The 67,259-nt window shown below is 63.2% G+C and overlaps 3 protein-coding genes across 6 annotated transcripts; 1 reads left to right on the top strand and 2 right to left on the bottom strand.

The window, feature by feature from the left end:
• The first annotated feature begins 6,709 nt into the window (after positions 1-6,709).
• On the top strand, positions 6,710-11,234 carry NRL (neural retina leucine zipper). The gene is made up of 3 exons (XM_030542752.1): positions 6,710-6,777; positions 7,898-8,293; positions 9,785-11,234. The coding sequence occupies exons 2-3, from the start codon at positions 7,931-7,933 to the stop codon at positions 10,115-10,117; spliced, it is 696 nt and encodes a 231-aa protein (XP_030398612.1). The 5' UTR covers positions 6,710-6,777; positions 7,898-7,930; the 3' UTR covers positions 10,118-11,234.
• Positions 11,235-12,212: 978 nt separating this feature from the next.
• CPNE6 (copine 6) lies at positions 12,213-29,139 on the bottom strand. 4 transcript variants are annotated; one of them, XR_003997745.1, is made up of 18 exons: positions 29,055-29,139; positions 24,193-24,352; positions 23,656-23,838; positions 22,678-22,752; positions 22,085-22,159; positions 21,775-21,858; positions 21,537-21,626; positions 21,286-21,384; positions 20,955-21,041; positions 19,577-19,636; positions 19,344-19,477; positions 18,642-18,696; positions 18,502-18,553; positions 17,944-18,077; positions 17,615-17,848; positions 14,060-14,082; positions 13,617-13,817; positions 12,213-12,388 (listed from the first exon to the last, which is right to left on the bottom strand). XR_003997745.1 is itself a non-coding variant. In XM_030542756.1 (18 exons), exons 3-17 carry the CDS (start codon positions 24,343-24,345, stop codon positions 13,963-13,965), a joined length of 1,635 nt encoding a protein of 544 aa, XP_030398616.1. In that variant the 5' UTR covers positions 24,346-24,352; positions 28,478-28,515; positions 29,055-29,139; the 3' UTR covers positions 13,732-13,817; positions 13,934-13,962. The 4 variants fall into 4 exon arrangements, 3 of the variants coding, with proteins under 3 accessions (XP_030398617.1, XP_030398616.1, XP_030398615.1); XM_030542756.1 differs by lacking the exon at positions 12,213-12,388 and adding an exon at positions 28,478-28,515 and having other exon boundaries at positions 13,732-13,817; positions 13,934-14,082; XM_030542757.1 differs by lacking the exon at positions 12,213-12,388 and having other exon boundaries at positions 13,541-13,817.
• A 3,465-nt stretch (positions 29,140-32,604) lies between these two features.
• CARMIL3 (capping protein regulator and myosin 1 linker 3) lies at positions 32,605-65,428 on the bottom strand (the record flags this gene model as incomplete). Its single annotated transcript, XM_030542749.1, has 40 exons — positions 32,605-33,093; positions 33,188-33,307; positions 33,425-33,535; positions 33,674-33,857; positions 34,045-34,154; positions 35,107-35,196; positions 35,278-35,344; positions 35,573-35,707; positions 35,789-36,122; positions 36,217-36,329; positions 38,098-38,312; positions 41,291-41,354; positions 41,473-41,616; positions 42,808-42,895; positions 43,028-43,203; positions 43,495-43,608; positions 44,416-44,547; positions 44,808-44,906; positions 45,534-45,627; positions 46,701-46,769; positions 47,409-47,581; positions 47,710-47,764; positions 48,785-48,881; positions 48,986-49,067; positions 49,408-49,477; positions 50,674-50,778; positions 51,048-51,124; positions 51,273-51,350; positions 51,958-52,067; positions 52,203-52,289; positions 52,949-53,043; positions 55,789-55,877; positions 56,832-56,907; positions 58,388-58,461; positions 59,985-60,055; positions 60,161-60,240; positions 61,535-61,656; positions 63,580-63,639; positions 64,475-64,525; positions 65,334-65,428. Coding segments are annotated over 40 exons (4,232 nt in total), but the record flags the coding sequence as incomplete, so codon positions are not given.
• Positions 65,429-67,259: the final 1,831 nt, after the last annotated feature.

Here is a 67,259-nt window from a genome sequence, read left to right as displayed (position 1 = left end):
CCCCCTAGAGGGGAAAGGCCCCTTGCTCCATTCCCTGCCCCCCCATAGCCAGCCAGTCCCCACCGTGGGGCCGGATGGAAGCCAGCACCCCCTAGAGGGGAAAGGCCCCGTGTCCCGCTCTCTGTCCCTGGCCTGGAGTCGGAGCTGGGGCTGGCAGCTCAGACAGGCCCCCCTGGTTTCTCTTCCAGCCACTCACCCCATCTGCTCCCCCAGCTCTCCCCTCTGATCCTATTTACCGCCCCAAATCTCCCAAGGATTAACAGCCGGGGTGGGGGTGGAGCTAGGAAGGGACCCTGGTGTCCGAGCCTTTGCCCCCAAATCCAGCAAGGAAAAGTAGCCTGGGGAGAGAATCCAGGACTGTGGGAAGGGCTCCAGGGAGAGCCAGGGATGGACACGCCATGGTCACAGGATACTCACAGATACACCAGGGACACGGGAGAGTCACAGACATGCCAGGGACATGCCAGGGACACGGGAGAGTCACGGACATGCCAAAGGCATGCCAGGGACACAGAGAGTCATGGACATGCCAAGCACGCACCAAGGACATGCCAGGGACATGGGAGAGTTATGGACATGCCAAGGACATGCCAGGGACAGAGAGTCACGGACATGCCAAGGACATGCCAGGGACATGGGAGACTCACGGACATGCCAAGGACATGCTAGGGACATGGAGAGTCACGGACATGCCAAGCATGCGCCAAGGACAGGCCAGGGACATGGGAGAGTCACGGACATGCCAAGCACATGCCAAGGACATGTTAGATCCAGGGACATGTCAAGGACAAGGGAGACTCATGGACACACCAGAGGCACGGGAGAGACTGGGTCACCCAACGGACATGCCTTAGGCTCACCACGGACACAGGCGGCAGAGTATGGCCCCCGTGACACACGAGCGCCATGGAAAGGACACCTTAGCAATATGGGCCCATCTCCCCTGCCCCGGTGCCACACATGGCCCAGGCCCAATGAGACGTGTGTGGGGCCCATGTGACATGCGTGGCCCCCCGGCCCCCTCAGCCAGATCCTGGAGGCGGGGAGAGCTGATCAGAGAAAATATAGAACTGAGCTCGTTATGAGCCGATTAATTATAATCCCCCCAGCCTCCCCCAGGAGCAGAGACAGATATTAATGCTAATAACAACCCACAGGAAAAAGAACCCAGGAGTCTGGCTCCCAGCCCCCTCGACTCTAACCACTAGACCCCACTCCCCTCCCAGAGCTGAGGAATGGAACCCAGGAGTCCTGGCTCCCAGAGCTCAAAGACACTTCCTGTCTTAGCCCCCACCAAGAGACACGCCCCCCCCAATTCCCCTGACCTCCCCCCGCCATGGCCAGCAGACACCGGGGATTAGGTGCTGGGGAGACATTTAATGAGATCAGGGTCTCAATCGGGGCGATTTCTCCCCTCAGATCAGCCAGGGGGTGAGGGGTTAAACTTTTAACCCCCTAACCCACCCCCCAGCTTGGGGGCTAGTGGTTAGAGGGGGGGAGGGGGCTGGGAGCCAGGACTCCTGGGTTCTCTCCCCAGCTCTGTGAGGGGAGTGGGGTCTAGTGGGTTAAAGCAGGGGGGCTGGGAGCCAGGACTCCTGGGTTCTCTCCCCGGCTCTGGGATGGGAGTGGGGTCTAGTGCTTAGAGCCGGGGGGGCTGGGAGGCAAGACTCCTGGGTTCTATCCCTGACTCTGGGAGGGGAGTCGGGCTACTGGTTAGAGAAGAGGGGGCTGGGAACCTGGACGCCTGGGTTCTCTCCCCAGCTCTGGGAGGGGAGGACAGTTTCTAGTTCCCAAACCCTCTGCCCTTTGGTTTTGGTTCAAAGTGCCCAGGGCTCCAGGGACTCTGGGCACTGGCTGGAAGCGGGGTGGGAGCTGGGCTGGGCTCTGAGACAGGGAAAGACACTGGGGAGGTCGTCTCCCTTCCCAGAACCCCCCACTTCCCCACCAACTGCTAGGACCCGCTCCCCTCCCAATGCTGGAACAGAACCCCGGAGTCCTGGCTCCCAGGCCCTCCCCCCCTCTAACCACTAGCCCCCGAGCTGGGGGGTGGGTTAGGGGGTTAAAAGTTTAACCCCTCACCCCCTGGCTGATCTGAGGGGAGAAATCACCCCGATTGAGACCCTGATCTCATTAAATGTCTCCCCAGCACCTAATCCCCTGGTGTCTGCTGGCCATGGCGGGGGGGCTGGGGGCCGGGGAAAGCAGCTTGAGGGGGATCAGAGGCCATTAAAGGTGTCTCTGGCTCCAGGATTAGCCATGGGGCGTATGTGGGTCAGGCAGGGCTGCAGGGGCCCCCACAGGGCCAGCTGTGGGCCTGGCCAATTAAACAGAGACTAAGACTCTAAAGGGGGATAAGCTGGGGGGCTGCGGGTTGGGAGTGAGGGGCACCGGCAGGGCTGGGGTAGCAGGGGCTGCAGGTCGGGAGTGAGGGGCACCGGCAGGGCTGGGTTGGCAGGGGGCTGCGGGTCGGGAGTGAGAGGCACCGCAGGGCTGGGGTAGCAGGGGCTGCGGGTCGGGAGTGAGGGGCACCGCAGGGCTGGGCTGGCAGTGGCTGCAGGTTGGGAGCGAGGGGCACCAGCAGGGCGGGGGGGGAACAGGGGGCTCTAATACCCTGGAGGCCAGGACAATGACTCCAGCCAGCGTCTCTAATGCTCCCTGACGGGGGATTCTCTGGGCCATTCAGGCCCAATTCACCGTCAGGCCCCACGTCCCCCCACCTGATCCTGGCCTGTTGTTAGGCAGAACCACCCCACACACCCGGCCCAGCCCCCTGCCCCTGACCTGACCCCAATCCCAGCGCCCTGCCAATGTCCCTCACTCCCGACCCGCAGCCCCTGCTAGCCCAGCCCTGCTCCCCAGCTCTGCCGGTGCCCCTCACTCCCGACCCACAGCCCCTGCTAGCCCAGCCCTGCCCCCCAGCTCTGCCGGTGCCCCTCACTCCCGACCCACAGCCCCTGCTAGCCCAGCCCTGCCCCCCCACCTCTGCCGGTGCCCCTCACTCCTGACCCGCAGCCCCTGCTATTGAAGCGGGGAGGTGTGGGGAGGAGGACGGGAGGGTGCTGGGGTTCAGTGCTGGATTCACTGTTCTGAGGGGTTTCGGGGAGGGGGGTTTCGCCATGTTAGTCTGTTTCAGCAAAACCAGTGAGGATCCTTGGGGCGACTTCGAGACTAATACATTGATTTGGGCAGAAGCAGTTGTGGGTCGTGGGCTCGAGCCCACGTCATTGGCTGCATGGGGGGAAATCCAGGCGCAGGTGTCAATTCGGGGATGGCTGGGGGAGGCTGGGTCCTTGCAAACCCTCAACTGAATTCCCCCGACTGTTACTCACCCCTTCCTGTCACCTCTCTGAAATGGGCCCCCTCTGCCCCGTGCAGCTGGGATTTCTCCTCTCTTAGCCCAGAGGTGGCCAAACTCCTGCCCGCGGGACCGTCCTGCCCGGCCTCAGAGCTCCTGGCCTCTGCCCCATAGCCAGGCCGCGCGGGGCAGCGCTCTGGGCTGTGGGGCTGCGAGCTCCTGCCGAGCCCAGGGGCAGCGTGTCCGGCTCTGGCTCTGGCCTGGCTCTGGCTCTGGCTCTGGCTCTGGCCTGGCGGCACAGCTGCCAGACATGCTGCTCTGAGTGGCATGGTAAGGGGGCCGGGGCCGGGGGGATTGGATAAGGGGCGGGGGATCCCAGAGGGCAGATAGGGAGCAGGGGACGGTCGGATGGGGCAGAGGTTGTGGGGGAGGTGGTCAGGGGATGGGGAAGGAGGGGGTTTGGATAGATGTGGGGTCCCAGGGTCTGTCAGGGGGCAGGGGTGTGGATAGGGGTCAGGGGATGGGGAATTGGTGGGGTTGGATAGTGGTTGGGGTCCTGGGACCTGTCAGGGGGCGGGGGTGTGGATAGGGGTCAGGGGATGGGAAACGGGGGGCGAGGGTTGGATAGGCATGGGGTCCCAGGGCCTGTCAGGGGGCAGGGGTGTGGATAGGGGTCAGGGGATGGGGAACAGAGGGCAAGAGTTGGATAGGCATGGGGTCCCAGGGCCTGTCAGGGGGCAGGGGAGTGGATAGGGGTCAGGGGATGGGGAATGGGGGGGGCTGGATAGTTGTGGGGTCCCGGGGGCTGTCGGGGGGCAGGGTTGTGGATAGGGGTCAGGGGATGGGGAATGGGGGGGGTTGGATTCTTGTGGGGTCCCAGGGCCTATCGGGGCAGGGGTGTGGATAGGGGTCAGGGGATGGGGAATGGGGGGGTTGGATAGTTGTGGGGTCCCAGGGCCTCTCAGGGGGCAGGAGTGTGGATAGGGGTCAGAGAATGGGGAATGGGGGGGTTGGATAGTTGTGGGGTCCCAGGGCCTGTCAGGGGGCAGGAGTGTGGATAGGGGTCAGAGAATGGGGAATGGGGGGGTTGGATAGGCATGGGGTCCCAGGGCCTGTTGGGGCAGCGGTGTGGATAGGGGTCAGGGGAGGGGAATAGGGGGGGTTGAATAGTGGGTGGGGTCCTGGGGCCTGTCAGGGGGCAGGGGTGTGGATAGGGGTCAGGGGATGGGGAACGGGGGGCGAGGGGTGGATAGGCATGGGGTCCCAGGGCCTGTCGGGGCAGCGGTGTGGATAGGGGTCAGGGGAGGGGAATTGGGGGTTTGGATAGTTGTGGGGTCCCGGGACCTGTCAGGGGGCAGGGGTGTGGATAGGGGTCAGGGGATGGGGGACGGGGGGCGAGGGTTGGATAGGTGTGGGATCCCAGGGTCTGTCAGGGAGTGGGGGTGTGGATAAGGGTCAGGGGACTGGGAACGGGGGGGTTGGATATGGGGTGGGGTCCCAGGGTCTGTCAGGGGGTGGGGGTGTGGATAAGGGTCAGGGGACCGGGAACGGGGGGGTTGGATAGTTGTGAGGTCCCAGAGCCTGACAGGGCAGGGGTGTGGATAGGGGTCAGGGGATGGGGAGCAGGGGGAGTTGGATAGGGGGTGGGGTTCCGGGGGGCAGTTAGGGGACTGGGGGCAGGGGGGATTGGATAGGGGGTGGGGTCCCAGGGGGTGGTTCGGGGCAGGGGTCCTGGGAGGGGGTGGTCAGGGGACGAGGAGCGGGGAGGTTGTATAGGGGGTGGGGGGCGGATAGGGGTCCAGGGATGGGGAGGAGAGGGGCTTGGAGGGGGGGTCCCGGGGGTGGTGGTCAGGGGACAAGGAGCAGGGGGGGCTGGATGGGTTCGGGGTTCTGAGTGGGGCAGTCGAGGTGGGAAGTGGGAGGGGGCACATAGGGGCGGGGGGGCACAGCCTTCCCTACCCGGCCCTCCGGACGGGTTTGCAACTCCTGTGTGGCCCTGGGATGAAAACGTTTGCAACCCCCTGCGCTGGGGGGGTCTTTACCCCTTGGCCCCCTGGGTAAAGCCCCCCCAGCCTCCTCCCCAGCGGCCGATGATGGGGGCTCTGCCTAGATAAAGGTGTTCGCTCGACGGGGCCCCAAGGATCCCCCGGGGTTTGCTTGGAGGGAGTTATGGGGCCGGGGAAGCAGAGGCTCGCGGGGTGTCAGTGTGAGCAGATGGGGCCAGAAGTGGGAGGAGGCATGTGGGGGAGGGGCTAAGCCATGGGGCGGGGATGTGGGGCTGGGTGTCTGAGGGGGCAGAAAGGGGGCGATGTGTGGGGAGGGGAGTTGTGGGGTAGGAGAAGGGTTGGGGCAGGGGCTCAGCACCTGTGGGGGGATGGGAAAGGGTGGGTTGGGGACGGGCGCATCTGGGGGATGTGGGGCTGGGTGTCTGGGGGGGGCAGAAAGGGGGCGATGTGTGGGGAGGGGAGTTGTGGGGTGGGGGGAGGGTTACGGTGGGGGCTCAGCACCTGTGGGGGGATGGGAAAGGGTGGGTGGGGGAGGGGCGCATCTGAGGGGTGTGGGGCTGGGTGTCGGGGGGCAGAAAGGGGGCGATGTGTGGGGAGGGGAGTTGTGGGGTGGGGGAGGGTTACGGCGGGGGCTCAGCACCTGTGGGGGGATGGGAAAGGGTGCATGGGGGAGGGGCGCATCTGAGGGGTGTGGGGCTGGGTGTCGGGGGGGCAGAAAGGGGGCGATGTGTGAGGAGGGGAGTTGTGGGGTGGGGGGAGGGTTACGGCGGGGGCTCAGCACCTGTGGGGGGGATGGGAAAGGGTGCATGGGGGAGGGGCGCATCTGAGGGGTGTGGGGCTGGGTGTCGGGGGGGCAGAAAGGGGGCGATGTGTGAGGGAGGGGAGTTGTGGGGTGGGGGGAGGGTTACGGCGGGGGCTCAGCACCTGTGGGGGGGATGGGAAAGGGTGCATGGGGGAGGGGCGCATCTGAGGGGTGTGGGGCTGGGTGTCGGGGGGGCAGAAAGGGGGCGATGTGTGGGGAGGGGAGTTGTGGGTTGGGGGCAGGGGCTCAGCACCTGTGGGGGGATGGGAAAGGGTGGGTGGAGAAGGGGCGCATCTGAGGGGTGTGGGGGGCTGGGGCGGTGAGAGGCCCCGTGGACCCCCCGATGACGTCACTAGATTCGTGGCTAATCAGACCAGACCCCCCCCCCCGACCCCAGCTGGGGGTCAGGAGCCGTGAGGGGGAGGGGCGCTGTGGGGGGAACCCCCGGACCCTTCCCCCTCCCCCTCCCGCAGAGCGTCCTCATTCCCTCCCCCGCCCCGTATGCTAATGAGGCGGCTCCCCATTGGCCAGCGGCTAATGAGATGCGGGTGAGCTCAGCGCCCGGGGTTCTTTAAATGGGACCCCGGCGTCCGGGACTCCGCTGCGGCTCAGGGCAGGTCCCGGGCGCTGGGTTCCCCAGGGCGGCCCCTGGCGGCGGAGCGCGGCGCTGACAGGTGAGTCTGGGTGTCCGGGCTCGGGGCCCCGGGGTGGGGGGGTGGGAAGGATGGTGGGAGGAATGGATGGGGCATCGGGGGGATCGAGGAGGCAAGGGGGGATGGGGTATAGAGAGTGGGAGGGAGGTGTGGGGAGAAGTGGGGACAGAGAGGGGAAGGATGCATGGAGCGGTGGGGGGGAGGGAGGGATGGAGAGGGGTGGGGGGGGATGGAGCCGTACAGACAGCTTGGGAGGAGGGTGCATGTGAAGGGGCAGAGGATGGGGATGGGAACGTGTGTGAGAGGGAGAAATCGGGGGAGGGGGATGGTACCTGGGCTGGTCCGTACGCAGCCGCTGTGCTCTGAGGGGGCCGGGGGGGCTGTGCTGCTTTAGTCTTGCTCAGCTCCCTCTGCAGTCTGTATAGCCTGGTCCTTACACAGAACTGGTCCATATACACACAGATGGCCCATGTAGACCCATTGGTCTGTGAGACAGAGGCAGCCCATATAGATCAAGGGACCCCATAATGCAAAGCCTGTATGAAACCAGCCAAACTGGACCATACATCAGTCCAGTCCGTATACAGTGCTGGTCCATATACAGCCATTGATCTATAGGAGACAGGTTTGTATAGAGCAAGGATCCAATATTGGAGACATACCTTTACCCTGATACCTGGGTGGTTCCTTGGCTGTCTATATAGCTGGTCCATATACAGAATTGGTCCATATAGCCAGTCCACAGACTTAGCTGGTTCCTATATAAAAAGCTGGTCTTTATACCAGTCCATATGCACAGCTGGTCCATATACCTGGTTTATAAAACCAGAAAGCTAGTCTGTAGAACTGGTCCATAAACAAAACTGGTCTACAGAGAAAGCCAGTCCATAGACACAACTGGTCCATAGAGCTGTTCTGTTTAGAAAGCTGGTCTGTATAGCTGTCCCATGGACAAAGCTGGTCCATATAACTGGTCCAAGTAGAAAAGCAGTCCTTAGACACAGCCGGTCCATATACCTGGTCCTTAGACACAGCCGGTCCATATACCTGGTCCCTAGACACTGCCGGTCCATATAAAGTGGAGTGGGTCTGCTGCCCAATCAGCCCCAGTCCCTTCACCTGTCTCTCTTCTCTCCCCCAGGTCTCATGCCCCACGGCGCTGCTCCCACACAGGATGTCGGTGCCCCTGGCTGAGCTCCCCACCAGCCCCCTGGCCCTGGAATATCTCAACGACTTTGACCTGCTGAAGTTTGAGGTCAAACGCGAGCCGGCTGGCCCGATGGGTGGGGCCTCCCTGGACCCCTCCCCCTGCAGCTCAGTGCCGCCCTCCCCCACACTGAGTGAGGCTGGGCTGGGGGACAGAGGGGACCCCAAGGCGGGGCTGGAGGAGCTGTACTGGCTGGCTGCGCTGCACCAGCAGATGGCGGGGGGCGGGGAGGGGGTGGGGCTCAGCCCAGAGGAGGTGGTGGAGGCCCTGCTGGGGGGGGCGGCCGAGGGGGGCTTCTGCCTTGGGGGGCCACTCCAGCAGCAACAGCAGGTGAGTTGTGGGGCAGAGAGAAAAGGGGAGGAGGAGGGGAGGGGAAAGGGTCAGGGCCAGGGGGAAAATGTAGACAGGGAGTGGGTGGTGAGAGGGGTCAGGCTGAGGAAGGGATGGGAGGGGAAGAGGGAGAGACACACACACACACTTAGGGGTCTGTGGGTTGGGAGTGAGGGGCACTGGCAGGACGGGACAGGGCTAGGCTGGCAGGGGCTACAAGTCACGAGTGAGGGGCACTGGCAGAGATGCAGGGTGCAGGGCTGGGCTTCAAGGGGCTGCAGGTCGGGAGTGAGGGGCACCGGCAGGGCTGTGAGACCAGGGCTGGGCTAGCAGGGGGCTGCAGGTTGGGAGTGAGGGACATCGGCAGGATGGGGGGCAGAGGCTGTGGGTTGGGAGTGTGGGGTGCCAGCAGGATGGGGCAGGGCTGGGCTAGCAGGTGCTGCAGGTTGGGAGTGAGGGGCACCGGCAGGATGGGACAGGGCTGGTTTGGCAGAGGCTGCGGGTCGGGAGTGAGGGGCACTGGCATAGCTGGGCTGGCAGGGGGCTGCAGGTCGGGAGTGAGGGGCACCAGCAGAGCTGGGCTGGCAGGGGGCTGCAGGTCGGGAGTGAGGGGCACTGGCAGGGCTGGGGGAACAGGGGCTGCAGGTCGGGAATGAGGGGCACTGGCAGGGCTGGGGGAACAGGGGCTGCAGGTCGGGAGTGAGGGGCACTGGCAGGGCTGGGGGAACAGGGGCTGCAGGTCGGCAGTGAGGGGCACCAGCATAGCTGGGCTGGGAGGGGGCTGTGGGTCAGGAGTGAGGGGCACCGGGAGGGCTGGGGGAACAGGGGCTGCAGGTCGGGAGTGAGGGGCACCGGCAGGGCTGGGGGAACAGGGGCTGCAGGTCGGGAGTGAGGGACACCGGCAGGGCTAGGGGAACAGGGGCTGCAGGTCGGGAGTGAGGGGCACCGGCAGGGCTGGGGGAACAGGGGCTGCAGGTCAGCAGTGAGGGGCACCGGCAGGGCAGGGGGAACAGGGGCTGCAGGTCGGCAGTGAGGGGCACCGGCAGGGCTAGGGGAACAGGGGCTGCAGGTCGGAAGTGAGGGGCACTGGCAGGGCTGGGGGAACAGGGGCTGCAGGTCGGGAGTGAGGGGCATAGGCAGGACGGGGGGGCAGGGGCTGCGGATCGGGAGTGAGGGGCACCGGCAGGGCTGGGGGAACGGGCTGCAGGTTGGGAGTGAGGGGCACCGGCAGGGCTGGGGGAACAGGGGCTGCAGGTTGGAAGTGAGGGGCATAGGCAGGGCTGGGGGAACAGGGGCTGCAGGTTGGGAGTGAGGGGCATAGGCAGGACGGGGGGGCAGGGGCTGCGGATCGGGAGTGAGGGGCACCGGCAGGGCTGGGGGAACAGGGGCTGCAGGTCGGGAGTGAGGGGCATAGGCAGGCCAGGGGGACAGGGGAATGAGGGGCTCCAGCTGTTCCTGTGGAATTGATCCATGCTCATTCCTGCCCCCCAGCTCCTGCCCCTCCGGGACCATTTCTCGGACGAGCAGCTGGTGGGCATGTCGGTGAGAGAGCTGAACCGCCGCCTGCGGGGCTTCGGCAAGGACGAGGTGCTGCGGCTGAAGCAGAAGCGCCGCACGCTGAAGAACCGCGGCTACGCCCAGTCCTGCCGCGTCAAGCGGGTGCAGCAGCGCCATGTGCTGGAGGCCGAGAAGTCCCAGCTGGCCCGCGAGCTGGACGCCCTGCGGGGGGAGCTGGCCCGGCTCGCCCATGAGCGCGACATCTACAAGGCCCGCTGCGAGAAGCTGCTGCCCCAGCCCCCCTCGCCCTCCCAATTCTTCCTCTGAGCTGCCCACCGGGCACTGGGTGGGCGGCCAGCAGGAGGCGCTCCTCTGGGAAGGACTCAGGGGGCGTCCTTCCGCCCCTGGCCTCCAGGGGGCGCTGCTCCAGGAAGAACTCAGGGGGTGTCCTTCCACCCCCGGCCTGCAGGGGGAGCCCACTGGCTCCATGATGCCTCCAGGCTCTCTGCAGCCGCAGCGCTGTTACCCCCTTTTGCCACCAGGGGGAGTGCGACGGGGACCTGTGGGGGGAGCAGGGGGAGTTTGGGGGTGACTCTGTGGTTTCCCGTCGGGGGAGGGAATTTTTTTAGAGCCGCATCAGTGTTGGAGTGGATTATGATGTGGGGCAGGTGTGGGGGATCCTCCCTGTGGCAATGGGGGTTTGGGGGGACTGGACTCCCCTGTTGCATGCTGGTCATGCCCCCCAATGCTGCACCCCAAAAAACAGCACCAGCAGCCAAGCACCCCCTAGAATGACCCCCTGCACCCATGGCTGGCCACTCCCTGTACCTCAGTATCACCCGCTGCACCCGAGCGGGGGGGGAGGGCACCAGACAGCCCCTGCACCCCACTGTCAACACCTCTGCCCCCTGACTGCAGTGCAGCAGCAAACTACCTCCTGGCCCCTCAGACTGACTCTCAGGCCACCCTGCTCCCGGTGACCTCAAACTGCCCTGCACCCCCTTTCTGTGCCCTGCACCCCAGGCTTGCCGTGCATCAGCCAAAGACCCCCCCATCCTCTGCCTACTGAACCCCCCGAGAGATCACCCCAAGATTGATGCCCTGCACCCCAGGAGGGGGTGCACCCGCCAATCAGCCCCTCAGGTAGCTCAGGACCCCCGAGTGCCCACAACGGCAGCCCCAGTGACCCTGGGCAGGGCCTGTTCTCACAGGAGTCTAGAGGTGGGGTGTGAGTGGGGGGGGTCCCTGCGCCCCCTGCTGGAGTCGCTTGGCCCTGCCCTGGGTGGTGTGGGGGGAGCTCGTTTTTCAGCCCGCCCCATGGATGTAGCTACCCCCTTACCATCCCCCTCCAGAGGGCGGGCTGTCTGCGTAGCCCCGCCCACGGGGCGGAGCTTGGGGCACAAGGGGCGTGGCCAGCTTTCCAATGTCTTTGTAGAATAAACATCACCCAAAACCCAGGCGGCCGTGGCGTCTGCAGTTCTTGCGGAGTGGGTGGAGCCTAACAGGGGGTGTGGCCTAGGGAAGCCCCACCCCTGGGACTATCAACCCCGCCCCCAAGCCCCTTCTCGCTCCTGCGCAACCTCCTCTCCCGGAGGACGATACCAGCTCCAGGACTCCTGGGTTCTCTCCCCGGTTCAGGGAGGGGAACAGAGGCTGGTGGCGGGTGGGGAGACACTTTCACAGTTTGTCCCCCCCCATAGCCCCCCCGTCACTAGCTGCCACAAGGCTCATTAGCCAGGGTCTCCAATAGATGCTAATTAACCCCTCGGCCTCTTGGTTCCAGGGGCCGAGAGGGGGGATCCAGAGCCCAGGTGCCCCCTCCCTGGCACCTGCCTCTCCCAGTGCTAGGAGGGGAGCGGGGAGTCAGGACTCCTGGGTTCTCTGCCCGGCCCTGGGAGGGCAGTGGGGTCTGGTGGTTGGGGGGTGGGATCCAGGACTCCTGGGTTCTCTGCCCGGCCCTGGGAGGGGAGTGGGGTCTGGTGGTTAGAGGGGGGGATCCAGGACTCCTGGGTTCTGTTCTCTCTCTGGCTCCACCCTGCTCCTGCTGCACGGTGAGGGGCCACTCCTGTTCTCTCCCAGCTGGGAAGGGGTGGGGGGCTGGACTCGGCCTCCCCCCCAGCAGGAAATTCCTCCCCCCTCCAGGAGACAAGAAAACCAGCAGCTGCTGGGAAGTCACAACAGCCTGTGATTACCGCATGGAATAGGGTTAACCCTTGAAGGGTCGCAGCCCCCTGCCGGGCCGGTGCCCCTCACTCCCGACCCGCAGCCCCTGCCAGCCCAACCCTGGGCTCCTCCAAGCCCTGCCAGTGCCCCTCACTCCTGACCCGCAGCCCCTGCCAACCCAGCCCTGTCCCCACAGCTCTGCCAGTGCCCCTCACTCCCGACCCGCAGCCCCTGCCAGCCCAGTCCTGGGCTCCCCACCCCCCAACTCTCCTGAAGGCTGGTGCAGTCATTCTGTTTGCCAAGGAGGCTGTAGCTCATGGCTGGCTCTGTGCCCAGGTTGCTGTGGAAGCCAGAGATGGTTCCTGGTTCCGGTTGCCCATGTGGCCGCCGAGTGGAAACCGTCCCCCCGGCCGGCGGGTCCAGGTGGCCCCTGGCCTGCGAAAAGATGGGGCAGCAAGATCTAGATCCTCACTCCAGACGGAAGCCGCATCATCAGCTCGCCGGCCCGTGGCCCTTCCCTGCGTGCACGCCTGGCTGGCCCCCAAAACAGCCCATCTCCAGGCTGCCCCCCCACGCCCCTCGGTGAATGGCCCCCATGGTTCCCTACCCCCCTTGGTCAAAATCTGCCCCTTGGGCCCACTGTGACTTGCCTGCGGCCAGCCATTGAGTTGTGCTAAATCGGTGCCTGCCTGAGAAGGGAACAAACCCGTCTTTGTTGGCCACGCTGGGACCAAGACCCGGGGCTCAAATCTCTCCTTCGCCTGCTCTTTGTTCAGCCGTAGCTGTCGGGGCCCAGTGGCTCCCGGGCGGCTGACTGGCCACCACTCCCAAATCTTTGTCCACGGACCTGCCCCCCTTCCCGGGGAGCGGCGGCTTGGGGTGCCGGGCTTAGCTCCCAGTGGCCCCCGTAGAGAGCTCCCTGGGGGCCCCCCGCTCAGGGGGTGCCAAGGGAGCCCCGCAGCGCTGGGGGGGGCCACGGGGGCGTTTGCTGGGGGCTGAGGAGCATCCAGAGGGGCGGTCGGTGGATGGACGGCGTGGCTCGGGCCTTGGGAGTGTCTGGCCAATGACCACACAGCGACCACCGTCAGTCCCCCTGTCCCCCTCCCTCTCTTCCTCCATCCACCCCCACTCCTTCCTCCCTCCCTTCCTCCATCCATCCCTCCATCCACCCCACCCTTTCCTCCAACCATCCATCCATCCCACATCCCTTCCTCTATCCACCTCCACTCCTTCCTCCATCCATCCATCTGTCCATTCCTCCATCTATCCCCTTCCCCACTCTTCTCTCCCTCCCTGTGCCCTCTATCCGCCCAGCCCCCCATGGAACTAAGGTGCCCCCCAGCTCCACTCCCCCCAGCACAGCACCTCCCGCCCCACAGCACTGTGGTCTCCTGTCCAGTCCCTGCCCCCTCCCAGCCCCGCTGAGCACGGTCCCCCAGCAATGAATGCCCCAGGCAGAGAATCGGGTGTCCATGGGGGGTGGCTTTATTGAGGGGTCTGGGAGACATCGCTCTGCGGGCAGGATGGGGGTCACCACTGGGGGAGAGAGGGGCAGTGTGGGATGTGGGAGGACCAGAGCGTGGGGGGATTGGGGTGGGGGGGGAAGGATTAGGGGCAATTGGGGTGGGACAGGGGGATCTGGGTGTAGGATTGGAGGAGTCACCTCATGTATGAAGCCAGAGGCCTGAGAATAACGGGGCCCCTGGGGGCGGTGGTTGGGGGGGTCAGGTCCAGCCTTCGCCCTCAGTCAGGGGAGGGCAGCATGGGGCTGGGAGCCCCTTACCCTGCGTCGGTCCTCAGAGCCCTGGTGGGGCAGGTCCAGGAGAAAGGGCCGGAGGTCGGCAGAGGTAAAGGACAGAGGTACCTGGGGGAGAGATGGGGCAGGACGGAGGGAAGGAGAAAGGCAGGAAGGAGGAGAGAGAGGTTATTGGAAAAGAGCCGCTGCCCCCTGCCCTGCCCCTGGGCGGAGGGGGCACTTACCTGAGGGGCCACAGCTCAGGCTGTGGGGCTCACTGGGGCTGAGAGGTTCGGGGGCCAGGGCCTGGGGCGATGCCGTGGCTCCCGTAAAACTCCACCACCTGGTTGGGGACCTCAGCCAGCACGCACCTGGCCAGCGCTGCCGGGGGCGCCTGCGGAGAGACGGGGTGAGGCAGAGCCGGACGGAGGAAGGCGGAGGGAGGGAGCGCGGGGGAGGCGGACGGAGGAGGGCGGAGGAGGGCGGACGGAGGGAGCGCGGCGGAGCTGGACGGAGGAGGGCAGACGGAGGGAGCGCGGCGGGGGCGGACGGAGGAGGGCGGAGGGAGGGAGCGCGGCGGAGGCGGACGGAGGAGGGCGGACGGAGGGAGCGCAGGGGAAGCGGACGGAGGAGGGCGGATGTAGGGAGCGCGGGGGAGGCGGACGGAGGAGGACGGAGGGAGGGAGCGCGGGGGAGGCGGACGGAGGAGGGCGGACGGAGGGAGCGCGGGGGAGGCGGACGGAGGAGGGCGGACGGAGGGAGCGCGGCGGGGGCGGACAGAGGAGGGCGGAGGGAGGGAGCGCGGCGGAGGCGGACGGACGGAGGGAGCGCGGGGGAGGCGGACGGAGGAGGACGGAGGGAGGGAGCGCGGGGGAGGCGGACGGAGGAGGGCGGACGGAGGGAGCGCGGGGGAGGCGGACGGAGGAGGGCGGACGGAGGGAGCGCGGCGGAGGCGGACGGAGGAGGGCGGAGGAGGGAGCGCGGGGGAGGCGGACGGAGGAGGGCGGAGGGAGGGAGCGCGGCGGAGGCGGACGGAGGAGGGCGGAGGGAGGGAGCGCGGGGGAGGCGGACGGAGGAGGGCGGACGGAGGGAGCGCGGGGGAGGCGGACGGAGGAGGGCGGACGGAGGGAGCGCGGGAGAGGCGGACGGAGGAGGGCGGAGGGAGGGAGCGCGGCGGAGCCGGACGGAGGAGGGCGGACGGAGGGAGCGCGGGGGAGGCGGACGGAGGAGGGCGGACGGAGGGAGCGCGGGGGAGGCGGACGGAGGAGGGCGGAGGGAGGGAGCGCGGGGGAGGCGGACGGAGGAGGGCGGACGGAGGGAGCGCGGGGGAGGCGGACGGAGGAGGGCGGACGGAGGGAGCGCGGCGGAGGCGGACGGAGGAGGGCGGAGGGAGGGAGCGCGGGGGAGGCGGACGGAGGAGGGCGGAGGGAGGGAGCGCGGGGGAGGCGGACGGAGGAGGGCGGACGGAGGGAGCGCGGCGGAGGCGGACGGAGGAGGGCGGACGGAGGGAGCGCGGCGGAGGCGGACGGAGGAGGGCGGACGGAGGGAGCGCGGCGGAGGCGGACGGAGGAGGGCGGACGGAGGGAGCGCGGCGGAGGCGGACGGAGGAGGGCGGACGGAGGGAGCGCGGCGGAGGCGGACGGAGGAGGGCGGACGGAGGGAGCGCGGGGGAGGCGGACGGAGGAGGGCGGAGGGAGGGAGCGCGGGGGAGGCGGACGGAGGAGGGCGGATGGAGGGAGCGCGGGGGAGGCGGACGGAGGAGGGCGGATGGAGGGAGCGCAGGGGAGGCGGACGGAGGAGGGCGGACGGAGGGAGCGCGGCGGAGGCGGACGGAGGAGGGCGGACGGAGGGAGCGCGGCGGAGGCGGACGGAGGGAGCGCGGGGGAGGCGGACGGAGGAGGGCGGAGGGAGGGAGCGCAGCGGAGGCGGACGGAGGAGGGCGGACGGAGGGAGCGCGGGGGAGGCGGACGGAGGAGGGCGGATGGAGGGAGCGCGGCGGAGCCGGACGGAGGAGGGCGGACGGAGGGAGCGCGGGGAAGGCGGACGGAGGAGGGCGGACGGAGGGAGCGCGGGGGAGGCGGACGGAGGAGGGCGGACGGAGGGAGCGCGGCGGAGGCGGACGGAGGAGGGCGGAGGGAGGGAGCGCGGCGGAGGCGGACGGAGGAGGGCGGATGGAGGGAGCGCAGGGGAGGCGGACGGAGGAGGGCGGACGGAGGGAGCGCGGGGGAGGCGGACGGAGGAGGGCGGATGGAGGGAGCGCAGGGGAGGCGGACGGAGGAGGGCGGACGGAGGGAGCGCGGCGGAGGCGGACGGAGGAGGGCGGACGGAGGGAGCGCGGGGGAGGCGGACGGAGGAGGGCGGACGGAGGGAGCGCAGGGGAGGCGGACGGAGGAGGGCGGACGGAGGGAGCGCGGCGGAGGCGGACGGAGGAGGGCGGACGGAGGGAGCGCGGCGGAGGCGGACGGAGGAGGGCGGAGGGAGGGAGCGCGGCGGAGGCGGACGGAGGAGGGCCGACGGAGGGAGCGCGGGGGAGGCGGACGGAGGAGGGCGGACGGAGGGAGCGCGGGGGAGGCGGACGGAGGAGGGCGGATGGAGGGAGCGCAGGGGAGGCGGACGGAGGAGGGCGGACGGAGGGAGCGCGGCGGAGGCGGACGGAGGAGGGCGGACGGAGGGAGCGCGGGGGAGGCGGACGGAGGAGGGCGGACGGAGGGAGCGCGGCAGAGGCGGACGGAGGAGGGCGGAGGGAGGGAGCGCAGGGGAAGCGGACGGAGGAGGGCGGACGTAGGGAGCGCGGGGGAGGCGGACGGAGGAGGGCGGACGGAGGGAGCGCGGCGGAGGCGGACGGAGGAGGGCGGACGGAGGGAGCGCAGGGGAAGCGGACGGAGGAGGGCGGACGGAGGGAGCGCGGGGGAGGCGGACGGAGGAGGGCGGACGGAGGGAGCGCGGCGGAGGCGGACGGAGGAGGGCGGAGGGAGGGAGCGCGGGGGAGGCGGACGGAGGAGGGCGGACGGAGGGAGCGCGGCGGAGGCGGACGGAGGAGGGCGGAGGGAGGGAGCGCGGGGGAGGCGGACGGAGGAGGGCGGAGGGAGGGAGCGCGGGGGAGGCGGACGGAGGGAGCACGGGGGAGGCGGACGGAGGAGGGCGGAGGGAGGGAGCGCGGCGGAGGCGGACGGAGGAGGGCGGAGGGAGGGAGCGCAGCGGAGGCGGACGGAGGAGGGCGGAGCGAGGGAGCGCGGGGGAGGCGGACGGAGGAGGGCGGACGGAGGGAGCGCAGGGGAAGCGGACGGAAGAGGGCGGACGGAGGGAGCGCGGCGGAGGCGGACGGAGGAGGGCGGACGGAGGGAGCGCGGGGGAGGCGGACGGAGGAGGGCGGACGGAGGGAGCGCGGCGGAGGCGGACGGAGGAGGGCGGAGGGAGGGAGCGCAGCGGAGGCGGACGGAGGAGGGCGGAGGGAGGGAGCGCGGGGGAGGCGGACGGAGGAGGGCGGACGGAGGGAGCGCGGCGGAGGCGGACGGAGGAGGGCGGAGGGAGGGAGCGCGGGGGAGGCGGACGGAGGGAGCGCAGGGGAAGCGGACGGAGGAGGGCGGACGGAGGGAGCGCGGCGGAGGCGGACGGAGGAGGGCGGAGGGAGGGAGCGCAGCGGAGGCGGACGGAGGAGGGCGGACGGAGGGAGCGCGGCGGAGGCGGACGGAGGAGGGCGGACGGAGGGAGCGCAGGGGAAGCGGACGGAAGAGGGCGGACGGAGGGAGCGCGGGGGAGGCGGACGGAGGAGGGCGGACGGAGGGAGCGCGGGGGAGGCGGACGGAGGAGGGCGGACGGAGGGAGCGCAGGGGAAGCGGACGGAGGAGGGCGGATGGAGGGAGCACGGCGGAGCCAGACGGAGGAGGGCGGATGGAGGACACACCGCACTTCCTCTCCCCACTCACCTTCTTGAATTCGCAGAAGGGCACGAACTGGACGATGTCGCGGACGGCCCGCTCCCACCCGGACTCCTGGGTCCCGTCCTCCTCGTCCAGCGCCCGCATGTCGGAGAAGTCAGTGTTCCCCACGCCCACAATGATGATGGAGACGGGCAAGCTCGAGGCTCGGGCGATGGCTTCCCGCGTGGCCGGCATGTCGCTCAGCACCCCGTCCGTCAGCACCAGCAGCACCCGGTACCGCTGGGGAGAACGGGGAGCTCAGCGCTTGGGGATCCCAAACTCCCTCTGCAGCCAGCCCCCTCCAGCCTCCCTCCCCCTCTGCCCTTCCCTCTCACCATGGGAGGCCCACTGCCCTCTTCCTCGCTGGCGGGCGCCAGCACCCGGTTGATGATGGGGGCCAGGTTGGTGGGGCCGTAGAGCTGGATCTGGGGCAGGCACCGCTTGTAGGCCTCGATCACCCCCGAGATCCCTGCAGGGGGGGAGATGCTCAGGACTCCTGGGTTCTCTTCCCGGATCAGGGAGGGGAGTGGGGTCTAATGGTTGGAGCAGAGGGGAGTTGAGAGCCAGGACTCCTGGGTTCTGTCCCTGGCTCTAATAGGGGAGTGGGGTATAGTGGTTAGAGCAGAGGGGGCTGGGAGCCAGGACTCCTGGGTTCTGTCCCTGGCTCTGGCAGGGGAGTGGGGTCTGGTGGTTAGAGCAGAGGGGGGCTGGGAGCCAGGACTCCTGGGTTCTGTCCCTGGCTCTAGGAGGGGAGTGGGGTCTAGTGGTTAGAGCAGAGGGGAGCTGGGAGTCAGGGCTCCAGGGTTCTCCTGGGCTCATATCAATCAGGGCTCTGTTGAGCATTGCCTAGGTTAACAAATGACACTCGCTAACAAAGAGAGAGATTCTCCTACATTCACACTCCGGGTTGTCTGGGTCGAAGTTGATGGCGAAATCATGAGAGACCTGGGAAAGAAGGAGACGCAGACTCAGAGAGAGGGCAAACACTGCATCCCCCAACCTACTCCCCCACCCTCAGCTTCACAAAATGTACCTCATAGTTTGGTGGGATCCGTGCCCCAAATCCAAAGGCCGGAAACTTTTTGTCACTGGAAGAGAGAGAGATGGCGGGGGTCAAGCCTATGAACCCTGAACAGCAAATGGGACCCAGGAGTCCGGGATGGCAGCGCAGGGCTCTCAGCCCCAGGACACTGGTACCTCCCAGCCCCTGGGGCATAGCTGGAGATAGCAAGATCCCATTGTAAAGGACTGTGGGTAACTTGCTACCACGGGGCTCCAGGGCAAAGGACTGTGGGTAATTTGCTGGAGATAGCAAGATCCCATTGTAAAGGACTGTGGGTAACTTGCTACCACGGGGCTCCAGGGCAAAGGACTGTGGGTAATTTGCTGGAGATAGCAAGATCCCATTGTAAAGGACTGTGGGTAACTTGCTACCACGGGGCTCCAGGGCAAAGGACTGCGGGTAATTTGCTGCTGCAGAGGATGGTGGTTTGCTTGGGAGAGCAGGACTCTTGCAAAGGACTATGGGTCATTTGAGAGAGCAGAAATCTGATGCAAAGGACTGTGGGTAGTTTGCAAGAGCAGGACTCCTGTGGTAAAGGCGGGCTAGCTTTCTGTGGGTGGTCTGTAAGAGCGGGATTCTGGGGCAATGCATGTTGGGGGTGGGCGGGGAGAGCCCAGGATGGGATGGATCCAGGATGGCAGCGCAGGGTCTCTGCCCTAGGGAGGCTGTTACCTGTCGTAGTCCTGGCAGATCTCACCCACGGCTGACAGCGCTCTGAGGTATTCGTTGGGTTCCTTGGGGTTGATGAAATGCAGGGAGTGCTCGCTGCGCGGGTCACCGTTGGAAGCCGTAAAGTCAATCGCCACCTGCAAGGGACGGGAGCAGCGCCCCCCGGGGTTAGATGGGAGGGTGCACGCCCCAATCCGAGCCTCTCACTGCCCCGCCACTGGGCCCAGCCACCTCACCGTGAAGTAGATCTGCAGTCCGCCCATGATGTAATCCAGGAACGTGTGAACCTTCTCCACCTGTCCGGAGAGGGTGAAATAATATTAGCGGCAGTCAATGAGGATTCGTAACAAGGCATTAACAATGAGCGATAATGAGCCGTTTATCGCAGAGCCGCGGCAATGTCGGGTGGAAGGGACCTGACCGAGTCCAGCTCCGCCGGTGCTGAGACAAGACCACGTAACCTGAGCCTAGGCCTGATGGGTCTTTGTCCAACCGGGTCTTCCAAATCTCCAACGTTGGGGGCCTCCCCAAACCTCCCTCGGATGCTTAACTCTCCCGAGAGTTTGGGAGTTTCTCCTAATGTCCAACCTTGCTCTCTCTTGCTGCGGGATACACCCCGAGACATCTGGTCCCACCGTCCACGGAGAACAATGGATCCCCGTCCTCCTCACAATGGCCCTTCGCCCACGGAAGACTGTCGGTGGGTTCCCACCTCAACTTTCTGTAGCCAGACATCCCCAGTTGTTTTTAACCTTCTTTCTTAGGTCAGGTTTTTCTAAACCTTTGATCACTGTTTGCTGCTCTCCTCTGGACTCTCTCCAATTTGTCTCCCCTGAAATGTGACGCCCAGAATTGGACACAACGTCCTGCTGAGGCCTCATCAGCGCCAAGCAGAATGAGATAATTATCTCCCATGTCTGACGCACCACCCTCTTGTTAATACTCCTCTTTCTCATAACTGCAACACGAGGTTGGCCATCTTCAATCTGTGAGCCACCCGAACCGCCAGCGCCTTCCCCACGTTGCCTTCTGAGTTTTCCTTCCCAAGGGAAGTACTTTGCACTTGCCTTCATTGAATTTCATCCTGTTGGTTTCAGACCAATTCTCCACTTAGTCAAGGTCATTTCTGATTGCTAAGCCTGCCCTCCAAAGCGCTGGCATCCACACATTTCATAAGCCTCCTCACCACTCCATTAGCCAAGTCGTTAACGATGATATTCACTAGGATCGGACCCAGGACTGACCCTTGCGGGACCCCAGGAGATACATCCAGCAAGCCACCGATAACTACTCGTTGAGTCCAGGCTGTCGCCTGGTGCTCACTGATAATAATGCAAATGAATTGAAGTAGAAAGGTAAAAACTCGCCAGCTGTTAATCATACAGACAAATCATTAGTGCAGAACACTAATTAGTTAAAATGAGGAGGAGGGCCACCGTTATCAATAAAACAGAGTCAATTCTTTATTGATGAAGGTGTGGAAGTACTTGGTGGCTTGACAAGGTTGCACGGCGAGTCTGCAGTAAAGCAATGAATTGGACCCAGGAGTCCTGTGCCCCAGGCAGTGCCCGCAGAACCACCCTTTAGCCCTGCCCTTTCCACCCCCCCACTCACCTTGCATTGGGTCAGAACCACCGTGCCGGAGTTGGTGTAGTGTTTCTTCTTCTCCTGGTACTTCGGGTTGATGCACTCAAACTCCATCTGCCCAGCGATAGGGAAAGTGTGTGTGTGCGGGGGTCAGCTCCAGTGCTGGAGAGAGAACCCAGGAGTGGCAGACCCACCCCCCATAACCCACTCAACCCCACTCCCCTCCCAGAGCTGGGAGAGAACCCAGGAGTCCTGGCTCCGAGGCCCTTCCCCCCGCTCTAACCCACCAGACCCCACGCCCCTCTCAGAATCAAGTAGAGAACCCAAGAGCCCTGGCTCCCATCTCCACCTTCCATACCTCTTTCCCTGAGGAAACCTCATGCATTTCACGGAAGGTTGTCGTGAATTCACCAATGTAATCATGTTTCCCACTGGAATTATAGTCGTAAACAACACACTGGGAGAAAAGAGAGAGGGAGTGATAATGTGAGAGACCCCCAGAGCCAGGATAGAACCCAGGAGTCCTGGATCCCAGGCCCCCTGCTCTAACCACTGGACCCTGCTCCCCTCCCAAAGCTGGAGAGAGAACCCAGGTGTCCAAGCACTCACCCGTATGGTCTTGTCTGGGTCGCAGCTGCAGAGCGAGTGGAGGGAGATGCGGAAGGGTTCCCACCTGGGGCTGAGGTTGTTATTTATCACCTGGGGGGAAGCAGTGGGGTGAATGTGGGTCACTACTGCCCACTCCGCCCTGCTGCCCCATCCCCCACCTGGCACCATCCCTGCCCCCTCCATACCCCCTACTGCTTCCAGACAACCTCCCTGCCAGCCCCTCGCCCCAGCCCCTCACCTCCGTCCTCATCACCAGCTGCTCCGTGTTGTTCCTGTTCACCTTGTAGATTTCCAGGAAAGGGTCAGACTTGCTGAAGAGATCCTACAGCGAGGGAGAGAGAGAATCCGCCCCAGGACACCTGGATTCCAGACTGGCTCTGGGGGGGAGTGGGTCTGGTGGGTTAGAGCAGGGGGGGCTGGGAGCCAGGACTCCTGGGTTCTCTCCCCAGCTCTGGGAAGGGTGTGGGGTCTGGTAGGTTGGAGCAGGGGGGCTGGGAGCCAGGACTCCTGGGTTCTCTGCACAGGGGAAGGGAAACTCGCTCTCTTACCTTGTTGTCCAACTTCTGAGCCCGGAACTCAAGCTGCACAAAGTCATTGGTACTAGTGACCTTTTCTGCTTCGATCTGGTGGGGGAGACATGAATGGACCCACCGAGAGACACAAGACACCCATGGGCAGAGCCTGGAGAACCTTGTTATGCTGATACCCAAGCCCCTGCTGGACTAGTCCCACCTCTCACTAACCACACACTGACTCTGTTCTACCAGCCCACCAAACCCTACTCCCCTCCCAGAGCCTGGGAGAGAACCCAGGAGTCCTGGCTCCCAGCACCTGCCTGTTCTAGCCCACCAAACCCCCTTCCCCTCCCAGAGCCTGGGAGAGAACCCAGGAGTCCTGCCCCCGCCCCCAGCTCTAGCCAACCAAACTCAACTCCCCACCCAGAACCTGGAAGAGAACTCAGGAGTCCTGGCTCCCCTGCTGCTCTAGCCCATCAAACCCCACTCCCCACCCAGAGCCTGGGAGAGAACCCAGGAGTCCTGGCTCCTAGCCCCCTTCCCTCCTGCCCCACTCTAACCCACTAGTTCTCTTCTCTCCAGCTCTTTTTGGGGGGTGTCTCATCCCCACCCAGTAGCCCTCCTACCGTGATGGTGGATTTTCCTGCAGTCTTGCCAGTCTTGAGTAGCAGTGGTTTGGTGACCTTGGTCTGGGATACGATCTGTCATGGGGGACAGAGGTCAGGCAGCGCTCGGGGGGAGTACAGAGCGAGAAGAGTGGAGAGCAGGATGGAGGGGCCATGGCACCAGTTGGTTGGGGTTATGGTGAAGTTGGGGGGCTAGGGTTTGGTGAGAGGTTAACATTGGGGGCACCATACGGAGGGGTTGGGGCTAAGGTTCGATGTGTGGCAAATATCACCATGTATCCCAGGGTCTGGGGTTAGTGTTGGGTTATGGTGAGCAGGGGCATAAGCCACCTCAACAAATGGCCCATGGGTACAACTAGAGTTTATGGTTATCAGGATATCTCACATCCCCTCCTGTCCCAGGGTGAAGGTTTTCAAGGGGTATAGCCCATGTCCCCACCTGTCCCAGGGCTACGGTTAGGGATAGGTTATCTGGGGGTTTAACCTCATGTCCTCAGGCTTAGATGTAGGGTTAGTGTTATCTGAAGGTTTACCCCACATCCCCAGGGTTAGGGTTATCTGGGGGTTTACCCCATGTCCCCAGGGTTAGGGTTAGGGTTATCTGGGGGTATACCTCACATCCCCAGGGTTAGGGTTAGGGTTATCTGGGGGTATATCCCACATCCCCAGGGTTAGGTTTAGGGTTATCTGGGGGTTTACCCCATGTCCCCAGGGTTAGGTTTAGGGTTATCTGGGGGTTTACCCCACATCTTCAGGGTTAGGGTTATCTGGGGGTTTACCCCATGTCCCCAGGGTTAGGTTTAGGGTTATTGGGGGTATACCCTGTGTCCTCAAGGTTAGGTTTAGAGTTAGGTTATTGGAGATATACCCCATGTCCCCAGGGTTAGGTTTAGGGTTAGGGTTATCTGGAGGTATACTCCATGTCCCCAGGGTTAGCTTTAGGGTTAGGGTATCTTGGCGTTTACGCCATATCCTCACCTGGCCCAGGGAGCACTCAGCCTCCCCCAGGAAAGCGTCATCCTGGAACCCCGCATCCTCAGCGCCGTTGGCATCATAGACTTCGAAGCACAGCGTCTGCATCTCCTCGAAGAAGTAGTCCAGTGGAAAGACATGGGAGAAGACGGGGTTCAGGCTGCAGCACATGATCTCGGAGCGCCCCACCTGGGAGTAGAGGACAGGGTTCAGGAGGAGATTCAGCAGGAAGAGGGGGCTCTGAGGAAAGGGAGCACCCCGTTTGGGGGATGATGGGATGGTGGCTTATGTGGGCCACATCTCTATCTGGGGGAGAGAGTTTGGGGGGCCAAGAGGTGGAAATCCAGAGCAGAGAGACGTGGGGGAGAGGGACACACCTCAGAAACTGAGGGGCACCGTGGGGGTCCCCCAATTTTCCCTGAGTGAGAACGGGAAACTGTGGGGGCAGCCCAAAGGGGAGGCATGGGAGGACAGTTCCTGGGGCAGGGGATGATCAGGAGACTTGTGGAGGGGATCCCCATTCACCCCTTGTGACCCCCATACCTCAGTCCACTGCCCCTCACTGAGCTGTTTCAGCACCACGCAGGGGTTTGGGTTGGTCAGAGTGTCCCGGTCCAGGAGGTTCCAGCATGAGACTCGGAGCTCGACCCGCGAGGCCCCCAGGGCCACTGGCTGGGACTTGTCCACCTCCGACATGGTGGGTCTGGAAGGGAGAGATGGGACATGTGGCAGGAGAGGTGGGTGGGAGATGCTCATAGGGCTAGAGAGATTGTGCAACTTGTGAGGGGGATGGGAGGATAGACAGTGGCTGTGGATAAGTGTTTGGATGGATGAATGGAGGAGAGTTTTCAGGTGGGTGGCTGGCTGGGGGTTTTCAGGTGGGGGGATGGATGGATGGATGGAGGGGGGGTTGGGTGGGTGGCTGGATGAAGTTGTGGGTGGCTGGCCGGGGGTTTTCAGGTGGGGGGGATGGATGGATGGATGGATGGAGGGGGGGTTTTCAGGTGGGTGGGTGGACAGATGGTGGGGGGGTTTCAGGTGCGTGGCTGGATGAAGTTGTAGGTGGCTGGCCGGGGGTTTTCAGGTGGGGGGGATGGATGGATGGATGGAGGGGGGAGTTTCAGGTGCGTGGCTGGATGAAGTTGTGGGTGGCTGGCCGGGGGTTTTCAGGTGGGGGGGGATGGATGGATGGATGGATGGGGGGGTTGGGTGGGTGGCTGGATGAAGTTGTGGGTGGCTGGCCGGGGGTTTTCAGGTGGGGGGGATGGATGGATGGATGGAGGGGGGGGTTGGGTGGTGGCTGGATGAAGTTGTGGGTGGCTGGCCGGGGGTTAGAGGTGGCTGGGTGGGTGGATGGGTTGTGGGTGGCTGGCTGGGGAGTTAGAGGTCGGTGGGTGGATGAAGGGGGGTTTCAGGTGAGTGGATGGATGGATGGGAGGGTGTTTTTGGGTGCATGGATGGATGGATGGATGGGGGGTTTTCAGGTGGGTGGTGGACAGATGGTGGGGGGTTTTCAGGTGCGTGGCTGGATGAAGTTGTGGGTGGCTGGCTGGCCGGGGGTTTTCAGGTGGGGGGGATGGATGGATGGATGGATGGATGGATGGATGGATAGAGGGGGGGTTGGGTGGGTGGCTGGATGAAGTTGTGGGTGGCTGGCCGGGGGTTTTCAGGTGGGGGGGATGGATGGATGGATGGATGTGGGGGGGTTTCAGGTGCATGGCTGGATGAAGTTGTGGGTGGCTGGCTGGGGGTTTTCAGGTGGGGGGGGATGGATGGATGGATGGATGGAGGGGGGGTTGGGTGGGTGGCTGGATGAAGTTGTGGGTGGCTGGCCGGGGGTTAAAGGTGGCTGGGTGGGTGGATGGGGTTGTGGGTGGCTGGCTGGGGGGTTAGAGGTGGGTGGGTGGATGAAGGGGGGTTTCAGGTGAGTGGATGGATGGATGGGAGGGTGTTTTTGGGTGCATGGATGGATGAATGGAGGGGGGGTTTTCAGGTGGGTGGGTGGACAGATGGTGGGGGGTTTACAGGTGCGTGGCTGTATGAAGTTGTGGGTGGCTGGCCGGGGGTTTTCAGGTGGGGGGGATGGATGGATGGATGGGGGGGGTTTCAGGTGTGTGGCTGGATGAAGTTGTGGGTGGCTGGCTGGGGGTTTTCGGGGGGGGGATGGATGGATGGATGGAGGGGGGGTTTGGTGGGTGGCTGGATGAAGTTGTGGGTGGCTGGCCGGGGGTTTTCGGGGGGGGGATGGATGGATGGATGGAGGGGGGGTTGGGTGGGTGGCTGGATGAAGTTGTGGGTGGCTGGCCGGGGGTTAAAGGTGGCTGGGTGGGTGGATGGGTTGTGGGTGGCTGGCCGGGGGCTTAGAGGTCGGTGGGTGGATGAAGGGGGTTTTCAGGTGGGGGGGATGGATGGATGGATGGAGGGGGGGTTGGGTGGTGGCTGGATGAAGTTGTGGGTGGCTGGCCGGGGGTTTTCAGGTGTGGGGGATGGATGGATGGATGGATGGATGGAGGGGGGGGTTGGGTGGGTGGCTGGATGAAGTTGTGGGTGGCTGGCCGGGGGTTTTCAGGTGGGGGGGATGGATGGATGGATGGAGGGGGGGTTGGGTGGTGGCTGGATGAAGTTGTGGGTGGCTGGCCGGGGGTTAAAGGTGGCTGGGTGGGTGGATGGGGTTGTGGGTGGCTGGCTGGGGGGTTAGAGGTGGGTGGGTGGATGAAGGGGGGTTTCAGGTGAGTGGATGGATGGATGGGAGGGTGTTTTTGGGTGCATGGATGGATGGATGGAGGGGGGGGTTTTCAGGTGGGTGGGTGGACAGATGGTGGGGGGTTTTCAGGTGCGTGGCTGGATGAAGTTGTGGGTGGCTGGCCGGGGGTTTTCAGGTGGGGGGGATGGATGGATGGATGAAGGGGGGGTTGGGTGGGTGGCTGGATGAAGTTGTGGGTGGCTGGCTGGGGGTTTTCAAGTGGGGGGGATGGATGGATGGATGGGGGGGGTTCAGGTGCGTGGCTGGATGAAGTTGTGGGTGGCTGGCCGGGGGTTTTCAGGTGGGGGGGGATGGATGGATGGATGGATGGGGGGGGTTTCAGGTGCGTGGCTGGATGAAGTTGTGGGTGGCTGGCCGGGGGTTTTCAGGTGGGGGGGAGATGGATGGATGGATGGATGGATGGATGGAGGGGGGGTTGGGTGGGTGGCTGGAGGTTAGAGGTGGCTGGATGGGGTTGTGGGTGGCTGGGTGGAGATGAATGGAGGGTGGCGGGGGGGGTTGGGTGGATAGCAAGACAGCAAAAGCACCCCCCCGGAGGAGAGAGATTTAAATCACAGCATTGGGTGTGATTGAGAGCGCGGGGGCAGGGATGGGGTGAGTGGGGTGGGGAGCCCAGGGCTGGGCTAGCAGGGGCTGCGGGTCAGGAGTGAGGGGCACCAGCAGGGCTGTGGAGGGGTGGGGGAGGGAAGCCCAGGTGATGCCCAGTTCCCGAGAGTTTCTGCCCCATCAGCACCGGTTGGATGATTTATGGCCCTGCGGTGCCTTGGCTCCGGGTTGGGACATGACTCAGGTTGGCTCAGACAAGCCATGTGCCATGGGGGCGGGGGCGGAGTGCAGGGCTGGGCCAGCAGGGGGCGGTGGCTTGGCAGTGAGGGGCACTAGCTGTGTGCATGTGTAGAGAGAGTGTGTGCGCGTGTGTGTGTAGAGTGTTGGATTGTGTGTGTGTGAAGAGTGTTGGATTGTGTGTGTGTGTGTGTGTGTGAAGAGTGTTGGGGTGTGTGTGTGTGTGTGTAGAGTGTTGGATTGTGTGTGTGTGTGTGAAGAGTGTTGGTGTGTGTGTGTGTAGAGTGTTGGATTGTGTGTGTGTGTGTGAAGAGTGTTGGGGTGTGTGTGTGTGTGTGTAGAGTGTTGGATTGTGGGTGTGGGTGTGTGAAGAGTGTTGGGTGTGTGTGTGAAGAGTGTTGGGTTGTGTGTGTGTGTGTGTGTAGAGTGTTGGGTTGTGTGTGTGTGTGTATCTGAGCAACATTGGTGTTGCGTTGCTTCCTCTCTTCTGTGTGTCAGGTGTGTGCATTATGCAGCACTCCACAGACCCTTCCCCCACCATTATTCAATGTTGTATTGCTGCCCAACCCGTGTATGTGTGTGTGTGTGTAAACTCCCCCCTCCCATTTTGCGTCACCCCAACACAACAAACTTCTCAATTCACCCAGCAGTGACTTGGGGTTCAGATCCATCAGCCTCGCTTTTCCTGCTCCCACAAAACCCAGAGCCCCTCCCCAAACCCTCCCCCAGGGCACACAAGTTGTGTTAAAATAACACAACGGGGCAGAAAATCGGTCTGATATCACCATGGAAATGGAGAAGCATAATTCTCACTTTGATTATTTTTAACCTTCCCCTGGGTTGGGGGTTGGGTGGTGAATCTGGGGACAATGGGGTCCCAGTGTGTTGGGAGGAGGGTTGGGGGGGAGGGTTTGGCAGATGTAACACAACTGGGGCTAACCACAAACAAGACAACAAACAGGGCATGCTTAAAACACATAGAGAAACAACCGGGGCACACAACACCAACACAACACATGCAGACACAACACTGAAACACAACCAGGACACACGATGTTGAGACACAACACATCGGTACATCACTGATACGCAACTGGGACACACAATCTCAAGACACAAAACTGACATGCAACTAGGACACACACCATTGAGACACAACATGCAGACACAACACTGAGACTCAACACACTGGCGCAACACTAATACACAACACACAGGTACAGCAGCATCACACAACATGGCCACACAACATGCACCCAGTGACACATGGGCCCATCTCACCCAGGGGTGTGTCCGCTCCTCCATCCCCCAGCTGTGGCCTGGAAGCAGGAATTAGACTTGAGTGGAGTCCTGTGGGTGTGTCCTTGTGCCTTGAAATCTACAACACTCAGGGCAGGGACACACACACACTCACACACCACACCACAACACCCAGCATAGGAATGGACACACATATAACAAGGACATACACACACAAATCTATGACCCCGTGGATGGATGTGGACACACAAAGAAACAACACCCAGTGTAGGGACACAGACTCACAACAAGCACACACACATACAACACCCAGTGTAGGGACACAGACTCACAACAAGAACACACACATACAACACGCAGTGTAGGGACACAGACTCACAACAAGAACACACACATACAACACCCAGTGTAGGGACACACATACACACCAGGGACACACACACACAAACACCCAGTGTAGGATAGACACACGCACACAACACCCTAGGGACACACACTCCACAAGGACACACACACACACAGGAGGCTGCAGACGCGGGCTAGGGGTTAAGGTTTGCGGGGCGCCGGGCGGGGCGGAAGATGGGAACGCGGCACGTACCTGGGCGGCGGTGCAGACCGGGGCCTGGCTGCGTCCTCTGCCACCGGCTTCTCCTCTCCTCCTCCGCCGCTGCCGCACTCCCTCCTTCCCCGCTCCTCCCCCTGCGTCCCGCGGGTCTCTCTCCTCCTCCGCCTCTGCCGCACTCCCTCCTTCTCACCCTCCTCCTTCTCCTCTTCTACGCTCCCTCCTTCTCACCCCTCCTCCTTCCCCTCTTCTATGCTCCATAAGAACATAAGAACAGTCGTTCTGGGTCAGACCAAAGGTCCATCTAGCCCAGTATCCTGTCTACCGACAGTGGCCAATGCCAGGTGCCCCAGAGGGAGTGAAGCTAACAGGCAATGATCAAGTGATCTCTCTCCTGCCGTCCATCTCCACCCTCTGACAAACAGAGTCTAGGGACACCATTCCTTACCCATCCTGGCTAATAGCCATTAATGGACTTAACCTCCATGAATTTATCCAGTTCTCTTTTAAACCCTGTTACAGTCCAGCCTTCACAACGTCCTCAGGCAAGGAGTTCCACAGGTTGGCTGTGCGCTGCGTGAAGAAGACCTTCCTTTTATTTGTTTTAAACCTGCTGCCCATTAATTTCATTTGGTGACCCCTAGTTCTTGTATTATGGGAATAAGTCTGTAACCCTTCTGCCCCTCTGAGTTGGCAGCAACCAGGGCCGGGTTCAGTATCCAGGGGTCCGTTTTAATAACACAATGCATAACCGGCTCGAGCCCCCACCCAGTGACCTGGGACACTCACATACCACACCCCCCTGGGCACCTCTAGAAGGCAATACTTCCCCTCTCGCAAGCACGGAGTCTGAGTGTAGCAAAATCCTTTTAATAAAGGAGGGAAACAATGCGGCATCACGTTGGAGAAACACCACAAACAGGATTATAACACAAACCATAAGCAAAAACCCACCTCCAAGTACGTTTGGCACTGTCCTTCCCCCCTTAGGGTCTTAAATCCAATCACCCCAAAGTCCAACAACCCGAAAGTCTCTGGTCAGTGCCACCCTAGAGTTCAAAAGTTTATCTGCAGATTTTTACCCCCCAGCCTGGGTGGAAATGGGTGGGGAACCCACACAGGGTGTTGAGGGGCACCTTACGTGGGCCAGGGCCAACTGCTCCGCCTCTCCGTGGAGTTCTGCTGCAGCCTTCACCACGACCAGCTCTACCAAAACAGCTGTGCTGCTCCTCCAGCCAACACGTGAGCCTCTCCCGCAAACCGCTCCGCTCCACTCACTGTGCCATGGGCTGCTCCAACATGCTGCAAACTGCTCCGCTCTGCCAGCCGCTCAGCGATAGATCTTCAGCCTCCCCCACTAGTTAACGCAGCACTCGGTGATCTCAGCTCCGTAAGCTCAGCTCTTTAGTGAGTTCAGCTCTTAGGAGGGGAGCCCTGGTGCTGGTGCACCATTGGCCCAACAGGAATTCAGCTCAGCAGCCTCTAGATGGACTCCTATGGAATCAAAATTAGCTCTACTCTTTAATGGTGGAGACAGGACGACGTGCAATTGGCGTTCCAGGCCCTCAAAAGGGGCCCATCCCATCAAGTACACACACCAGTCCCCAACCTTTCTCCATTCACTGGGCTTTGGCACCCATGTCCCTTGTCTAGCGAGTGCTACGTAATTGAGGTTGAGTCATTTCTATCATAACGCAGTCTCATAGTTCCTCATTCACATAATTAGGGTGACAGCACTTTTTTTTCCTCTTGTCCCAATAACAAAGAAATTGGGGATCCCAGAGCTGTCAAAATGACCATCCCAGGCTGCTGTGGGCTATGCTAGGTGGGGTGGGTGTGCAAATGCAAACACCTAGAATTCCTTTCCACACTCCCCGTAATTCACCACCAGACGTCAGGGTGGAGCTCATCCTGACTCTGCTCACATGTAAATAACTTTCCCTTACTCACATCACTCATGATTTTCTATACCTCTGTCATCTCCCCCCTTAGTCTCCTCTTTTCCAAGCTGAAGAGTCCCAGCCTCTTTAATGTCTCCTCATATGGGACCTGTTCCAAACCCCTGATCATTTTAGTTGCCCTTCTCCGAACCTTTTCTAGCACCAGTATAGCTTTTTTGAGGTGAGGAGACCACATCTGTACACAGTATTCTAGATGTGGGCGTACCATGCATTTATATACAGGCAATAAGATATTCTGTCTTATTCTCTATCCCTCCTTCTCACCCCTCCTCCTTCCCCTCTTCTACACTCTCTCCTTCCCTCCTGTCCTCCTCTCCAGCTGTCTCGCTCCATGGGCGGATCGCTCTCTCCTGCCCTGACCCGTATTTCTCCTCCCGCCTCTCTGCTGCGGTCCCTCGTTCCGCTCCAGATATTGCTGTGCAGGGGGCGGGGCTTGTGTGTGTGTGTTTGTGTGTGTGTGTGAGAGAGAGAGACTGGAACACACTCAAGGACACATGGCACAGCAGAGATACATCGTAAGCAGCCATCACAAACAGGCACCTTACAGACACAACACATCACACAACACCAGGACCTGATACACACCAAGAAATTGCTGCACACACACACACACACACAACATGAGCAAGGAGGCACCACAAATACACACCATGTCCCCAACACACACTCCTATGGGCAGACACAACAGGGCCACAATGCTCACAGCAAGGCAGCACCAGAAACACACAACCCAATGCACACAGGGGCAGGGACACACGACACTGGGACACACAGAAAGGACCCACTATAACCACACAAAACAACAACAGACACACAGAACAGCACAGGGAGCCAACGAGGGCAAGAAGCTGCTGCAAACATCCCCCATAGGCACACAATATGGGGACACAACACAACAGGGACACAACATTTCTAGCCAGCAAGGCACCACACCAAACAACACAACCTGCACAAAGAGATAGAACACAGCGTGGATGCACCACACAGCAATGGGACACACACGGCAAGGAACCCCCTCCCCCCAAACACACACAATACCACTCATATGAGCAGACACAACACACAACTCAACAGGGACACACCCACCACAGGAGCACTCCGCTCATGGCAAGCCAGCCCCACAACACACAGCAAACTCACCCTCTTCCCACAGCCACCGCCACAAGGGCCCACCACAAACACACACAGCAACACTTGCACACAATGGTACGAGGGTGATGTCCCACCCACACCCCTGCACAAGACTTGTGAAGGGCTTTGAGGGGGTACACAGCAACACAACCTGTGTTGGAGCAGAATGTGTTGGGGGGGGTGTCCTTGCTGCCCCTGGTGGAGGGGCTGAGAACTGGTGTGTGTGTGTGTGTGTGTGTGTGTGTGTGTGTGTGTGTGTGTGTGTGTGTGTGTGTGTGTGTGTGTGTGTATATATCTCTCTCTCTCTATATCTATCTATATAGCCCTGCGCCCCCTGCTGGCCACGTCTCAGAACTACAACCCAGTCTGTGACCCCGCCCCCCAAGATTGGGACAGTGACTCCTGGTGCCCACAGCCCAGGGGGCCCCCCCAGAAGAGGGGCCGCTCCTGCCCCCCGCCCCCCGGAGGAACAAAGGAGACGCCCTCAGGCCCGCTCCGGTCGCCATATAGAATTTATTTCTCTCTTCGTTCTGTACAAGCCGAAAATAGACACGATCCCTGGAGGGGCAGAAAATGGGGGGAGGGTGGCTGGGAGGTGCAGGGGGGATGAGCCGCATTCAGAGTCCTGCCCCCTGTTTCCTCCCAGGGGAGTGATGCCTCCTCCCTCTGGGGGGCACCCCATGAAAACAGGGGTCTGTCCCTCAAGGGATTGTGGGGGGCGGAAGTGAGGGAACAAGACAGGCCCAAATAGAGGAGTGGAAGCGAGGCAGAAGGGCAGGGTGGGTCTGCAGCCCCATGGTCATGTGTGTGAGGGGTTGATCCTTGTTTTTGGGAAGGGGCCCATGGCTGGCTCTCGGGGAAGGCCCAGTGCTCCCCTCTCTCTCTCTGTGCTCGGGCTTCCACGTTCCCCATCTCCTCCCAGCTGGTGACATGGCTGATACTCGGATAGCTGGTCCGTCAGTTTGTCCCGGACTCCTGGGTTCCTGCGGAGACACAGACAAGGTGCCAGGGTGGGAGGGGGGCGGCCGGGTGGGGGGTTGTTAACCCTCTGTGGCCCAGAGGGGCCGTTTTACTCACCGCCAGCCTGGTCCACGGAGAGGAAAGGCCGGGAGATGGGGAGACGGGGTTTCCGAGGGGGCTGATGCCGCTCCGAGGGTGGGGGCGGAGGGGGGTCTGGCAGGGGGGCGGTAGTGGCACCTATTGAGGGTGGGAGAGGGAAGGGGTTATATCCTGAGAAACAGCCCAGCTGAGGGCACTGCAGGGGGGAAGCTCGCAGCCCCAGGCTCCTGTTCCCCCCTCAGTTCAGGGTGTCACCTCTGGATCCAGGATCTCGACCCCGGTCTGACTCCAGCTTGTCACAGGACTGCGCCCGGCGCGTTCGCTGGGGTTTCAGGGGGGCCGCCTTCCGCCCCCCCTCAGAATCCCCTGGAAAGAGAGAGAGGGTGGAAGGCCTGTGTCTCATCCCCAACCCCCCTGAACAGCCAGTCCCCTGCCTGGGGCCGGATGGGAGCCGGTGCCCCCTGGAAGGGAAAGGCCTCATGCCCCAAGACCTGCTCCCGATACCTTCTGTTTCCAAGTGGTCCGGTCGGGGGTGGGCGATGGGGGGGGAGGTCCGAGTCTCGGTGGGGCCGGCCCCACCTCCCCCCTCCTCACTGCTCTGGCTCCTCTCCGGCTGAGTTGGGGGCTTTCGGCCGCGGGGGACGGCTACTGGCTTGGGGGGGCGGGGGCCGGAAGGCAGCTCCCTGGCCTGCCAGGGAATGGGGTTGGGGGGGAGAGATAATCAGAGCAGTTAGCCCTCCCGGTAATGCCACAGAGCACCCCAAACCCCATCCTGACCTCCTGGGATCACTGCTGGGGGGAAGCTCACAGCTTCCACCCCCTCTCTGTCCGCCACTTCACCCCCTAGCCTCCCGCCATTGCAGCCCCCCCCTCACCTTTCCAGATGCCAGGAAGCTGGGGCTTGGGGGCTTCTCCCCCATCTCCACTCTGGGGGCCCTGCTGGAGATGTTCATCCTCTCCTGGTCCAGCTGGGAGCTCTCCTCCGCTGACAGAATAGGGGGAGGGAGAAACCACATGAGCAATGGGGACACTGTTGTGGAGAAGCTCGCAACCCCAGAGCTCCTCCCCTGGCTGGAGACACTGCTCTAGGGAAGCTCATAGCCCTGGGGGCACTGCTGCGGGGAAGCTCGCAGACCTGGGGGCACTGCTGCTGGGAAGTTTGCAGCCCTGGGGGCACTGCTGTGGGGAAGTTTGCAGCCCTGGGGACACTACTGCGGGGAAGCTCGCAGCCCTGGGGGCACTGCTGCGGGGAGGCTCGCAGCCCTGGGGACACTGCTGCGGGGAGGCTCGCAGCCCTGGGGACACTGCTGCAAGGAAGCTTGCAGACCTGGGGGCACTGCTGTGGGGAAGTTTGCAGCCCTGGGGACACTACTGCGGGGAAGCTCGCAGACCTGGGGGCACTGCTGCGGGGAGGCTCGCAGCCCTGGGGACACTGCTGCTGGGAAGTTTGCAGCCCTGGGGGCACTGCTACTGGGAAGCTCGCAGACCTGGGGGCACTGCTACTGGGAAGCTCGCAGACCTGGGGGCACTGCTACTGGGAAGCTCGCAGACCTGGGGGCACTGCTGTGGGGAAGTTCACAGCCCTGGGGCACTGCTGTGGGGAAGCTTGCAGCCCTGGGGGCACTGCTGCTGGGAGGCTCGCAGCCCTGGGGGCACTGCTGCTGGGAGGCTCGCAGCCCTGGGGGCACTGCTGCAGGGAGGTTTGCAGCCCTGGGGGCACTGCTGTGGGGAAGTTTGCAGCCCTGGGGGCACTGCTGTGGGGAAGCTTGCAGCCCTGGGGGCACTGCTGCAGGGAAGCTCGCAGCCCTGGGGCACTGCTGCGGGGAAGCTCGCAGCCCTGGGGGCACTGCTGCAGAAAAGCTCGCAGCCCTGGGGGCACTGCTGCGGGGAAGCTCGCAGCCCTGGGGCACTGCTGCGGGGAAGCTCGCAGCCCTTACCGATATCCCAGCTGGCCTCAGCCCTTCGAATGGTGGCAAATGTTGGCTTGGAGCTCTGAGGAGGGGGCTGGGGTCTCCAGCCCCCTTTCTCTGGGGGGGAGAGAGAAGGGGGTGTATCAGACTGGGGGAGCTAGGATAGGGGCAGGGCCAGAATTTGGGGTTTGCCCCTACCTGAGTCGTCTGAGGACCTCCTCCTCTCTCGAGCCCGCAGGCTGCCCGCCCTCTGCAGCTCCGCCCCCTGAAAGCAGAGTGAGGGGAAAGGAGAGTCGGGACCAGCCCACCAGGGGTTAAGTGGGTGTGGCCTCCACCCTCAGGCCATGCCCCCAGAGAGCCCCTCCCTCCCCAACTTCGGTCCAGACCATGAGGGGTTGGGGGGGGAGTTGCAGACCTTGAGGCATTGAGGGGGCGTGGCCTGTCCTCAGGCCCCGCCCCTACAGGTATGCACCTCCTCTCACACCCCACATACCTCTTTCTTCCCATCCAGGCTCCGCCCCATTCCGGGCAGGGCGATGCCCTGGACTCGGGAGGGCTGCAGTAGCTCCGCCTCTGAAGAATCCAACTCCGCCCTCACAGTGTTGGGGGAACGATCAGCAGCGGGACCCTACAAAAACAGAGGCAGTTGAACACAGTGACCCCTGCTGGCCCCTCCTGCCCTACTCCCTGCAGCACAGTGCCTCCTTACCTGCTTCCCTCTGGGGGGCAGCCCCTTCACCCCACTTCCTCCGCTGCCCCCCATCCCGGGGAGGGGAATTCCCATTCCACAGGGTTCCTGCTCCTCTCCCTCATCCAGACTGGCTGAACTCCGCATTGGTGCCTTGGGCTCATCTGCTGTCCCCTGGGGGGTGCCAGGGGAGCTGTGGGGGGCCCCCCAGATGGTGTCTTCAACCTCCCTCTCCCCCTTGAGGCTCCGATGCCTCCGAAAATGGAAAAGCCCCTTTCGCCTCTTCTTCTGCATGGGGGGCAGTGCATCTGAGGGGCCTGGTCTCACTCCGTAGCCTCTGGGGGTCCATGGATAGCTGAGGGGGGCAGAGGAGAGTAGTGGGGGTGGTCAGAGAATCAGACTGGGGTCATCCCCACCCTTTCCCGCTCCCCTAGGGTATATGGTACCACCTGGTGTTATCCGTGAGGACTCGCCTGCTAAAAAATTCCTCCAGCCCCTCATCCAGTCGCGGCAGCATCCCATTCTCCTGCTGCTGGGGTTCAGTGGACCCCGGTGTCCGAGCCTGCCGAGGAGAGGTGTGAGAAGCAAGGAATTAGCTGCTGCCACTTTAAGACTTGCTCCTTCCCCTCCCCCTGTCTCCTCAGGCAAAATGGGAAGTCCTGCCTCCAGTGACTTGGACTTCCTGTTTTGGAGACTTGAGATACAGCTTTTAACTCCTCCCACTTTAAGAATGGCTCTTCCTCCTTTCCATGGGGAAACAGGAAGTAGCGTCTCCAGTGGGCAGGACTTCCTGTTTTGGTGGTGGATAATTTCCACTTGCATGTGTCTGCTTCAGCTCATTACCCACCAGGCTCTGGGGCTGGAGCAAGAGTCAGTCCAAAAGGATGCAGTGGAGGAAAGACAGAGAGAGAAAGAAGGAAAAGAATGAGTGAACAAAGGAGAGGATGGACAAGAGACCGAACAAAGGAACAAATAAGAGAACAGAGGGGAAGATGAACAAACGGATGAATGGGGAAAGGAACAATGGAATGAAAAAATAAATGAGTGAAAGAATGGAAGAAGGAACAAATGAATGAGAAAATGAACGAATGAATGAAAGTAGGAACAAATGAATAAGGAAACAAATAAGAGAAAGAACAAATGAATAAGAAAATCAATGAATGAAAGAAGGAACACAAAATGGAGAATAAATGAATAAGCTGTGGTTAGATGTTGATAGATGTTTGGCTGCAAGTGTGCGTTCTCTCCGTGTGCCGCCCCAGCTCTGCGCTGACAGCTGGCAGAGCAGCACTCGAGCAAACTGCCCAGTGACCACAAGATCTCTTAAGGGCTGAAGGCACCCAGCCAAGTTTATTGTCGGTGAAGCACAGTACTTGTATCCCACAGGCTCTCTTCCTACTACATAAGCAAATAAGCAAACGAAATAAGACTGACAATATATTATTGCCCTTATATAAATCCATGGTACACCCACATCTCTAATACTGTGTACAGATGTGGTCTCCTAACCTCAAAAAAGATATTCTAGCACTAGAAAAGGTTCAGAAAAGGGCAACTAAAATGATTAGGGGGTTGGAGAGGGTCCCATATGAGGAAAGATTAAAGAGGCTAGGGCTCTTCAGCTTGGAAAAGAGGAGACTAAGGGTGGATATGATAGAGGTATACAAAATCATGAGTGATGTGGAGAAAGTGGATAAGGAAAAGTTATTTACTTATTCCCATAATACAAGAACTAGGGGCCACCAAATGAAATTAATGGGCAGCAGGTTTAAAACAAATAAAAGGAAGTTCTTCTTCACGCAGCGCACAATCAACTTGTGGAACTCCTTGCCTGAGGACGTTGTGAAGGCTGGACTATAACAGGGTTTAAAAGAGAACTGGATAAATTCATGATGGTTAAGTCCATTAATGGCTATTAGCCAGGATGGGTAAGGAATGGTGTCCCTAGCCTCTGTTTGTCAGAGGGCGGAGATGGACAGCAGGAGAGAGATCACTTGATCATTACTTGTTAGGTTCACTCCCTCTGGGGCACCTGGCATTGGCCACTGTCAGTAGACAGATATGGGGCTAGATGGACCTTTGGTCTGACCCGGTACGGCCGTTCTTATGAAAAACAAAGGACAAAACAATTGAACAAGAAATGAACGAAAAACCAAAGGAATGAGAAAATGAACGAATGAAGGAGAAATCGACTGCAGAAAGGAGAAAATGAGGGACTGAATGAGAAAACGAAGAACTAGGAAAAGGAACAAAACTGAGAAACCGGGTGGAGGAGTGAAGGAGAAATCGAAGACGTGGCTGAGCGAGGTGGCGGGGTCGGTGTGACTCACATTCTGGTGGGGGCCCAGGGGGATGCAGCGGGGGGGCCGGGGCCGGCCGCGGGTGTGGTGCTCCAGTCGGGAGCCCTCGGTGGGGAGCTCGGTCAGTCCCTCAAAGGAGGGGCTGCGGGAATGTGAGTACTGGCTGCTGGCCGACGAGGAGTGCCATCCTGATGGCGAGTTGGTTCCCCAGGGGTGTGCGACATCAGTGTCTGGGTCAGCCCCGCCTGTCGGGGGAAGCAGAGAGAGTGGGAGAGAGTACAGGGCGAGCAACAGAGGAAGCGTTGTGTGGATGGATGGATGGATTGGGGGGGTCGATGAAGGACTGAATGGGTAGAGGGGTGGATGGATGGATGCATGGATGGATGAAGTGGTGGATAAAGGGTGGATGGACAGAGGATGGATGGAAGGGTGTGTATGGGGATGGATGGATGAAGCGGTAGATAACGGGTGGATGGACAGAGGATGGATGGAGGGGTGTGTATGGGGATGGATGGATGAAGCGGTGGATAAGAGGTGGATGGACAGAGGATGGATGGAGGGGTGTGTATGGGGATGGATGGATGAAGGGGTGGATAAGGGGTGGATGGACAGAGGATGGATGGAGGGGTGTGTATGGGGATGGATGGATGAAGGGGTGGATAAGGGGTGGATGGACAGAGGATGGATGGAGGGGTGTGTATGGGGATGGATGGATGAAGGGGTGGATAAGGGGTGGATGGACAGAGGATGGATGGAGGGGTGTGTATGGGGATGGATGGATGAAGCAGTGGATAAGGGGTGGATGGACAGAGGATGGATGGAGGGGTGTGTATGGGGATGGATGGATGAAGGGGTGGATAAGGGGTGGATGGACAGAGGATGGATGGAGGGGTGTGTATGGGGATGGATGGATGAAGCGGTGGATAAGAGGTGGATGGACAGAGGATGGATGGAGGGGTGTGTATGGGGATGGATGGATGAAGCGGTGGATAAGGGGTGGATGGACAGAGGATGGATGGAGGGGTGTGTATGGGGATGGATGGATGAAGCGGTGGATAAGGGGTGGATGGACAGAGGATGGATGGAGGGGTGTGTATGGGGATGGATGGATGAAGCGGTGGATAAGGGGTGGATGGACAGAGGATGGATGGAGGGGTGTGTATGGGGATGGATGGATGAAGCGGTGGATAAGGGGTGGATGGACAGAGGATGGATGGAGGGGTGTGTATGGGGATGGATGGATGAAGCGGTAGATAAGGGGTGGATGGACAAAGGATGGATGGAGAGGTGTGTATGGGGATGGATGGATGAAGGGGTGGATAAGGGGTGGATGGACAGAGGAGGGATGGAGGGGTGTGTATGGGGATGGATGGATGAAGGGGTGGATAAGGGGTGGATGGACAGAGGATGGATGGAGGGGTGTGTATGGGGATGGATGGATGAAGCGGTGGATAAGAGGTGGATGGACAGAGGATGGATGGAGGGGTGTGTATGGGGATGGATGGATGAAGCGGTGGATAAGGGGTGGATGGACAGAGGATGGATGGAGAGGTGTGTATGGGGATGGATGGATGAAGCGGTGGATAAGGGGTGGATGGACAGAGGATGGATGGAGGGGTGTGTATGGGGATGGATGGATGAAGCGGTGGATAAGGGGTGGATGGACAGAGGATGGATGGAGGGGTGTGTATGGGGATGGATGGATGAAGCGGTGGATAAGGGGTGGATGGACAGAGGATGGATGGAGGGGTGTGTATGGGGATGGATGGATGAAGCGGTGGATAAGGGGTGGATGGACAGAGGATGGATGGAGGGGTGTGTATGGGGATGGATGGATGAAGCGGTGGATAAGGGGTGGATGGACAGAGGATGGATGAAGGGGTGTGTATGGGGATGGATGGATGAAGCGGTGGATAAGGGGTGGATGGACAGAGGATGGATGGAGGGGTGTGTATGGGGATGGATGGATGAAGCGGTGGATAATGGTGGATGGACAGAGGATGGATGGAGGGGTGTGTATGGGGATGGATGGATGAAGCGGTGGATAAAGGGTGGATGGACAGAGGATGGATGGAGGGGTGTGTATGGGGATGGATGGATGAAGCGGTGGATAAGAGGTGGATGGACAGAGGATGGATGGAGGGGTGTGTATGGGGATGGATGGATGAAGCGGTGGATAAGGGGTGGATGGACAGAGGATGGATGGAGGGGTGTGTATGGGGATGGATGGATGAAGCGGTGGATAAGGGGTGGATGGACAGAGGATGGATGGAGGGGTGTGTATGGGGATGGATGGATGAAGGGGTGGATAAGGGGTGGATGGACAGAGGAGGGATGGAGGGGTGTGTATGGGGATGGATGGATGAAGGGGTGGATAAGGGGTGGATGGACAGAGGATGGATGGAGGGGTGTGTATGGGGATGGATGGACGAAGCGGTGGATAAGGGGTGGATGGACAGAGGATGGATGGAGGGGTGTGTATGGGGATGGATGGATGAAGCGGTAGATAAGGGTGGATGGACAGAGGATGGATGGAGGGGTGTGTATGGGGATGGATGGATGAAGCGGTAGATAACGGGTGGATGGACAGAGGATGGATGGAGGGGTGTGTATGGGGATGGATGGATGAAGCGGTGGATAAGGGGTGGATGGACAGAGGATGGATGGAGGTGTGTGTATGGGGATGGATGGATGAAGCGGTGGATAAGGGGTGGATGGACAGAGGATGGATGGAGGGGTGTGTATGGGGATGGATGGATGAAGCGGTAGATAAGAGGTGGATGGACAGAGGATGGATGGAGGGGTGTGTATGGGGATGGATGGATGAAGCGGTGGATAAGAGATGGATGGACAGAGGATGGATGGAGGGGTGTGTATGGGGATGGATGGATGAAGCGGTGGATAAAGGGTGGATGGACAGAGGATGGATGGAGGGGTGTGTATGGGGATGGATGGATGAAGCAGTGGATAAAGGGTGGATGGACAGAGGATGGATGGAGGGGTGTGTATGGGGATGGATGGGTGGATGAAGCGGTGGATAAGGGGTGGATGGATGGACGGGTGGATGAAGCAGTGGGTGGGTGGATAGATGGATGGATCAGAGGTGGTGGACGGATGGATGGGTGGATGAAATGGTGGATAAGAGGTGGGAGGGTGAGTGGGTGGGTGGATGCATAAGTGGTGGATGGAGAAGGAGGAGATCTGATGTGCGACCGTCACTCACCGATAAAAGCTGAGACAGGTCGGATTTTCCTGCCATGTTTCTGCCTCTTGATAGCGATGGTGTCCTGCAGAGGGGAGAGCAGGGTGACCCCAGAGCCGGGTATGGGGGGTCCCCTCCCTGCCTTGGGGGGTGGGGGGCTGGCAGAAGGGCCAGCCGGGCTGTGCCCTCTCCCCATTGCTTACAATGCTGGTTCCCAGCTCATCGTCCGTGATCTCTTCCTGATCCCTCAGCTGGTTCCTGGGGGGCTGGTCCAGTGGGGTCCCCCCAGAACTCCCGGGCCCGCCCTGCCCCTCGGAGAGCTGTTGGAGGTGGGTGATGTGCCGGGTCTATGGGAGGGGGGAGAGAGATTATTGGCATGACCCAGGGGTCAGAGGGGACTGAGGAGGGTTTGGGGGGCTGAGGGAAAAGGTAAGGGTGGGGTACAGCTTCTGTATTTGAGAGGAGAGAGGGGGAAGTGGGGGTCCTGTGGACATGTGGGGTTGGGGAGATGGGGGTCTAGGGGTAATGCAGTGGGAGTGGGGGGGTGGGGCCGTGGGGTGTATGAGGGCCGGTGAGGGGCTGAGAGTGTGAGTGAGCAGGGAGGGTCAGTGCTGGGGGTGGCTGTGGGGAGATGGGGGTGACTGTGTGGGGATGGGAGTCAGTGTGGAGGACTGAGGATGACTGTGGGGGACTGGGGGTCTCTGTGGGGGGTGGGAATATCTGTGGAAGACTGGGGGTCAATGTGTGGGGCTGCAGGTCTCTGTGTGGGGCTGGTGGTCAGTGTGGGGGTCTGGGGTGACTGAGGAGTCTGGAGGGTCATTGTAGGGGGCTGGGGAGTCACTGTGGGGCTGGGAGCCAGTGTAGACAGCTGGGGGTCATTGGGGGGCCAGGGTCATTGGGAGACTGGGGTCACTGTGGAAGGTTGGCGGTGACTGGGGGGCTAGAGGCTCATTGGGGAGCCGGGGTCACTGCGGCAGGCTGGGGGTGACTGGGGGGGCTGGGGGTGACTGGGGGTTGGGGGGTCATTGGGGGGCCAGGGTCACTGCGGCAGGCTGGGGGTGACTGGGGGGCTGGGGGTGACTGGGGGCTGGGGGGTCAATGGGGGGCCAGGGTCACTGTGGCAGGCTGGGGGTGACTGGGGGGCTGGGGGTTCATTGGGGAGCTGGGGTCACTGTGGCAGGCTGGGGGTGACTGGGGGGGCTGGGGGTGACTGGGGGGCTAGAGGCTCATTGGGGAGCCAGGGTCACTGCGGCAGGCTGGGGGTGACTGGGGGGGCTGGGGGTGACTGGGGGCTGGGGGGTCATTGGGGGGCCAGGGTCACTGTGGCAGGCTGGGGGTGACTGGGGGGGCTGGGGGTGACTGGGGGTTGGGGGGTCATTGGGGGGCCAGGGTCACTGCGGCAGGCTGGGGGTGACTGGGGGGGCTGGGGGTGACTGGGGGCTGGGGGGTCATTGGGGGGCCAGAGTCACTGCGGCAGGCTGGGGGTGACTGGGGGGCTGGGGGTTCATTGGGGAGCCGGGGTCACTGGGGGGGCTCACCAGGATCTTGTGGGTGTTGTACAGCTCCTCCAGCAGCTCCTCCACGATGGAGTTGGTGAGATACGTCACCACAGACAACTTCACCTCGCTGGGGACAAATGGGGGAGGGGGGTCAGAGACTGGGCAGCCCCCCCAAGCCCTCCTTGGGGACCCCCCATACGCACACTGCCCCTCCCCCCACAGCTCCCACGCCTGCCCCTGTCCCCACTCCACGACTCACTTCAGCTTGTTCTGGATGTCCTGCCCGGCCTGCTCCAGCAGTGCCCCCCGGATGAAGTTGCGGGGGACAGTCACCCGCTCCGACACGGCCCCCAGCATCTTGTTGTGGCCCTCGGCCGCCTGCATGGCCCTGGGGCAGAGCTCCTGGGTCAGTGTCACCATGGACTCCAGGATCACCTGGAAGGGACCCCGCTGGTCAGAAAGGGGTTCCCTCGATACACCAAGTCACCCCCAAGTGCCCCAGAGCTGGGCCCCCCACACTGAGCTCCCTTAGTAACACATAAGACCTGGGGTCCCCCCAAACTGAGCCCCCAACCCTCCTAATGAGACTCAGGGTCCCCCAAGCCTCTCAGTGAGACCCAGTGTCCCCCCAAACTGAGCCCCTCAGCCCCACAAGTGAGACCTGGGGTACTCCCATACTGAATCTCCCAACCCCCCCAGGGAGACCCAAGGACCCCGGCTCATCACCTGCAGCTCCTTGTCCACGGCCTTGGAGACCTCATTGGCCACAGACTCCAGCCGCTGTCGGACGGGCCCGTCGCTCGCCAAGATGTGTCCCAGTTCGTAGAGGCTGGGGAACAGCTGGGGGGAGAGAGAGCGTACACAGGGGGGCGGGGTGAACAGGGACAGGTGTGCGTGGGGGGAGGGGCTACAGTGTGCAGCTATGGCATTATTTGGGGAGTTTGTTCCTAGGCCAGGGATGGAGGATCCAGCTGTGTACAGCTGTGGCAACACTGGGGGAGGCTGTGTCCCACGAGGGACAGAGGATACCGCTGTGGCTGGGGATAGAGGATCCAGACCTGACAACATCTGGAGAGCTTGTTTCTGGGCCAGGGATAGAGGCTACAGTGGTGGCAACATCTGGGGGGGGCTCTCGTTTCTGGCTGAGGATAGAAGGTCCAGATGTGTCGACATCTGCAGAAAGAGTGTTTAGCCAAAGATATGGAGTACCGCTGTGGCAACATCTGGTGACAGTGACTGGGCCAGAGATGGAGGATCCAGCTGTGCAGACAGTGGCCACCAGAGGGTGCAGTCGTAGCATCATCTGGGGTGGTAGTTTGTATCTGGCGATGGAAGAGCCAGTTGTGTCAACATCTGCAGAGGCAGTGTCAGGGACACGGGATACAGCTGCGGTAACATCTGGAGAGCTACTGTCTGGGCCAGCAGGACTGGATGTGGCCTAAGCTAGAGGAGCCAGTGTTCAGACAGGGGTGCTGCGTACAGATGTGGGGAACATCTGGGGAAAGGAGAGACAAAGAAGAAAGGCAGGCGGAAAGTGAGACCGAGGGGAAGGGGATGGGATCAGATGGGAGGGAGGAACAGGGGACGGACAGAGAGGGCTGGGGATGGAGGGAATGGGCAGGGCCCAGACGGAGGGGTCTGTCTCACCGCCCGCGAGTTCTTGGCCTCCTTCATGAGCTCCCGAGCGTAGAGCACCTCCTCCTGGACGGTATCGGCAGGGCAGCTGTGCAGAGCCCTCACCTCCTCCTGAACCCGCAGGCACAGCCGTCTGATCATCTGCTGGGGGACAGGGCTATTCGCAAAACCCCCAGAGCCAGCCGAGACCCCCGCCCTGGGGCCAGATCAAAACCAGCGCCCCCTAGAGGGGAAAGGCCCCGTGTCCCATTCCTGGCCTCCCTGAGCCAGCCAGTTTCACCCTGGGGCCAGGTGGGAGCTGGCGCCCCCTAGAGGGGAAAGGCCCTGTGTCCCATTCCCCACTCCCCTGAGCCAGCCAGCCCCCCTGCCCGTGGTGGGCGGTACGGGGAGATGGGAACGTTTACTTGCTCGGCGCTGCTGGTGCCGATCCCCTGCTGGAGTCGGAATGCCTGCTCCTGGGAGAACTTCTGGGAATGGCCATTTCGGAGGAGGCACCATTGGATCTGGGGGGAGGGGAGGGAAGAGAGAGAAGCAGATGAGAGCCCCCTTGGGATCCTCCCTGTCACGGAGTGTGGGGGAGTCAGGGGCCTGTACCCCCCACATCCTGCAATTTACCGTGACTCCCAGCCAGCCAGTAACACAGAGGTTTATTAGATGGCAGGAACACAGCGTAGAACAGAGCTTGTAGGTACGGACACCGGACCCCTAAGTCAGGTTCATCTTGGGGGGCAGGGAGGCCAGACCCCAGGTCTTGGCCCCCCTCCATTTCCCCAGCCAGCTCCAAACTGAAACTCTCCAGCCCCCCATCTGCCTTTGTCCCTTTCCCAGGCCAGGAGCCACCTGACCCCTCTGTTCTCCAACACCGTCACTGGGCACCTTGCCGGGGAGGGCCCAGGCCATCAGCTACCAGGAGACCGGGCGTCGGCCATTCTTGTGCAGACACCATCACACCCGCCCCCTAGGGCTCTGCACCAGTCACACCCCTTTATCCCCCCACCTAGATGCTTACTAACTGCATACGGGAAATTGAGGCACCCACGCAGTATTCAGAAAAAACATTAAGAACATTCCCACTTCATCACACCCCCACCCCCTCCAACCGAGCCCCGAGGGCTCCGGGCTCTACCCACCTTCTGCCACACCTCGTTCGTCCTCTCTGGGGCACTGCGGTAAGCGGCTGTAATGTCGCTCATGGGGAAGGACATGTACTTCAGGGTGTAGTTGCTGTAGGGAGGGGTGTGAGGTTAAATGGGAGGAGGTGTTGGGAAAGGGCCCCCAGATACCCAGGGACTTACCCTTCACATCTGTCAGAGTTATGGTCTCACTTCCTCCCAGTTATCTAACCTCCTCCTCCCACTGTTATCACAAACCCCGTCTCCCCATTATCATCCCCTGTTCCTCCTCCAGTCACCCTCCAACCAAGTTCTTGTCTGCTCATTATCCCAGACATTGTCCACCACCCTCGTATCATCCAGCCATTCCAACCCAACCCAAACAACCCACCACTCCAATGCCCCTTCCAATAACCCAACTCAACTCCACCCAACCAAGGACCCAAGCCAACTGCACCCAACCAAAGACCCAACCTAACTCCACCCAACCAAGAACCCAAGCCAACTGCACCCAACCAAGGACCTAACACCACTTCACCCAACCAAGAACCCAACTCAACTCCACTCAACCAAGACCTCAACCCAACTCCACTCAACCAAGACTCCAAGCCAACTCCACCCAACCAAGACCCCAAGCCAACTCCACCCAACCAAAAACTCAATCCAACCCAACTCTACTTAATCACTAATTCAATCCAACTCAACCAACGTAACCCAACCAAGAACCCAAACCAACTCAGCCCAACCTAACCCAACTCTATGCAAGTAATAATCCAGTCCAACTCAATCTAACCCGACTCTATTCAATCAGTAACCCAAGCCGACTGAACTGAACCAATAACCCAACCCAACCCAGCCCATTCAGTAACCCATCCACCCAACAAATGCACCAGTAATCCACTCAAACAACCCAATCACCTACTCAACAACCTAACGGCCTCAACTCAGCACAACCAATCCACTCCCCAACTCAACTCAAAACCATCCAGGCAACTCTGCTAGTCCACACACGTCCCCAGTAAAAATGAATTACAAATAATTAAGCAGCAAGCAGGCATTAAAGACCGGAGAAATTACACTTGTTATCAATGCTAAGCATGCAGACCGAGGATGAGGTGCAGGTTGGGGGGCACCCCGGGATGTCAGGGGCTGACACTCAACCAGGAAGTCCCCCTCCAGACTCACTTCTCCAGGGCTCGGGCGACGTCATGGAAGCCAAGTGCCGTTGTGTTGTTCCGGTCCCAGGCGATGCTCCTGCAAAGGGGAGATCCAGGCTGGGTCACCCAACATTGGGGTCCTTCTAGCCCCACACTGTGATGACACACCAGATGAGACCCTGTTCCCTGCCTTGGCTAACACAAACTGTCCACCCTCCTCCTTTCCAGTGGAACCCCCTTCCCCATATTCTCCAACAGAGACCCCCCTCTTCTGCTGTTCCCACCAATAGCTCTCTCCTCCCTTCCTCCCTCCAACAGAGCCCCTCTTCCGTATCCTGTTCTGTGCTTCCTAGTCCCATGGGATCCTTCCCCTCAGTTCTCCCCTCCCCACTCCAATCTCTGTTCCTGCCCAATGGTAGCCTCTCTCCCAACCCCCAAATCCCCCCACTTCCCCTGACAGGACCCCACAAGTCCCAATCCCCCTGCAAATCCTCCAATGGGACACCCTCTCCTGGCCCACCCAATGAGACCCCCTCACACCAGCCCCAATCCCCCCACTCTCCTGCCACTGAGAGCCCCGCTACCCCACCCCCTCAATCTGCACTCACTTCCCCCGCTCGGATCTTACTTCCTCCCCCAACCCCAATCCCCTCCATGAGACCCCCTCCCCCACCCAGTCCCCCTGATGCGACCTCCTGCTGCACCCCAGGGTCCCCTTCCTTCCAGGAGCCCCCACCGGAGGGTGCTGTTGATCTGCAAGGCTTTGGACAGCATCTTGGCCCCCAGGTCCTCCATGCCGTTCCCACTCAGGTCCACCTTGCTCAAGCAGGTATTACTGCCAAGGGCATTGATGAGGATGCTGGTCCGAGACTTTAACCGTGAGTCGGACACAGAGAGAGACTGCAGGGACTGGGGGGAGAGAGGGAAGTCAGCCCTGGTATCCCCTGCCCCACCTCAACTCTGCTAGTTCCCCTCAATCCCGATCCACAGCCCCCTGCCTTTGAGCAAATTTCACTTTTCATGAAGGACAGACTCACACAATCTTCCTCCTGAATCAGCTGTACAATCTTGTGAAGTATGTCCTCCAGCGTCCTGGAGAGAGAACACAGAAGCCAGGCATAAGTGCCCAGAGGGGTGGGACGAGGCTGGGAGGTAAATTCACCAGCCCAACCACTGACTTGGCTATAAGCTAAACAGGAACATGCTAATTGTTCTAGGACACTTATTCTAGAGCCCTTCCCTTCATGTTCTAAGTTGGGTGGGTTCTGGATTGCTGGACTCTACAGCACCCACCTCAGCAGAGTTGCACCATTGCTAGGCTAGTGTTCTAGGTGACACATTCTAGACTCTTTCCCCATGTTCTAGACTGAGCATGTCCTGGATAATTGGGTTCTACAGAGTCAAACTCAGTAGACTCATAACATTGCTTGGCTAGTCTTCTAGGTCATCCATGCTGTATCATTTCCTTCCATGCTCTAGGCTTGGTGGGTTCTGTATAATTGGACTGCATAACGGCAACCTAATCAGAGATGCAAAACCTCTTGGCCAGCTTTCTAGGTCACCCAGCTGGGGAGGTTCTAGATAGCTTTTCTACTTCCTCTATTCTCCATTTCTGTCAGATGTTTGCAGCATAGTCTAATTGGTCTAGAATGGTTCCCATTAGGCACCAATGCTCATCCAGTGGGTCTAGAAGCTTGTAATGGAGCCCAGCACCCATCCAATGAGTCTAAAATGGGTCCCATGGAGCCCAATGCCCATATAAAGGGTGTAGAGTGGGTCCCATGGGTTCATTGCCCATCCACTGAGTCTAGAATGGTTCACATGGAGCCCAACATCCATCCAGTGGGTATATGGGGTCCAATGACCTTCTAATGGGTCTCAAATGGTTCTCAGGGAGCCAGTGCCCATCCAGTGGGTCTAGAAAGGGTCCCATGGAACCCAGCATCCATCCAATGAGTCCAGACTGGGTCCGATGGAGCACAACTCCTCACTAGAAAAGGTGAGCTCGGAGGAAAATAGGTTTAGAAGATGCTCCTCAAGGACTTCTCTCTCCCAGGGAGGTGGGGGTGAACGAGATGAGACAGAAGGTGGATGACAGAAGTGTTCACCCACCGGGACTTGACGCTGAAGTTCTTGCCCAGCCAAAGGTGTCTGAGGGATTTGTTCTTGCCCAGAGCAGGGACCAGTGTCAGCAAATCGGAGTCAAAACCTGGAGCAAGTGGTGGGAGAAGAGGAACGTCAGGGGGAGCTGAGATACTGTCCCCTCCCCCAGGGCAGGGATGCAGGGACTCGAGGGCAGGTGGACAGACTCACCGTTGTCGGAGATGTCTAGGCTCCCCACGGCAGTGACCCCCAGGAGCTGCTCCTGCAGGACCTGAGCCCCCAGCGAGCGCAGCTGGGAGAGAGAGAGAGAGAGAGTGAATGAGAGAGTGGAGGAGGGAAAGAAGGAACGATTGAAAGAACAAGGAAACAACGCTGGGAGGGAAAGAATGAGGGAAGAAGACAGGTGAGGGAGAATGAGAGAACGAGATCGGAGGGAAAGAACGGGAGAATGAGATGGCAAAAGAATGAGGGACTGAGATGGGGAGGGAAAGAACGAGGGAATGAGAAATAACGAGAGAACGAGATGGGGAAGTAAAGAAAGAATTAACAGACGGCCCCTCCCCCACCAAGCATAACAAAGCCCCTCCACTCTCCCCCTCACAACGCACAGCCCCCTCCTGGCCCCCCCTCACCTCGCAGCCGCTCAAGTCCAAGTGAATGTCACTCAGGTGGGTGTTGGCCGAGAGACCCTGGAATAGAGACCTGGGGAACATGGGGTTAATGGGGTCAGAGGGGGTGACTCCCACTAGCCTCCCCAACACACAGTGAGCAGGGGGTGCAGGGCACAGGGCAGGGCCCATCCCCACCAGCAGGGGGCGCAGGGACACACACACACACACACACACACACACACACACACACACACAGGGCAGGACCCATCCCCACCAGCAGGGGATGTAGGGACACACACACACACGCGCACACACACACACATACACGGTAGGGTCCATCCCCACCTGCAGGGGGCATAGGGACACACACACAGACACACACATGCACACACATACACATACACGGTAGGGCCCATCCCCACCAGCAGGGGGCGCAGGGACACACACACACACACACACACACACACACACACACACACAGAGGGCAGGGCCCATCCCCACCAGCAGGGGGCACAGGGACACACACACACACACACACACACACACACACACAGAGGGCAGGGCCCATCCCCACCAGCAGGGGGCATAGGGACTCACACACACACACACACACGCACACGCACACGCACACAGAGGGCAGGGCTCATCCCCACCAGCAGGGGGCGCAGGGACACACACACACACACAGGGCAGGGCCCATCCCCACCAGCAGGGGGCGCAGGGACACACACACACACACACACACACACACAGGGCAGGGCCCATCCCCACCAGCAGGGGGCGCAGACACACACACACACAGGGCAGGGCCCATCCCCACCAGCAAGGGGCACAGGGACACACACACACACACACACACACACACACACACAGGGAAGGGCCCATCCCCACCAGCAGGGGGCGCAGGGACACACACACACACACACACACACACACACACAGAGGTCAGGGCCCATCCCCACCAGCAGGGGGCGCAGGGACACACACACACACACACACACACACACACACACACATACACACAGGGAAGGGCCCATCCCCACCAGCAAGGGGCACAGGGACACGGACACACACACACACACACACACACACACACAGGGAAGGGCCCATCCCCACCAGCAAGGGGCACAGGGACACACACACACACACACAGAGGGAAGGGCCCATCCCCACCAGCAGGGGGCGCACACACACACACACACACACACACACACACACACACACACACACAGAGGGAAGGGCCCATCCCCACCAGCAAGGGGCACAGGGACACACACACACACTCACCTCAAGGCGTCCAGGGGCATTTTCGTGCCCGACAGGCTGACGTGGTTCAGCGCGTAGGCGCTAGAGAAGAATTGCTTGAAGGACAGCTGGGAGTCCTTGGCTTTCCTAGAGACGGAGACAGGCCGGGAGCCCCCAGAATTAAGGGGGGGCCTGCCCCAGAGGGACCCTGATCCCTGTGGAAAGGGTGCGCAAGGAGGCATGGGGGGGTCAGTCTAATTGGGATCCCCCTCGCTGGGAAATTGGGGTGCAGGAGGCAGAGGAGGGGTCTCTGTAATGGGGACCCTGCAGCTGGGAACTTGGGGTGCAGGGGAGGAGCTTACATGATGGGGATTCCACAGCTAGGAAATAGGGGGGCAGGGGACCCCAACACTCACCTGTGCGAGAAGGTGTTCCGGGAGAGGTTGAGGTAGCTAAGCCGAGTGCAACATCCATGCAGCAGCGCCCCGAATAACTGGGGGGGACAGAGAGAGAAAGGGATCGAACCCCCCGCTCCCCACAACGGCCCCTGCAGGGCGAGGCTGGGATATCCGGGAGGCCCCTCGCCCCAGCCAAGGCTACTGCCCCGCTCCCCCCGGCGCCCCCGGCTGGTCGCCCCTCACCACGTCGACGGCGCAGTCGGTGCCGGACAGCTCGAGGCGGACGAGGGCGTTGGGCTGGGCCAGGAAGGAATAGAAACCCTGCGGGGAGAGAGGGAACGAAATGGGGCGACGGACGGAGATGGGGGGTGTGTGTGTGCCCCACAGAGCCCCCGCTCCCTGCCCCATGGCGCCCCCTGCCCCACTCCCACCTCCCTGCCCCATGGTGCCCCTGCCCCACTCCCTGCCCCATGGCGCCCCCTGCTCAGCCTCCCACCTCCCTGTCCCATGGCGCCCCCTGCCCCACTCCCACTTCCCTGCCCCATGGTGCCCGCTGCCCAGCTCCCACCTCCCTGCCCCACGGCGCCCCCTGCCCCACTCCCACCTCCCTGCCCCACGGCGCCCGCTGCCCAGCTCCCATCTCCCTGCCCCACAGCGCCCCCTGCCCCACTCCCACCTCCCTGCCCCATGGCGCCCGCTGCCCAGCTCCCACCTCCCTGCCCCACGGCGCCCCCTGCCCCACTCCCACCTCCCTGCCCCACGGCGCCCCCTGCTCAGCCAACCACCTCCCTGTCCCACGGCGCCCCCTGCCCCACTCCCACCTCCCTGCCCCATGGCGCCCGCTGCCCAGCTCCCACCTCCCTGCCCCACGGCGCCCCCTGCCCCACTCCCACCTCCCTGCCCCACGGCGCCCCCTGCTGTCACTCACGTTGGCCTCCTCGCCACCCAGCAGCCCAGGGTTCTTGCTGAGGTCCAGGTGCTGCAGGGAGCTGCTGAAGGCCGGGTTGGCCCCCAGGGTCTGACAGAGCCCAGCCAGCCCTGGGAGGGGACGGAGGGAGGTGAGTGGGGGGAGCTGGGACCCCCTGCCCATCCCCCACCCTGCCCCTCTGGTTGGAGAGCTTCTTCCTCCCCCATTGTGCCCACAGATCTCCCCTCCCCCCAGCCCCCCGCTACCTTTCGGGGTGACCCCAGTCCTGCAGAGCCCGAGCTGCCGCAGCCCCTTGGGGAAGTAGAGGAATTGCTGGCTCAGGGAGATGAGACCTGCACAGGGGAGGGAGAGGGAAGAGATTAGGGGAATCCGGGAGGGGGTGAGAGCAAAGATGGGGGCAGGACAGGGGGAGGACATGGGGGGGTGTGTACTGGGGCCTGGGGGGATATTGGGGGTGCTGAAAGTTGTCAAGATCTGGCAGGACATTGGGGGGTGCTGGGGGGTGTCCAGCGCTAGGGGATACTGGGGGGGACATTGGAGGTGCTGGGGGAACACTGGGGGGTGCTGGGGTGCATTGGGGAGAGCTGGCGGGTGTCTGGCACTGGAGAACACTGAGGGTAATGGGGGGCTCGGGGATACTGGGGGGACATTGGAGGTGCTGGGGGAACACTGGGGGGTGCTGGGGTGCATTGGGGAGAGCTGGCGGGTGTCTGGCACTGGAGGACACTGAGGGTAATGGGGGGCTCGGGGATACTGGGGGGACATTGGAGGTGCTGGGGTGTGTCCGGCACTAGGGGATACTGGGCGGATATTGGGGGTGCTGGGGGGCGTCCGGCGCTAGGGGATACTGGGGGGTCATTGAAGGTGCTGGGGGAACACTTGGGGGTGCTGGGGGGTGTCAGGTGCTGGAGGACACTGTGGAGACATTGGATGGTGCTGGGGGAGACTGGAGGCTACTGGGGGACACTGGGGGGCACTGGGGGGTCCCCACCTTTGTCTTCAATCTGGTTGTGTGACAGCACCAGGCTGTGCAGGGCTGAGCCGGGGTTGTCTCCCAGAGCGTAGGTCAGTTTGAGCGCGAAGTCCCTGCGCCAGAGAGAGTCGGGGGGTGATGCCCTGAACCCTGAACCCCAGCCCCTCCCCCAACCCAGCCAGTCCCCATCCTGGGGTCAGATCAGAGCCGGCGCCCCCTAGAGGGGCTGTGCCCCGTGCCCCGTTCCCCACCCTGGGGCCGGGTGGGAGCCGGCGCCCCCTAGAGGGGACGAGCCCTGCACCCCGTTCCCCGCCCTGGGGCCGGGTGGGAGTCGGCGCCCCCTAGAGGGGACAGGCCCTGCATCCTGTTCCACGCCCTGGGGCCGGCCGGGAGCCAGCGCCCCCTAGAGGGGACGGGCCCTGCATCCTGTTCCACGCCCTGGGGCCGGGCGGGAGCCGGCGCCCCCTAGAGGGGACGGGCCCCGCGCCCTGTTCCCCACCCTGGGGCCGGGTGGGAGCCGGTGCCCCCTAGAGGGGACAGGCCCTGCATCCTGTTCCACGCCCTGGGGCCGGGCGGGAGCCGGCGCCCCCTAGAGGGGACGGGCCCTGCGCCCCGTTCCCCGCCCTGAGGCCAGGTGGGAGCCGGCGCCCCCTAGAGGGGACAGGCCCTGCATCCTGTTCCACGCCCTGGGGCCGGGCGGGAGCCGGCGCCCCCTAGAGGGGACAGGCCCCACGCCCCTTTCCCTGCCCCGGGGCTGGGTGGGAGCCGCCGCCCCCTAGAGGGGACAGGCCGCGCGCCCCGTTCCCCACCCTGGGGCTGAGTGGGAGCCGGTGCCCCCTAGAGGGGACGGGCCGCACGCCCCATTCAGCACCCTGAGGCCGGGCAGGAGCCAGCGCCCCCTAGAGGGGACAGGCCGCGCGCCCCGTTCCCCACCCTGGGGCCGGGTGGGAGTCGGTGCCCCCTAGAGGGGACGGGCCCTGCGCCCCGTTCCCCGCCCTGGGGCCGGGTGGGAGCCGGCGCCCCCTAGAGGGGACGGGCCCTGAGCCCCGTTCCCCGCCCTGGGGCTGGGTGGGAGTCGGCGCCCCCTAGAGGGGACGGGCCCTGCATCCTGTTCCACGCCCTGGGGCCGGGCGGGAGCCGGCGCCCCCTAGAGGGGACGGGCCCCGCGCCCTGTTCCCCACCCTGGGGCCGGGTGGGAGCCGATGACCCCTAGAGAGGACGGGCCCTGCGCCCCGTTCCCCGCCCTGAGGCCGGGTGGGAGCCGGCGCCCCCTAGAGGGGACAGGCCCTGCATCCTGTTCCCCGCCCTGGGGCCGGGCGGGAGCCAGCGCCCCCTAGAGGGGACAGGCCCCGCGCCCCTTTCCCTGCCCCGGGGCTGGGTGGGAGCCGCCGCCCCCTAGAGGGGACGGGCTGCGCGCCCCGTTCCCCGCCCTGGGGCCGAGTGGGAGCCGATGCCCCCTAGAGGGGATGGGCCGCACGCCCCATTCAGCACCCTGAGGCCGGGCGGGAGCCAGCGCCCCCTAGAGGGGACAGGCCGCGCGCCCCGTTCCCCACCCTGGGGCCGGGTGGGAGCCGGCGCCCCCTAGAGGGGACGGGCCCTGCATCCTGTTCCACGCCCTGGGGCCGGGTGGGAGCCGGCGCCCCCTAGAGGGGACGGGCCCCGCGCCCTGTTCCCCACCCTGGGGCCGGGTGGGAGCCGATGACCCCTAGAGAGGACGGGCCCTGCGCCCCGTTCCCCGCCCTGAGGCCGGGTGGGAGCCAGCGCCCCCTAGAGGGGACAGGCCCTGCATCCTGTTCCACGTCCTGGGGCCGGGCGGGAGCCGGCGCCCCCTAGAGGGGACAGGCCCTGCATCCTGTTCCACGCCCTGGGGCCGGGCGGGAGCCGGCGCCCCCTAGAGGGGACAGGCCCCGCGCCCCTTTCCCTGCCCCGGGGCTGGGTGGGAGCCGCCGCCCCCTAGAGGGGACAGGCCGCGCGCCCCGTTCCCCACCCTGGGGCTGAGTGGGAGCCGGTGCCCCCTAGAGGGGACGGGCCGCACGCCCCATTCAGCACCCTGAGGCCGGGCGGGAGCCAGCGCCCCCTAGAGGGGACAGGCCGCGCGCCCCGTTCCCCACCCTGGGGCCGGGTGGGAGCCGCCGCCCCCTAGAGGGGACAGGCCCCGCGCCCCTTTCCCTGCCCCGGGGCTGGGTGGGAGCCGCCGCCCCCTAGAGGGGACGGGCTGCGCGCCCCGTTCCCCGCCCTGGGGCCGAGTGGGAGCCGATGCCCCCTAGAGGGGACGGGCCGCACGCCCCATTCAGCACCCTGAGGCCGGGTGGGAGCCAGCGCCCCCTAGAGGGGACAGGCCGCGCGCCCCGTTCCCCACCCTGGGGCTGAGTGGGAGCCGGTGCCCCCTAGAGGAGATGGGACGCCTGCCCCTTTCCCTGCCCCGGGGCTGGGTGGGAGCCGGCGCCCCCTAGAGGGGACGGGCCGCGTGCCCCGTTCAGGGCCCCGGGGCTGGGTGGGAGCCGCCGCCCCCTAGAGGGGACGGGCCGCGTGGCCCGTTCAGGGCCCTGGGGCCGGGTGGGAGCCGCTGCCCCCTAGAGGGGACGGGCCGCGTGCCCCTTTCCCTGCCCCGGGGCTGGGTGGGAGCCGGCGCCCCCTAGAGGGGACGGGCCGCGCGCCCCGTTCAGGGCGCTGGGGCCGGGTGGGAGCCGCTGCCCCCTAGAGGGGACGGGCCGCGCGCCCCTTTCCCTGCCCTGGGGCTGGGTGGGAGCCGCTGCCCCCTAGAGGGGACGGGCCGCGTGCCCCGTTCAGGGCCCTGGGGCCAGGTGGGAGCCGGCGCCCCCTAGAGGGTAGCGGGAGTTTTTGGGGGGCTCACTCACGTTTTTAACCCCACGTTGTCCAGCACCAGCTCCTCCAGGTGATGGGACTTGCTGAGCGTGTGCAGAACCTGCTCGGCGACCTCGGAGCTCTGGGGAGATGGAAGGAGACAGAGAGCGCAGGGGAGAGATGCGGGGACCCCCCGGCCAAGCAACAGGGGGTGCTGGGGAGGCATAGCCCCCTGGAGTCCCTATGGGGGAAATTCTGGGGGTGCAGGGGATGGTTTGGGGGGCAGGGTGATTCCTGGGTGGTTTGGGGGTTCTGTGCGGTTTTGGGGCTGCAGGGGATGAATTGAGGGCTGAGGAAGTTTTGGGGTGCAGGGCAGTTTGTGGGCATAGAGGAGGAGGGATTTGGGTGTACAGAGTATTTTCATGGGTAGAGAAGGGGTTTGGGATTGATGGTGGGTTGTGGGGTGCAGGAGAATGTTTCAGGGCACAGACAAGTGTTCTGGAGTGCAGGGGATTTGGGGGTACAGAGATATGAGACAAGAAAGTTTCAGGGTATAGAGGAGGGTTTTGGCTTCAGAGGGATGGGATTTGGGGGTGCAGAAGGGAATTTTGGGGTACAGATAGAGTTTGGGGATGTAGAGGAGGGTTTCTGGGTGCAGGGTGGCTTTTGGGGCACAGACCAGGGTTTTGGGATGCAGGGGGGTTGGGGATGGGATTTTGGGGCAGGGTTTTGGGGTGCCAGGGTGGGATATCGGGCATAGTGGAGGAGGGGGTTGGGGACCAGGAGATGTTTTGGGGTGCAGGGGAATGTTTCAGGGCATAGAGGGGCAGGATTTGGGGTTCAGAGGAATTTGAGCATCCAGTGGAGATTGTGTCCAGGAAACTTTGAGTCAAGGGGTGGGTTTTGGGATCCAAGGGCGGGTTTTGGGGCACAGGGACATGTTTGGGGGCCCAGGGGAGGGATTTTGGGGCCCAGGGGCATGTTTGCGGGCACAGGTTGGGTTTGGGGACAGGGTGGGTTTGGTGGTCTAGGGGTGGGTTTTGGGGTCCAGGGGCAGCTTTTGGGGGCACAGGGGTGGGTTTTAGGGGGTACCTACCAGCCTCAGGTCCTTGCAGTGCAGCCGCGTGAACCAAGGGTTGTAGGCGAGGGCAGCGACGATCAAGGCCAGGTCCCTACGGGGAGAGTCACGGGGAAGGGGGTGAGTGCCCCCACATCTGCCAGCACCCCCACCGCGCTGATGGGGGAGGAGTGCCCCAGGAGGGTCTGATGGGGAGAAGAGGGGCTGGGGTGTCTGTGGGGATGCAGGGTATTGGGGTACTGCCAGGTGGGTTTGGGGGTATAGATGGGTTTCAGAGGTTCAGGAAGTATTGGGGGGTTGGGCTAGGTTTGGGGGGTACGGGGTACTGGAACACGGGTACATGGGCTATTGTGGTGCTGGCAGTGGGTATTGAGGGCACGGGGGGTTGGAGAACTGGATTTTTGGAGGTGCAGAGGGTATTGGGGTACAGGACTATTGGGGTGCTGGAAAGGGGTATTGGGATACAGGCAGGGTGGGGTACAATTTTTGTGGGTCTGGGGGTATTGATGTACAGGTGGGTTGGACTACCAGTTTTTGGGGGTGCAGGGTGTCAGAGTACAGGGATATCAGGGTGCAGGAATATTGGGGTAGGGGGTATCAGGGTATGTGGGCACCTGGTACAGTGTATTGGGGTAAAGGTGGGTTGGCGTACTGGCTATTGGGGTATCAGGATACAGGGTATCTGGGTGCAGGGTACTAGAGCACAGGTATTGGGGTACAGGGTACCAGCGTATGAGGTGTCAGAGTAAAGGTGGGTTGGGGTGCTGGTTTCTAGGGGTGCAGGGGTATTGAGGCATGAGGTATGGGGGTGTGGGCCCAGGAGTATAAGAGTACAGGGGGCATTGGGGCACAGCATACCTCGGAAGGGAATATTGGTACTATTTCAGGGGGTGCTGGGATGGGGTGCAGTGTATTGGGGTGCAGGTGAGTCGGGGTACAGGTGGGTGGGATTCCAGATTTTGCAGGTGCAGGTGGAATGGGTACAGGGGGAATCAGGGAATAGGGGAATTGGGGTGAAGGGTTATAGGGGTACAGGGGTATCAGGTTATGTGGTATTGGGGTGCAGGGTTATCAGGGTACAGGGGTATCGGGTTATGTGGTATTGGTGTTCAGGGTTATCAGGGTACAGGGGTATCGGGTTATGTGGTATTGGTGTTCAGGGTTATCGGGGTACAGGGGTATCGGGTTATGTGGTATTGGGGTGCAGGGTTATCAGGGTACAGGGGTATCGAGTTATGTGGTATTGGTGTTCAGGGTTATCAGGGTACAGGGGTATCGGGTTATGTGGTATTGGGGTGCAGGGTTATCAGGGTACAGGGGTATCGGGTTATGTGGTATTGGTGTTCAGGGTTATCAGGGTACAGGGGTATCGGGTTATGTGGTATTGGGGTGCAGGGTTATCAGGGTACAGGGGTATCGAGTTATGTGGTATTGGGGTGCAGGGTTATCAGGGTACAGGGGTATCGAGTTATGTGGTATTGGGGTGCAGGGTTATCAGGGTACAGGGGTATCGGGTTATGTGGTATTGGGGTGCTGGGTTATCGGGGTACAGGGGACATCGGGGAGTCCCTCACCGGCTTTCCAAGTGGCTGAAGTCCAACAGGTTGAATTCCCGGTTGTCAGCCGAGTGGTAGATGGTGTCGACATCCTGGAAATGGGGGGAAGGAGGATGAGAGAAATGGGGGGACCCATGTCCCCACCCAAGAGCCCTGGGCAAGGGGACCCGCCCCTTCTCCCCCACTGCCTCCTCCAGCCCCTCCTCCGCCTTCCTTTCCCCCCACCCCATCCTACCCACTGCATTTCCTCCTCCCTCCCCTCCTCCTGCCCCCCAACATCCAGCCCCCCCATACCTACCCACTGCACCTCCTCTGCCCTCCCCTCCCCCTGCCTCCCACACCTCCAGGCCCCCCATACCTACCCACTGCACCTCCTCTGCCCTCCCCTCCCCCTGCCCCCCACACCTCCAGGCCCCCCATACCTACCCACTGCACCTCCTCTGCCCTCCCCTCCCCCTGCCCCCCAACCCCCAGCCCCCCATACCTACCCACTGCACCTCCTCTGCCCTCCCCTCCCCTACCCCCCAACCCCCAGCCCCCCCATACCTACCCACTGCACCTCCTCCGCCTTCCCCTCCCCCTGCCCCCCACACCTCCAGCCCCCAATATCTACTCACTGCACCTCCTCTGCCCTCCCCTCCCCCTGCCCCCTCACCCCCAGCCCCCCCATACCTACCCACTGCACCTCCTCTGCTCTCCCCTCCCCCTGCCCCCACACCTCCAGCCCCCCCATACCTACCCACTTCACCTCCTCTGCCCTCCCCTCCCCTACCCCCCAACCCCCAGCCCCCCCATACCTACCCACTGCACCTCCTCTGCCCTCCCCTCCCCTACCCCCCAACCCCCAGCCCCCCCATACCTACCCACTGCACCTCCTCTGCCCTCCCCTCCCCTACCCCCCAACCCCCAGCCCCCCCATACCTACCCACTGCACCTCCTCTGCCCTCCCCTCCTCTACCCCCCAACCCCCAGCCCCCCCATACCTACCCACTGCACCTCCTCTGCCCTCTCCTCCCCTACCCCCCAACCCCCAGCCCCCCCATACCTACCCACTGCACCTCCTCTGCCCTCCCCTCCCCCTGCCCCCACACCTCCAGCCCCCCCATACCTACCCACTGCACCTCCTCCGCCCTCCCCTCCCCCTGCCCCCACACCTCCAGCCCCCCCATACCTACCCACTGCACCTCCTCTGCCCTCCCCTCCCCCTGCCCCCACACCTCCAGCCCCCCATACCTACCCACTGCACCTCCTCCGCCCTCCCCTCCCCCTGCCCCCCACACCTCCAGCCCCCCCATACCTACCCACTGCACCTCCTCTGCCCTCCCCTCCCCCTAGCCCCCAACCCCCAGCCCCCCCATACCTACCCACTGCACCTCCTCTGCCCTCCTCTCCCCCTGCCCCCCACACCACCAGCCCCCCCATACCTACCCACTGCACCTCCTCTGCCCTCCCCTCCCCTACCCCCCAACCCCCAGCCCCCCCATACCTACCCACTGCACCTCCTCCGCCTTCCCCTCCCCCTGCCCCCTCACCCCCAGCCCCCCCATACCTACCCACTGCACCTCCTCTGCCCTCCCCTCCCCCTACCCCCTCATCCCCAGCCCCCCATACCTACCCACTGCACCTCCTCCCGGCAGCACAGCCCGTTGTAGTCGCAGAGGGCGGCGTAGGTCTCGGAGAACCCCCCTGCCAGGGAGACAGAGAAAGCCACCGACATCAGTGTGGGGGGGCTCCCCTGGCCCCCTCCCCGCCCCCCAGTCCCCTCCCCCACATTCTCCCCCCCCCACTCACCGCAGATGCTGTGGCTGGTGGAAGTTGAACTCTCGGAGTTGGGGGACGTGTCCCGGGGGGTCTCAGGGGTCCTCAGACAGCTGTGGGGGAGGCACGATGTCAGGATGCCTGGGTTCTATCCCCTCCCCCGCTCCCTGCAGCCCAGTGCCCCCTGCTGCCCCCCGCCCCGCTCCCTGCAGCCCAGTGACCCCCAGTGACCCCCTCACTCCCTGCAGCCCAGTGCCCCCTGCTACCCCCCGCCCCGCTCCCTGCAGCCCAGTGACCCCCAGTGACCCCTCACTCCCTGCAGCCCAGTGCCCCCTGCTACCCCCACCCCACTCCCTGCAACCCAGCATCCCCTGCTGCCCCCCACCCCGCTCCCTGCAGCCCAGTGACCCCTTCACTCCCTGCAGCCCAGTGCCCCCTGCTGCCCCCCGCCCCGCTCCCTGCAGCCCAGTGACCCCCAGTGACCCCCTCACTCCCTGCAGCCCAGTGCCCCCTGCTGCCCCCCGCCCCACTCCCTGCAGCCCAGTGACCCCCAGTGACCCCTCACTCCCTGCAGCCCAGTGCCCCCTGCTACCCCCCACCCCACTCCCTGCAGCCCAGTGACCCCCAGTGACCCCTCACTCCCTGCAGCCCAGCGCCCCCTGCAACCCCACCCCACTCCCTGCAACCCAGCATCCCCTGCTGCCCCCCACCCCGCTCCCTGCAGCCCAGTGACCCCCAGTGACCCCCTCACTCCCTGCAGCCCAGCGCCCCCTGCTGCCCCCCGCCCCGCTCCCTGCAGCCCAGTGACCCCCAGTGACCCCTCACTCCCTGCAGCCCAGTGCCCCATGCTACCCCCCACCCCACTCCCTGCAGCCCAGCGCCCCCTGCAACCCCACCCCACTCCCTGCAACCCAGCATCCCCTGCTGCCCCCCGCCCCGCTCCCTGCAGCCCAGTGACCCCCAGTGACCCCTCACTCCCTGCAGCCCAGCGCCCCCTGCTGCCGCTGCCTGGCTCTGTGCAGCCCAGCGCCCCCCTCACTCCCTGCAGCCCAGCGCCCCCTATTGCCCCTGCCCTGCTCCCCGCAGCCCAGTGCCCCCTGCTACCCCCCACCCTGCTCCCTGCAGCCCAGAGCCCCCCAGTGACTCCTCACTCTCTGCAGCCCAGCGTCCCCTGCTGCCCCCCACCCCACTCCCTGCAGCCCAGTGACCTCCAGTGCACCCCACACTCCCTGCAGCCCAGTGACCCCCTCACTCCCTGCAGCCCAGCGCCCCCAGTGACCCCTCACTCCCTGCAGCTCAGCGCCCCCAGTGACCCCTCACTCCCTGCACCCCAGAGCCCCCCAGTGACCCCTCCCTCCCTGCAGCCCAACGCCTCATGCTGCCCCCCCCTCTCCGGGGCGCACTCACCCCGCCGTGGGGCTGGGGAAGATCTTGCCGAGAGCCGCGTTGACGTGCTGGGTGACCTGCTCGGCGCTGGCCGGGCTGGGGAATTTGAAGCTGTAGGTGGCTTTCTCCGTGTCCACCAGGATCTGAGAGACGGGGGCCGGGAGACGGGGGGAGATTGGGGGGTGGGGGCGGGGACCAGGGGGGAATCGGGAGGGGGGAAGACAATGAGAACATTTCTCACCAAACGCAAATTATTCCCATTGCTAAGAGCTGATCAACTCCCCACCACTACCCAAGAGCATGGGGGGGAGGGCCAGCAGGGGGCACTGTCCCCAGGCCGGGGGGGGCAGTAACAGCGGGGGGGACACAGGGCGGAGGGGCCAGCAGGGGGCACTGTCCCCAGGCCGGGGGGGCAGTAACAGCGGGGGGGGACACAGAGCGGAGGGGCCAGCAGGGGGCACTGTCCCAGGGCGGGGGGGGGCAGTAACAATGGGGGGGACACAGGGTGGAGGGGCCAGCAGGGGGCACTGTCCCTGGGCGGGGGGGGCAGTAACAGCGGGGGGGGACACAGGGCGGAGGGGCCAGCAGGGGGCGCTGTCCCTGGGCAGGGGGGGCAGTAACAATGGGGGGGACACAGAGTGGGGGGCCAGCAGGGGGCACTGTCCCTGGGTGGAGGGGGCAGTAACAGCAAGGGGGACACAGGGCGGGGGGCCAGCAGGGGGCACTGTCCCCAGGCCGGGGGGGGTAGTAACAGCGGGGGGGACACAGGGCGGGGGGCCAGCAGGGGGCACTGTCCCTGGGCGGGGGGGGCAGTAACAGCAGGGGAGGGACACAGGGCGGAGGGGCCAGCAGGGGGCACTGTCCCTGGGCGGGGGGGGCAGTAACAGCAGGGGAGGGACACAGGGCGGAGGGGCCAGCAGGGGGCGCTGTCCCTGGGCAGGGGGGGCAGTAACAATGGGGGGGACACAGAGTGGGGGGCCAGCAGGGGGTGCTGTCCCTGGGCAGGGGGGGGGCAGTAACAGCAAGGGGGACACAGGGCGGAGGGGCCAGCAGGGGGTGCTGTCCCTGGGCAGGGGGGGCAGTAACAATGGGGGGGACACAGAGTGGGGGGCCAGCAGGGGGTGCTGTCCCTGGGCAGGGGGGGGCAGTAACAATGGGGGGGACACAGGGCGGGGGGGCCAGCAGGGGGCACTGTCCCTGGGTGGAGGGGGCAGTAACAGCAAGGGGGACACAGGGCGGAGGGGCCAGCAGGGGGCACTGTCCCTGGGCGGGGGGGGGCAGTAACAGCAGGGGAGGGACACAGGGCGGAGGGCCAGCAGGGGGCGCTGTCCCTGGGCGGGGGGGGGGCAGTAACAGCAGGGGAGGGACACAGGGCGGAGGGGCCAGCAGGGGGCGCTGTCCCTGGGCAGGGGGGGTAGTAACAATGGGGGGGACACAGAGTGAGGGGCCAGCAGGGGGTGCTGTCCCTGGGCAGGGGGGGTAGTAACAATGGGGGGGACACAGAGTGAGGGGCCAGCAGGGGGTGCTGTCCCTGGGCAGGGGGGGCAGTAACAATGGGGGGGACACAGGGCGGGGGGGCCAGCAGGGGGCGCTGTCCCTGGGTGGAGGGAGCAGTAACAGCGGGGGGTACACAGGGTGGAGGGGCCAGCAGGGGGCACTGTCCCTGGGTGGAGGAGGCAGTAACAGCGGGGGGGACACAGGGTGGAGGGGCCAGCAGGGGGCACTGTCCCTGGGTGGAGGAGGCAGTAACAGCGGGGGGGGGACACAGGGTGGAGGGGCCAGCAGGGTGCGCTGTCCCTGGGTGGAGGAGGCAGTAACAGCGGGGGGGACACAGGGTGGAGGGGCCAGCAGGGGGCGCTGTCCCAGGGCGGGGGGGGCAGTAACAGCGGGGGAGGGACACAGGGCGGAGGGCCAGCAGGGGGCGCTGTCCCTGGGTGGAGGGGGCAGTAACAGCGGGGGGGACACAGGGTGGAGGGGCCAGCAGGGGGCACTGTCCCAGGGCGGGGGGGGCAGTAATAGCAGGGGGGGCAGCAGGGGGAGCTGTCTTTGGGCCGGGGGGCACTTACCTGGCAGTGGTTTATTGTGTTTAATGTTCGAATTTCCAAGACATTGAAGGAGCTTTCGACCTGGGGAGAGACGGGAGAAATGAGTGTGTGTGTGTGTGTGTGTGTGTGTGTCAGTGTGTTTGTGTTTGTGCGAGTGTCCATGAGTGTGTGTGTGTGCCAGTGTGTTTGTGTTTGTGCGAGTGTCCATGAGTGTGTGTGTGTGTGTCAGTGTGTTTGTGTGTCTGTGTTTGTGCAAGTGTCCATGAGTGTGTGTGTGTCGGTGTGTTTGTGTGTCTGTGTTTGTGCGAGTGTCCATGAGTGTGTGTGTGTCAGTGTGTTTGTGTGTCTGTGTTTGTGCGAGTGTCCATGAGTGTGTGTGTCAGTGTGTTTGTGTGTCTGTGTTTGTGCGAGTGTCCATGAGTGTGTGTGTCAGTGTGTTTGTGTGTCTGTGTTTGTGCGAGTGTCCATGAGTGTGTGTGTGTCGGTGTGTTTGTGTGTCTGTGTTTGTGCGAGTGTCCATGAGTGTGTGTGTGTCGGTGTGTTTGTGTGTCCTGTGTTTGTGCGAGTGTCCATGAGTGTGTGTGTGTCAGTGTGTTTGTGTGTCTGTGTTTGTGCGAGTGTCCATGAGTGTGTGTGTGTCGGTGTGTTTGTGTGTCTGTGTTTGTGCGAGTGTCCATGAGTGTGTGTGTGTCAGTGTGTTTGTGTGTCTGTGTTTGTGCGAGTGTCCATGAGTGTGTGTGTGTGTCAGTGTGTTTGTGTGTCTGTGTTTGTGCGAGTGTCCATGAGTGTGTGTGTGTCAGTGTGTTTGTGTGTCTGTGTTTGTGCAAGTGTCCATGAGTGTGTGTCCATGTTTGTGTGCCTGTCCCCGTGTCCCCGTGTCCCTGCTGGCCGGGCCCCACGTGCGTCTCACACTCACCTTGGCCGGCACTTTCAGCCCGAAGACGTGGAGCCGCCAGGCCGTCAGTACCTGTGGGGAGCAAGCAGCCCCCGTGAAACGAGTGCGGGGAGACGCCTTGATTCCCCACCCCCCCGCCACAGGGCTCAGAGCGCAGTCAGCCCTGGGGAGAACGACATCAAAGCTTCTGGGGTGACTCATGGAAAGAGGGTCTGGGGGGGCTGCAGGTCCAGAGTGAGGGGCACCAGTGGGGAGGGGGCAGGGCTGGGTTGGCAGGGGCTGCAGGTCAGGAGTGAGGGGCACCAGCAGGGCTGGGGGGGGCTGGGCTGGCAGGGGGCTGCAGGTGGGGAGTGAGGGGCACTGCCAGGCTGGGGGGGCAGGGCTGGATTGGCAGGGGCTGCAGGTCAGGAGTGAGGGGCACCAGCAGGGCTGGGGGGGGGCTGGGCTGGCAGGGGGCTGCAGGTGGGGAGTGAGGGGCACTGCCAGGCTGGGGGGGCAGGGCTGGGTTGGCAGGGGCTGCAGGTCAGGAGTGAGGGGCACCGGCAGGGCTGGGGGGGGACCCCCAGTGACCCCTCACTCCCTGCAGCCCAGCGCCCCCTGCTGCTCCCTGCCCCGCTCCCTGCAGCCCAGTGACCCCCAGTGACCCCTCACTCCCTGCAGCCCAGTGCCCCCTGCTACCCCCCACCCTGCTCCCTGCAGCCCAGAGCCCCCCAGTGACTCCTCACTCTCTGCAGCCCAGCATCCCCTGCTGCCCCCCACCCCACTCCCTGCAGCCCAGTGCACCCCACACTCCCTGTAGCCCAGTGACCCCCAGTGACCCCCACACTCCCTGCAGCCCAGGAGAGGGAGGGAGAGACACCCCCCCCAGCCAGTAACTCACCAACACACGATCCTCAAACTTCCTAGGCTTGGTTTCAAGCTTCACCTTCAGCAGCAGAGGGTTGGGCGGGCGGCTCAGGACCTTGCGAATGCTGTCTGCAAAGGGGGGAGGGGATCAACGCTGGGTGGCCCCCCAGCCCCGTCCCCAGCAGGGTGGGACCACGCAATTCACCTCCCAGCCCCCGCAATAAGGTCTGCAGCAGGGGGCACCATGCCACAGGGAGCGGGGACAGTGGGGGCGCTGGGCTGCAGGGAGCAGGGTGGGGGGCAGCAGGGGGTGCTGGGTTGCAGAAAGTGGGGTGGAGGCAGCAGGGTGGGCGGCAGCAGGGGGCACTGGGCTGCAGGGAGCGGGGTGGGGGGCAGTAGGGGGCGCTGGGTTGCAGAGAGTGGGGTGGAGGCAGCAGGGTGGGGGCAGCAGGGGGCGCTGGGCTGCAGGGAGCGGGGTGGGGGGCAGCGGGGGCGCTGGGCTGAAGGGAGCAGGGTGGGGGGCAGCAGGGGGCGCTGGGCTGAAGGGAGCGGGTGCAGCAGGGGGCGCTGGGCTGCAGGGAGCGGGGTGGGGGCAGCAGGGGGCGCTGGGCTGCAGGGAGCGGGGTGGGGGGCAGCAGGGGGCGCTGGGCTGCAGGGAGCGGGGTGGGGGGCAGCAGGGGGCGCTGGGCTGAAGGGAGCAGGGTGGGGGGCAGCAGGGGGCGCTGGGCTGAAGGGAGCGGGTGCTGCACGGGGCGCTGGGCTGCAGGGAGCGGGCTGGGGGCAGCAGGGGGTGCTGGGCTGAAGTGAGCGGGTGCAGCACGGGGTGCTGTGCTGCAGGGAGCGGGGTGGGGGGCAGCAGGGGGCGCTGGGCTGAAGGGAGCGGGTGCAGCAGGGGGCGCTGGGCTGCAGGGAGCGGGGTGAGGGGCAGCAGGGGGCGCTGTGTTGCAGGGAGCGGGTGCAGCAGGGGGCGCTGTGTTGCAGGGAGTGGGTGCAGCAGGGGGAGCTGGACTGCAGGGAGCAGGGTGGGGGGCAGCAGGGGGCGTTGGGCTGCAGGGAGCGGGGTGGGGAGCAGCAGGGGGCGCTGGGCTGCAGGGAGCAGGGTGGGGAGCAGCAGGGGGCGCTGGGCTGCAGGGAGCAGGGTGGGGGGCAGCAGGGGGCGCTGTGTTGCAGGGAGCGGGTGCAGCAGGGGGCGCTGGGCTTCAGGGAGCGGGGTGGGGGGCAGCACGGGGCGCTGGGCTGAAGGTAGTGGGTGCAGCAGGGGGCGCTGGGCTGCAGGGAGCAGGGTGGGGGGCAGCAGGGGGCGCTGGGCTGCAGAGAGCGGGGTGGGGGGCAGCAGGGGGCGCTGGGCTGCAGGGAGTGGTGTGGGGGGCAGCAGGGGGCGCTGGGCTGAAGGGAGCGGGGTGGGGGGCAGCAGGGGGCACTGGGCTGCAGGGAGCAGGGTGGGGGGCAGCAGGGGGCGTTGGGCTGCAGGGAACAGGGTGGGGGCAGCAGGGGGCGTTGGGCTGCAGGGAGCGGGGTGGGGGGCAGCAGGGGGCGCTGGGCTGAAGGGAGCGGGTGCCGCACGGGGCGCTGGGCTGCAGGGAGCGGGGTGGGGGCAGCAGGGGGCGCTGGGTTGCAGGGAGCGGGTGCAGCAGGGGACTCTGGGCTGCAGGGAGCGGGGTGGGGGGCAGCAGGGGGCGCTGGGCTGCAGGGAGCAGGGTGGGGGGCAGCAGGAGGCGTTGGGCTGCAGGGAGCGGGGTGGGGGGCAGCAGGGGGCGCTGGGCTGCAGGGAGTGGTGTGGGGGGCAGCAGGGGGCGCTGGGCTGCAGGGAGCGGTGTGGGTGCAGCAGGGGGTGCTGTTCCGTGGGGTGCCTGACCCTGGCATCTCGCCCAGACAGGGAGAAGCCGGGGGGGGGGGCAGGGACAGGAAATGAAGCTGCCGCTCCCTGTCACACTTTAAAAAGGAAACCCACAGAGACCGG

This window comes from Gopherus evgoodei, unplaced genomic scaffold (genome assembly GCF_007399415.2).
Source record: "Gopherus evgoodei ecotype Sinaloan lineage unplaced genomic scaffold, rGopEvg1_v1.p scaffold_122_arrow_ctg1, whole genome shotgun sequence".
NCBI classification, from domain to species: Eukaryota; Metazoa; Chordata; order Testudines; family Testudinidae; genus Gopherus; species Gopherus evgoodei.
The sequence above is the reverse complement of the archived record's forward strand: the minus strand, read 5'-3'. Positions and strand labels throughout refer to the sequence as shown.

Coding starts and splice junctions, on each gene's coding strand:
- NRL (XM_030542752.1), top strand. CDS start 7,931: ATGTCGGTGCCCCTGGCTGAGCTCCCCACCAGCCCCCTGGCCCTGGAA. Junction 8,294..9,784: donor CACTCCAGCAGCAACAGCAG/GTGAGTTGTGGG, acceptor CCTGCCCCCCAG/CTCCTGCCCCTCCGGGACCA.
- CPNE6 (XM_030542756.1), bottom strand. CDS start 24,345: ATGTCGGAGGTGGACAAGTCCCAGCCAGTGGCCCTGGGGGCCTCGCGG. Junction 19,478..19,576: donor GACTGCAGATCTACTTCACG/GTGAGGTGGCTG, acceptor CGTCCCTTGCAG/GTGGCGATTGACTTTACGGC. Junction 17,849..17,943: donor AGGGCAGTGGGCCTCCCATG/GTGAGAGGGAAG, acceptor CGTTCTCCCCAG/CGGTACCGGGTGCTGCTGGT.